General features: G+C 40.1%; 3 protein-coding genes, 1 long non-coding RNA gene and 2 pseudogenes across 4 annotated transcripts; 3 read left to right on the plus strand and 3 right to left on the minus strand.

The window, feature by feature from the left end:
• LOC120474894 (uncharacterized) overlaps nucleotides 1-16,972 on the plus strand; it is a 328,303-nt pseudogene extending 311,331 nt beyond the window's left edge.
• Nucleotides 9,903-12,014, minus strand: LOC120464212 (uncharacterized). The gene is made up of 7 exons (XM_089132876.1): nucleotides 11,796-12,014; nucleotides 11,601-11,708; nucleotides 11,392-11,519; nucleotides 11,110-11,283; nucleotides 10,859-10,995; nucleotides 10,536-10,803; nucleotides 9,903-10,378 (listed from the first exon to the last, which is right to left on the minus strand). The coding sequence occupies exons 1-7, from the start codon at nucleotides 12,012-12,014 to the stop codon at nucleotides 9,964-9,966; spliced, it is 1,449 nt and encodes a 482-aa protein (XP_088989002.1). The 3' UTR covers nucleotides 9,903-9,963.
• Nucleotides 16,973-37,698: 20,726 nt separating the features above from the next.
• Nucleotides 37,699-39,255, plus strand: LOC120483209 (uncharacterized). Its single transcript, XM_089122213.1, has one exon. The coding sequence runs from the start codon at nucleotides 37,849-37,851 to the stop codon at nucleotides 38,989-38,991; it is 1,143 nt and encodes a 380-aa protein (XP_088978339.1). The 5' UTR covers nucleotides 37,699-37,848; the 3' UTR covers nucleotides 38,992-39,255.
• A 25-nt stretch (nucleotides 39,256-39,280) lies between these two features.
• On the plus strand, nucleotides 39,281-42,825 carry LOC148997228 (uncharacterized). The gene is made up of 2 exons (XM_089122210.1): nucleotides 39,281-39,389; nucleotides 40,559-42,825. Exons 1-2 carry the CDS (start codon nucleotides 39,362-39,364, stop codon nucleotides 42,532-42,534), a joined length of 2,004 nt encoding a protein of 667 aa, XP_088978336.1. The 5' UTR covers nucleotides 39,281-39,361; the 3' UTR covers nucleotides 42,535-42,825.
• Nucleotides 42,826-53,937: 11,112 nt separating this feature from the next.
• LOC148997229 (uncharacterized) lies at nucleotides 53,938-55,395 on the minus strand (annotated as a pseudogene).
• Nucleotides 55,396-67,407: 12,012 nt separating this feature from the next.
• On the minus strand, nucleotides 67,408-69,459 carry LOC120461095 (uncharacterized). The gene is made up of 6 exons (XR_016147104.1): nucleotides 69,329-69,459; nucleotides 68,360-68,607; nucleotides 68,126-68,187; nucleotides 67,922-68,013; nucleotides 67,718-67,836; nucleotides 67,408-67,619 (listed from the first exon to the last, which is right to left on the minus strand). It is a non-coding gene; the product is annotated as an uncharacterized LOC120461095 (long non-coding RNA).
• Between the last annotated feature and the right edge of the window lie 2,630 nt (nucleotides 69,460-72,089).

A 72,089-nucleotide genomic window follows, 5' to 3' on the forward strand; every position in this document is an offset into this window, starting at 1 on the left:
CTTTAGGCCAATCCTGGTGATTTTCAAGAGCACGGATTTTACGAGAGAGCTCCTCGATACGTGATTCATAGTGTTCCTCGAGGATGTTCTGTGTGTTGCAGGCCCAACTCCTAGCAAACAAGGGGTATGTTTCTGAGGGACAATGTGGGACACTGCTTGGCGCGGTGGTGCCCCCACCCCACGGGCAGACTCTGATAGTGGTTTACCCATATCTAGAATTGTTACTATTGCCTTACTGTTTGTACATGAAAAATTGTTCAAAAAAAAAAAAAAGCACATACCTTAGCACATACATTAATAATGCACTATTCCCTAAACATGTGTAATTGCTGATATATACTCATGAATAGGCCAACCAATGTGTATTTTTTTCGGTAACACTTCATTAGTTAACATTAGTTAACCACATTAGTTAACATGAACTAAGAATGAACAATACTTCTTCAGCATTTATTAATCTTAGTTAATATTAATTCCAACATTTACTAATACATTATTAAAATCAAAGGTTGTATTAGTTAACATTAGTAAATGCACTGTGAACTAACATAAATGCACAATGAACAGCTGTATTTGTATTAAAGAGCACCTATTATGCCCCTTTTTACAAGATGTAATATTGGTCTCTGGTGTCCCTAGAATGTATTTGTGAAGTTTCAGCTCAAAATACCCCACAGTTAATTTATTATAACCATTTGAAAATGTCATTTTGGGGCCTGCTTAAAAATGACCTGTTTCGGAGGTATACGGCTTTAAATGCAAATGAGCTGCATATCCCCGCCCTGCCTTTGGATGAGGGCGTAACTTGATGCCTATGGCAGTCGGTAAGCAGAAGGGCTAACGCCCGTTTCACACATACTCCGTTTGCAGTGCGTATGCGGTGAGTGTTGCGGTGCGTATCCGGTACAGGAGCCGCACGCGCTAAAGTGCTTTCACATATGCTGCGTTTGCAGTGCGTGAGCTGTACCACAAACACTCGCTATTTTTATTTCAAAATCAGTTGTTATGCGGCAATAGCGTGACCAGTGACCAACAGTCCTGTTATCCCATTCCTGTTTTCACGTCCTGTCCTGGCCCGTTTTTTATAAAGTGATGTCCTGGTTTTCAAAAAAAAAAAATAAATAAAAAACCGCTGGAAAAGATCAGCTTTACAGCATAGGAGATGAGCAAACAAGGAGGATGAGGAAGAAAAACAGGATAAAGAGGAAGAAAACTAGTTCGTTTTTGCACGTTTGTCAGAGGCATTTTTGTTCAATTTGAAGGTATTTCTTTTAGTTAATTAATATTTATATATTTATTTTTCTAATACAGAAGAGACATTATTTTTAAATCATTATTTCATTCATTATTTTTTAAACCAACCTGTCATAATAAAACATGTTGAGTATCCTCTGAGAAGCCTAGAATTTGTGTCTTAATACAACAATTTTCTATCCACAGAGGGGGCATAGCCTATTTTAATTGTATTGAAATTAGTAAGGCATCTTTGAGTAAACTTCAAGTATCATTTGTTTTCTGGGCCATGTGTCCTGGTTTTTGGTAATTAAAATATGTTCTCCATATGCAGCAACTTTTATTAAAATAAAAGTTTTGCCATGGCTTTGCGATTCTCTTTTACAAACTTGAATGGACGCATATCGTTTAAACACGATTTAAACAACGAATGCATACAATTCCATGCATTACTTATATATTAAGATGTCTTAAAGTAAAAATATGAAACAATTAAATACCTTTATGGAGAGATTACTACATTTTATTGAATTAAATGCATTTATAGTAAAACTACTACATTTCGAGGTCAATCTGAGTTCATTTTGACCACGAACCGTGCGCTGTCACTTTATTTCTGCGTTTGCAGCACAGCAGAAATAGACTCGGTACGGAAACGATCTCTGCACTGCTGTATACGCACCGCAACTGGAACGGATCGACGGACTGCATCCGCGTGCAGTGTGAAAGCTCTAACCTGTTAACATGGGTACGGAAAAAAATACGGACCGCATACGCACTGCAAACGGAGTATGTGTGAAACGGGCGTAAGAGAGTGAGAGACGCGCTGTTTTGAATGTCATTCAGCCGTACGTTTGAATCGGAATATATAATAAATATAGCATGAACACTGACTGAGATGCATTCATTTTAATAAAGTAATCAAAGTTGAAAACTGGTAAACTGCTCCCAGATTTTCACCACTGCAAAATTGTAGGTCAGCTAACCTGATGAGGTCTCATTCACTCTATGAACATGATAAAGCCAGATAAGTGTTGGATTATGAAAGGACACATACTCGGCTTTATTTTGAAGTAAAATACATGTCAACATCTCGTGAATTGGCTGAATATAAGACATTTTGGTGTGAGAAACCTGAAATTACCGGCAGAGAATAACATGCACTACACCGTTTGAGGTCGTCTCTTGCCCTCTCTGACCAAAAAACAGCATAATTCACGAGTTCACACTTACATATAATTTTGAGTGAGTAAGATTCAATGCGTATTTGGCGTGCTGTCCGGAGGGAGGGCTCCGTGCTCGGAATTCTGCCCGAACCCAGAGTACTCCCCCCGTATGTAAGTGATTTTTTAGAAAGAGGAGTGTGCAGGACTAGGAGTGTGGAGAAGGGGTGGAGGAGGGATGCTGCAAACTGCCAATGGATCGAGGTAAGACTGCTGAGTCTATATATACCCTCTTATCATTGGTTGCTGATTGCCGTCCACTCGTGTTAATTATCTGAACGTGCTCCTCCCGAACTTAGTTATTAACAAAACTTCATTTCACGAGTTCACACTTACATATAATTTTGAGTGAGTAAGATTCAATGCGTATTTGGCGTGCTGTCCGGAGGGAGGGCTCCGTGCTCGGAATTCTGCCCGAACCCAGAGTACTCCCCCCAAAAGGCTAAAGAGCAGAGGACAGCCGCCGGACTAAAGACCCCCCAAAGAGTGCCAAGAAATGGCGGGCTGGCATCTCGAGAAGGGGCCTGGATGCTTGGTTAGGGAGGCCCGTGATGTTGGCTCACTGCCTGGACTGATGGCCCTTGTTGACTGCGAACAAGGTGTGGTTGTTGTATACTTGTCCAGGAGGTTTTCACGCTGCATCCACTGTAAGACCAAATATTCGCTGAAATGAAAGAGAAAACATGAGTGCTCTACCTGGAATTTTCTCGCTCCGTCCGATGTGAGACCAATGCTCGCTGGACGGAAAGAGGAAACCTGAAAAGAGGAAAATGAGTGCTTATCCAGGAGATTTTCTCGTACTCTCGTCCACGGTGAGACCGAATGCTCACCGGATGAAAGAGAGAAAATTTAAGTGCTCTACTGGGAAAGCTCTCGCTCCGTCCGCTGTGAGACCAATGCTCGCTGGACGGAAAGAGGAAACCTGACAAGAGGGGAAAATGAGTGTTTGCCCAGGAGATTTCTCGTATTCCATCCGCTGTGAGACCAGCTGCTCGCTGGATGAAAGAGAAAATTTTAAGTGCTCTACTGGGAAAGCTCTCACTCCGTCCGCTGTGAGACTAATGCTCGCTGGACGGAAAGAGGAAACCTGACAAGAGGGGAAAATGAGTGTTTGCCCAGGAAATTTTCTCATGTCCGTCCGCTGTGAGACCAACTGCTCGCTGGATGAAAGAGAAAATTTTAAGTGCTCTACTGGGAAAGCTCTCACTCCATCCGCTGTGAGACCGATGCTCGCTGGATGGAAGAAGGAAAACTGAAAAGTGGAAAAATTGAGTGCTTGCCCAGGAGATTTTTTCTCACACTGCATCCGCTGTGAGACCAACTGCTCGCTGGATGAAGGAGAAAAATGTAAGGGCTCCTCTGGGAAAGCACTCACTCTGCTCATAAAGTGATGGCGGTTTTTTGAGTGTCTAAGAAAAACGAAAAAGGGTAATTTAAACGTGGCATTGAGTGTGTGAGTGGAACTGAAGGGCTGGTAGCTTATGCGGAAAGCCGAATACATTTAATGAGAATTTCCAGTGTTATGGGGTGTCCGGAGTCGGGGGCGGGTGGGCTGGGATCTTTGGATCCCTTTAATCAGGGTTTGTGAATTGTTTAACTCCACAGAAGTAGTGCCGTACGACAGTTTATGGGAAAAACTGGATTGCCGCTCAAATAACCTTTAATAGGAGATAAAAGATTTGATTGGAAAGAGAAAAATCGGGGGAAGGCAAGTTATAAGAGACGTTATATTTATCGTTTCCTTTCTTTATGTTACCTCCAAGCGGTAATATAGGATTGAAGGGTCCTGGGAGATACCGCTTGGAGGATAAATTTTGATGCGTGCGACGTTAGCTTGGAGACCAAGCTTGCTGGACAGAGGAAATAATCAATTAAGGGTTTTAGCAGGAATAATAATTCTAAATGGTGATGTACTGGAGAGAAAACATCATTGTTATAGCAGTGTAGAAAATAAGCCAGAGGAACAGAGCTCCTGCGGGAGCAGAGAAGAGGTCACTGCTTGAGCAGTGTAGAAAATTATCCAGAGAAACAGAGCATCTGTGGGAGCAGAGGAGACGTCACTGCTGTGGCGGTGTAGTAAATTAGCCAGAGAAACGGAGCTCCTGTGGGAGCAGAGTAGACATCATTGCTGTGACGGTGAAGAAAATTAGCCAGAGAAAAGAGTTTCAGATGGAGCAGAGGAGACGACACTGCTGTGGCAGTGTAGAAAGTTAGCCAGAGAAACAGGGCTCCAGTGGGAGCAGAGGGGACGTCACTGTTATAGCAGTGTAGAAAATAAGCCAGAGTAAGAGAGCTCCAGTGGGAGCAGAGTAGACATCACTGCTGGGGCCGAGTGAAAATTAGTCAGAGAAAGAGAGCTCCAGTGGGAGCAGAGTAGACATCACTGCTGTGTCAGTGTAGAAAAAATAGCCAGAGAAACAGAGCTCATATGAGAATTATTCAGAGAAACAGAGCTCCTGTAGGAGCAGATGAGACATCACTGCTGGGGCCGAGTAGAAAAATTAGCCAGAGAAACAGAGCTCCTGTGGGAGCAGATGAGACATCACTGCTGGGGCAGAGTAGAAAAATTAGCCAGAGAAACAGAGCTTCAGTGGGAGCAGATGAGACGTCACTGCTGGGGTAGAGTAGAAAAATTAGCCGAAAGAAACACGGCTCCTGTGGGAGCAGAGTAGACATCACTGCTGGGGCAGAGTAGAAAAGATTAGCCAGAGAAACAGAGCTCCTGTGGGAGCAGATGAGACATCACTGCTGGGGCAGAGTAGAAAATTAGCCGGAAAAAAAACGCGGCTCTTGTGGGAGCAGATGAGACATCACTGCTGGGGCAGAGTATAAAAGATTGGCCAGAGAAACGGAGCTCCTGTGGGAGCAGAGTAGACATCACTGCTGGGGCAGAGTAGAAAAGATTAGCCAGAGAAACAGAGCTCCTGTGGGAGCAGATGAGACATCACTGCTGGGGCAGAGTAGAAAATTAGCCGAAAGAAACACGGCTCTTGTGGGAGCAGATGAGACATCACTGCTGGGGCAGAGTATAAAAGATTGGCCAGAGAAACAGAGCTCCTGTGGGGGCAGAGGAGACATCACTGCTGGGGCGGTGGAGAAAATTAGCCAGAGAAACAGAGCTCCAGTGGGAGCAGAGGAGACGTCACTGCTGGGGCAGTATAGAAAATTAGCCGGAGAAACAGAGCTTCAGTGGGAGCAGATGAGACATCACTGCTGGGGCAGAGTAGAAAAATTAGCCGAAAGAAACACGGCTCCTGTGGGAGCAGAGTAGACATCACTGCTGGGGCAGAGTAGAAAAGATTAGCCAGAGAAACGGAGCTCCTGTGGGAGCAGAGTAGACATCACTGCTGGGGCAGAGTAGAAAAATTAGTCAGAGAAACAGAGCTCCTGTGGGAGCAGATGAGAAATCACTGTTGGGGCAAAGTAGAAAAATTAGTCAGAGAAACAGAGCTTCTGTGGGAGCAGATGAGACATCACTGTTGGGGCAAAGTAGAAAAATTAGTCAGAGAAACAGAGCTCCTGTGGGAGCAGATGAGACACCACTGCTGGGGCAGAGTAGAAAAATTAGTCAGAGAAACGGAGCTCCTTTGGGAGCAGAGGAGACGTCACTGCTGGGGCGGTGGAAAAAATTAGCCAGAGAAACAGAGCTCCAGTGGGAGCAGAGGAGACGTCACTGCTGGGGCAGTATAGAAAATTAGCCGGAGAAACAGAGCTTCAGTGGGAGCAGAGTAGACGTCACTGCTGGGCAGTGGAGAAACGTACCTGTGCAAATGAGCTGTGGTGTGAAGCCGAGCAAGAGCGGGAAGTAGATTGGGGCCTGGCTGGCCGATTATCATCTTCTTGAGCGCAAACAAAGATGCGAAAAAGAGGGGCGATTTAATCTTTGCAGGATTATGCACATCTTTATTAACGTTTCAAAATGGCTTAGGGAACTTTCACCCTGGCAGTTAAGTCCGTAACGGGGAAAGGTTCGCATGAAAAATCGCTAATGTGAACGCCATTATGGGAACCGGGTGCGCACTGGGGTACCGGACCCGAGACTACCTGGAGGAGGTGGTGGTAGTACTGACTACCCAGCACGGACTCGGGTGCGCCCTTGTTCAGGAAATAAGGTATCCTGTGCATGCGTTTTAGCTTATTGTGATGTATTCAGTTAAATGAGTAAGGGATGATAGTGTTGAGGAATTACCCTGGATACGAGCGAGAGTGAGCCTGCAGTGTATTCGAGCATTGTACGTGGAATCAGAGCAACATATTTGTAAATCCACTGTATTCTTACGGGTCCGTTTGCAAGCAGCAGAAAACCACCTTATGCGACACACGTACAATAAACCTGTATTGTTCACTTAACTGCGCATAGTAGAAGCAATTTTACTAAAAATAAATAAGTAAATACACAATATTTACCCACGTTCTGCTTTCCATCGAGCGCCGTGCACGTTTGCAATGACATAAGATGCACGCGAACGCACCAAGGTTCGATAGAATTAAATTGGGTGTGGAACCGGACCCACGCTGCGGGGGGCGTCGGGGACAAATGCGCTCGGACCGCTGCAAACACAGGATACAAACCATATATGGCATTTCACCGTAACAAGCCTAGTGTAAAAGCTCCGTTGTTTCTCATTTATTTATTTGTCATTTCTAAGGGTGGTTCCCTGCCGATTTGTTCGTTCTGGATTAGTAAACCAAATGGTGAAGCTGCGGGTTAGAATTGGTCTGAACTTCTGAAATCTTAAAAGAGGAGTCGATTCCTGTTAATGGAATCGATTCCTAGCTTTGGAATCGACTCTATATTCCTAACGCCTCGGATCGAGGAATCGATTCTTTTTGGGATCGAGGAATCAATTCTTTAGAATCGATTCCCAGCCCTACTGTTTACGTGTGAGTTTTACGCCATAAAGAAGCATCGCGTTTAAGGAACGCAAATCATTGTACAGAAACTATTTATATCGATCACAATTAGTATCCGGATAGCGTAAATGCTCGACATTCAACGATTGAAGCGATGCGAAGTTCAATCAGGGACGCGAAAGTTTTCAGCTAAGCACTCACAGAGTTGACCCGGCAGATGTTTGAGAGTGTGGATCAGCCGGGACTGGATCTGCAGCGTGGCTTACTTACTGCCTGTTGCGACGGCCGACGCTGGAGGAATGTCCATTCCTTTGCGTTAAGATGGCAGCATTGCCTTGTCCATATCTCTATGGCAGGAATTATTGAATGGTCCGGTTTAAAGATACCGCGGAAGTAGATTGCGGATGTTTCGCCCGGGGTGGCGATGACCCGTTTGTTTGGCCTGACGCCCATGGGATGATACCGGGTTGCGGAAAAGATTCCTAATTCTGGACGAAAGATTCTCTATCGAAAACAGGAAGAGCTAGATTCGGACATGGCCAAATGCTGCAAACTGCCAATGGATCGAGGTAAGACTGCTGAGTCTATATATACCCTCTTATCATTGGTTGCTGATTGCCGTCCACTCGTGTTAATTATCTGAACGTGCTCCTCCCGAACTTAGTTATTAACAAAACTTCATTTAGTGTTAACACTAATAAGTGCAGTACTCACTGATTAATTTGATGCAAAAATCAGAAAGAAAGCTTGAGATTTGAGTTAAATAAAGACGTTTTAGCACAGCAGAGACAGTGACGACAAAGGCCTGGGATGAGTTCAACGGTCCCAACCTCAACTTTAGTCTGTATTTTTAACTCCCGGAACAAGATACAGAAAATTGAATACAAACACATTAACGTGCAGGTCTCAAGCTTTCAATAGATGTGCAAAACTTGTCTGTAGCATAAACACTGACTGAGCTGCATTCATTTTAATAAAATAATCAAAGTTGAAAACTGGTAAACTGCTCCCAGATTTTCACCACGGCAAAATTGTAGGTCAGCTAACCTGATGAGGTCTCATTCACTCTATGAACATGATAAAGCCAAATAAGTGTTGGATTATGAAAGGACACATACTCAGCTTTATTTTGAAGTAAAATACATGGCACCATCTCATGAATTCGCAGAATAAAAGACATTTTGGTGTGAGAAACATGAAATTACTGGCAGAAAATAACATACACTGCACAGTTTGAGGTGGTCTCCTCACTTCTCTGACCAATTAAAGCTTAATGATTATCAGCACTGAGAAGTACAGAACTCACTGTTTAATTTGATGCAAAGAAAGAAAGAAAAAAAAAGCTTGAGAAAGAAAGAAAGCTTGAGATTTGAGTTAAATACAGACATTTTAGCACAGCAGACACAGTGAGGACACACTGCATGTTGTTTGCACACTTTATTAACTTGAAACTGTTTTCACAAGAAAAACACACTCATCACATGGTCAAACACACGTCACACAGTATTAACAATATAAAAGAATTTATATACACTGCATGTTGTTTGCATATTTTATTAACAAATATCCCCGACTAAGCAAGCCAAAAGGCGACAGTGGCAAGGAACCAAAACTCCATCAGATTGGATGGAGAATAAAAACTTGAGTGAACCCAGGCTCAGTCGGGCTTACATACATATTGTTTCAATAGAAGCTTTACAGTAAGTGTATATCAGGAAAGTTAAAAGGGAAAAAAATACATTTAGTTAATCATGTAATAGTAAGGGCATAACATATCGCCAGCATTGAGTCGTCTCTTCACAGGCGTTGGTCTTCTCATTACAGGCGTTGGGGCATCTGAAGTCTCCGTGAGAGGCTGGATACAAACTGGAGCTGTCGAACCCCTATTTTCTCGTGGCAAGCGTACCGAGATAACAGCAGAAAGGCAGAGGGGAAATAATTAGCATAGCTGATGTTCATAATATTAATACATTTGATCTGATTCAGCAGTAGTATAAAAGGTGAGCAATATAATCTTGAATTTTACACTCCACTGAGTTTCACGTAAGAGATAGAGCTTGGCAAACAGCAAAAATGGATTCAGCAGAAAAAATACCCCTAGAATAGTCTATTTGCCAACTTTTACTCAAAAATGCCTGAAGATTTTTTTTCAGGCACATTTTTGTGATTTCAACCTGGTCTAATATGTGAATGCTTGGTTAAAGAGATGCGTAACTTTATGGAAATGGTTGTCAGGTTCTGGCTCGTTCTCAGCATCCCTCAAGGAGCTCTGAGGAGCCGACGATGGAAGGAGACACTGTCCTGGGATGCCTGGGTAGAGTTGTCAGAGATCCAACCACTCCAGCTCCAGGACGTAGATCAAACTCAATTATTTAATTGGTCACACTGAGGCTCCATTTACATGAAACTACAATGTTTAGACTCTATTGAGACTCCATTTACATGAACATCAAGTCCATACGCAAGCTCCCAATTTTGTCCGATCATGTATAGTTCATTCGCGAGCTCACAGTTGACAAATAAAACATTGATAGTTCATACACAGTTCCCAGTGTCATAAAATGTGACACAAATGGTCTGTGAGAGTCCAGCAAAATCTAGTCCTTAAAATAGGAATCAAAAGTCCAGCCACTCCAGCCTGATGAAGGCCTTCTCAACCATCCAGCCAGTCCAGGTGTAGGCCCTCTCCACGGAAGGACTTCCTTTTGACCCCGTAGTCAAACCGTAGTTCAACGCCCACACTGATGTCCTTCAGTGCCCTGAAGAGGATGACGTCCTTGTCCTCCCCATTCACACGTAACCTGCAGTGAAAGGGCTTCAGGTTGGGTGCTTTTGTGGAGTGGTTTATCCTCCTCCCAACGGTGTCTTTGCCAGGGTGGCACTCGCACGGAAAGGTCTGGGCGTCGACGCAGAGATCTCTCTGTCCGGCTTTAAAGAAGAACATGTACCCGGCCTCGTCATGCTGGGCCTGCACCATCGCCCTCCCTTGTGCAGCTGGGATGACCTTGCCGTGGCAGTCGCAAACAATGTCGTTCTTTAAAAAAGTCTGAGTTGCCACGACTCCTAAAATAAGGAGAACATACATTTTTGAATAAATGAACAAACATTACATGTAGACACACAGTTCAGAATGTAAATGTAGTTCTTGCTGCAGTTATTGGCTGCTAAATTGTACATTTTACATTATTGTTTTTTTTTTCTGCCCTTACCAGAGAAGTGAAAGAATTTCTTACCAAAACCAAGTCTTTTATGGCCATGCCCGACCAGTTCTGCTCAGACACACAGCGAAGGATGAAATCGTCATCTTCAACTGCTGCCTTCGAAGGTGGTGTCCACAGCCGTTCGATGTCCTCCGGCTTGGGACAGTTGACCTTCCACCCCTCCTGTGTAATAAGCCGTGCCACCTTTGCGGCCGAAGGCTTGCGGACTGTGAAATGTGCTGAAAGACAGAATGAAATAACGTTACTCATGTGAGTCACTGTAAATGAATGACCTGGTTTTTGTGTTGAGTTAATGAGTGTCAATGCTCTATTGATGGATTCAGAGACTCACACAGCAGATATTGGATGGCGGCTGACCCTCCGCCGAAATAGGAAATATTGCCTCAAAACATATCGCCATATTGCTCTTCCCAGATGGTCCAGCTCCACAGCTTGTGGCCAAGGAAGTCTTGTCCGCAGAAGTGCTGTATGAGAGAGGAATACACAGTTTATAATATACCAAAAAAATGATGAATGACAACTTGCTATTTTTGTTGTGCTAATTGTTTGTGATGAGTAATGGATGAAGAGATGTATACCTGACTAATGATTCCAGCAGCAGAGCTGCGTCGACGACATCCTGCGGCCGGACCGCACCAGCGCTGATGGCCAAGTAATGGTGGAGCGCCTCCTGTTGCTGCGCCGGGAGCTTTTCTGCAGCCTCCTCAACAGCCCTCCGCACACACTGGGCAGAGAAAGGAGCCAGCTTGTACCTGCAGAAAGGAAAAGGAAATATTAATTGTTATGTGACTGTGATGAGGCAAGATACAAAGAAGAGTATCCGTTCACACACACACACAGGACCCGTGTAAGGCACTTACAATTTATGGAGCCGATTCATGTCCACACTTTGAACTTCCATGCCGGATGACGAAACAAAGAATCTATTGCAGAGTTTCTCCGGCTGAATGTTCTCAGGCCTGATTCGTCTGAAGTACAGCTCCAAGCACTACGGAAAAAAAAGACAGACGAGTTATTCCATTTAAAACAATGATGGTGAGCAATCAACAGTTTGTACAGTAAAACTTACAGCTTCCTCCTCTTGGGTCAGAGCGATCTGCATACTCGAGGTTTTCTCCCTCTGTACGCCGATCACAAATCTGTCACCCAGCTTAGTCTTGTTCACCCACTCAGCATCCTGGAAAATATTGAAAAGGCGTTATTTACAAATGCACAAGTGTGCCAATATTAAAGCACATACAGAGTGTGTACAGAGTGAACTCACCGTCAAGGCTTCCACAGCTCTGGGACGCTGCATGTGGACAAACACCAAGAGCGCCTCGCAGTAGTAGCGGTAGAGCGTCTGGTCCGTGTTGGAGAGCTCTCTGCCCGCCTGGAGGTCCCTCTGGATCCTGAGCACGTCCGGCTTCGCCACTCTCACGATCTTCTGGCAGTGTTTAATGCCAGGAGCCCTCTGAACCAACCGGCTGTTTGGATTAAACATAACAGACAAGACTATTAAAGTTATCAATAGCATAAAGTGAGAAAAGAATTTACATTTAAAGCGTTTAAGGTTTGCCCCTTACGTTTTAATCCCGTTTCCTCAGAATGGCCCATCAGCACCTGCGCAGCTGACTCTACACTGTCAACTGTTCAACTTGAAGCCCATGCAATGGGCTGTTCACACCTTGATGGGAGCTTGTGCTCTGATTGGCTGGTTTAAAACTGAGCCGGGCTTATCAGTGAACCATTTCTCAGAGGGAAGCACTTTGTGAACAGTCTCCTGGCGCAGCGAGCAGCTCAAGCTGCGGCAACAGCGTGTCCTTGGTAAGCATCGTATATACATATTTTGTAACAATAATGTGTAAGATTTGGAACAATTAGTGCAATATGATAGAACATGTCGCCACAATGGCTAATGCTTCTCATGATTTGTCTTAATAGAACATTTTGGTCGGCATCCGCCATCTGAGCCACAGATCATCGCATGGATGGACAAGCAGGGCTGGACTTCAAACATTCCTCAGGCCTCCCTTATACTGAAACAGTGACTCATCTGTCCTCAGATGAATTCACCCTCAGAATTTCTCCATTTGTGAAGGATTTTACTTTAATATCCCAATACTTTGAGCTTGCGAATGAAGTATTGATGCCTTATGACCCAATATTGGGAGCTTGCGTATGAAATGTCAATGTTTTATGACAGTCAGAACATTGATATTCATGTAAATGGAGCCTCAATCGTGTCATCTCATTGGGAGCTTGCGTATGAAATGTCAATGTTTTATGACAGTCAGAAAACTGATATTCATGTAAATGGAGCCTCAATCGTGTCATCTCATCGATACTTCATGTAAACGGAGCCTCAGTGTGGATATGCCATCTTGATTATTTTTAACTATATTTTTTCCATATCTCTGAAATGCACTACTGTGAAAAGCACTATTCAAATCCTTTTTTTTTCTATGCTATATATATTTCTTTACTCATGACATTGTGAATAAAAGTGATTTTAGATTTTTCTGAAATTGTTTCATTTCATTCTTTCTTTCATTAGTAGACCGCCAAACCTCCATCCTCCCCACCACCACCCAGATGGTCCCTTCCTATACCTCCCAGGGGGTCGGCTGCGCCCCTGCCTTCGTCTTCAGGAAGGAAATGCAGAGTCCGGCCCTCGGATTGCGAGCTATGGACGGGGCCTACGCCAAAGAACTTTATTGCTTGCTGGGCTATCAATAAATGTATTTATTGTTACAGTATTTATTCTCCCAAGTCTTTCTAGTAGAACTACGACATTTTCAATGTTTTCCAGGATGAAGAGTGGGTAGGACGGAGCTGGGACACAGGGTTGTGCTGGGTGTATGAGGGGATAGAGCCTCAAGTATGTGTATAGCTCTGAGCAAAGAGGAGGAAGCTGTAAGTTTTAATTTGATGCAAACAGTAGATTTCTTACCACCATTCTTTTACATTTAATAACTTGTTTGTCTTTTTTGTAGTTCTTGGAGCTTTACTTTGTAAAGATCAGGCCTGAGAAGCTGCAGCCTCAGAAAGAAGCCAACAGTTTCATTGTGAACTGCATTGCCGTCAGCGGAAACAGAGTTTCACAGGACATGAAACGCCTCCATGAATTGTAAGTACATACACAGACTCATGTGCATGTGTGTTAATGGATCCAAATTTCGTCAATCCCTTTTTCATCTTCTTTCTGCAGGTATAAGATGTGTGTGAGGAGGACTGTGGAAACAAGCTGCCAAGAACCTCTCAGCTGAACAAAAGGGAGCCCTTCTTCACTACATGGGTCTCAGCGCTGGTGTTTTCCAGTCGTGGACACAGCTCTACTGCTGGAATCATTGGCCAGGTATTTCTCTTCATCCAAACAAGACATAACTCACAGCACATATTTTTCAGAGCAGATTAGGAAGTTTTTTTCATATTTTTGGTGCATATTATAAACCTTGTATCCTCACTTACACAGCAGGTCTGCGGACGAGACATCATTGGATGCACGTGATGCAGCTGGAGGATCACGAAGAGACTTTATGGCATTCATAGAAAGATTTCCGGTCTCGAAAGAAAAGGATGGAGTCCGGTTTCCCAGAAGACCGGATCTTCTAAGACAAGTGGAGGGCCACCCAGTACGCCCAGCGCGAGGATCATCTGCTGTGTAAGTCTCTGAATACATCAATACAGCATTGACATGCACTGACAACACAAACATTTGTTTACAGTGACAAGTGAATCACATGAGTACATTTCATTCTGTATTTCAGCATACTACAAACTCCGAAAGCCATCCGCAGCAAAGGTGGCACGATTAATTGCCCAGGAGGGTTGGAAGGGGAACTGTCCGAGGCCGGAGGACATTATGCGCCTATGGACCCAAGCCCCAAATAAAGTTTTTTTTAACGATTTTGTCATTCGGTGTGTGTCCGAGCAGACCTGGACGGGGCTGGCCATACATGATTTTGGCGCACCGGAAGGCCTCGGTAAGAAAACATTTTTCATTTTTCTTGTCAGGGCCGAAAAAAAAAACATTAATTTAAAATGTACATTTCAACAGCAACGAACTGTAATTAGGGCTGCAACGATTCGTTGATGTTGTCGACAAAAATCTATAATAGAAATAGTCGACAATGAATTTCATTGTCGAATTGTCACCAGACATGTTTTTTTTTTCGACCGAGCACATGCGCATTCGCTTCTCTGCTGATCGATAACATACAGAAATGGCAGTGTCCAACGCAGCAGCTGCACATACCAAAACATCTAAAGTTTGAGAGCATTTTAGCCTGGATACGGTGAATAAAAAGATTACCTGTATCATGCAAAGCAGTCCTTGCTATCACGGCAGCACCTCGGTGATGCACGAACATTTAAAGAGAAATCACGTCGGACAGTTGAATAAAACGGAGTTTGACTCGCCTCGGTAAGATTTACCGTATTTTCCGCACTATAAGGCGAACTTAAAAGCTTTTAATCCTCTCAAAAAGCAACAGTGTGCCTTATAATCCGGATCTTCTTATATATGGACCAATTAGTTAACAACGCCCCGCGTTATTAAATTCGCCGCGAACTCGCGCTCGTGTCCATCTTATGCCTGCTTTGTCACACGGCCAGTTCAACCTCGTATAAATCAAGTTATGTGTGTCTCCCGCTCACGAGCGCTCACTCTTAACAGACACACTGTCCCGGCGCTACTCGCGCGTCACAGAATGTTCATAAAGCGCTCCCGTTCACAGTAACCGGGTCGTCTCACTCTCATTCATAACAGCCAGCTGTTGCTGACGAGCCGCCGCAATATATGAGTCAGGCTGTGAAAGTTACGTGCACGCCCCAGAGCGCTCACACTAATAAACGCCTCACCAGCTCCGGCGTCGCGCACTACATTCCCTTTAGCACATCTAGTTGATGCATAACGCAAAGTCGCAAACCCAATCAAACGTGTGACTGCAGAAAGTGCCTCATAATCCGGTGCGCCCTATATATGAAAAATGTTCTAGGTCATTCATTGAAGGTGCGCCTTAAAGGTTCTCAAAGCGATCCTGGGTGTTGACGTTCGAATATTTTCAAACAAATCGGAGCTAGACCCGCCCTCCTCCGCATCTCATCTCCTCCCCCTCCCTTTCGTGCTTCCTGAAATAATTGTGAACGTGCATTTCGCTGACTGCATACTGTGCATAGTTCTAGCTAATTATATCCTTGTGTGGGTTTGGCGAACATAAGCGTCAATTTAGAATAAAAAAAAACAATTTAACGTTACCCACCTGTCCAGCAAAAACAGAGCAACCTGAATGTCGGACTGGAAGCCCTTCTGCCGCCGGAGTTCTCGCCATCGTTCAAAAGCTTTGCTACCGATGTAAATTCGGAACTTCGCACGTTCTTTATCCGACTCCTTCTTCTTTTTAATTTGTTCTTCAGAACGACGTCTCTTTGGTCGTGTCGGCCATTTTTTCAAACTTCCCTCTGATGCTCTTCTATCTCCTTCACACACACACCCCCTTCATGTGCACGCGCACTAACCCCCCAGACCCACCCTCAAATACTTCTTGCCAGTGATTGGCTGGAACACTGTTTGTTAGGTTTCGTGGTCCGGGTGAGACATGATTGTTTTTGTTGCCGTTTTTGGAGCCTGTGGTGTCTACAGAGACCGCGTTTTTTTACAGTGTGTTTAGGGGACAGGCAGCTAGCCGATAGTGAGGAGACGTTTGATGTATGTGACAAAATGTTTTGGCCCAGCATCGCTTAGAGAACCTTTAAAGTGCGGAAAATAGGGCAAATAACATGGAAGTCAATACGTTTTATGTCAATACCCCCTTCTTTCTTGTGTTTACTATCATTTTCCACAGAATTAAAGCAATTATGCTAAATTTTAGAAAAATGTAATAATTATCTGATTAGTCGACTAACTGTTTCAATTGTCGGTGACTAGTCGACTATTAAAATAGTCGTTAGTTGCAGCCCTACATGTAATGTTTTTTCACTAACTAAAAAACGTAATGTTGTCTTTATTATAGTGGTCGTCACAACCCCAAACTTTGCAAAAGATGAAATCCTTTGTGACGACCATGGCAAGGTAGTCACAGCTGCAGAAGGAAGGGCCAATGTGGAGAGCCAGCACAATGAGCCTGGATACGTTTTCTTTTTTAAATCTGGAGGAAAAGAGCTGCATTGATGCACAGATCTCCCCTTGCTCATGCCACCCTCACAAAATAAACCTTAGGAAGACTGATCAACCATTCCCGGAGGAACCCTAACATTAAGCGTTTCCACTGTAAACTCAAGGTACATGGGCAGGACCAGGATATCATCCTGTTCAAGGCTATAAGGGACATTCGTGTGGGGACTCAAATCAAATATGATTATGGAGTCAGGAGACATTCTTTCCAAGGAGAGGGCCTGGCCTTTGTATGGCTGGACCAATAGGCCATTACAAATAGTGCTTTTTTTATTTACCATATTTGTTTTTTTTACCACACAGAGTTTTTTTATTACTTATATAATAATTTATTCTTTACTTGTTTAATTTATTCTTTTACTTGTTTTTTCATCTTTATGATGATTGTAAAATAGTTTTGTACAGTTGTATTTTGCATTTAATGAAAAAATGCTAAAAAGATTTTACGGAAGCCTTGAACCGCAGCCAAAAAAGAAAAATCTGTGAAAAAAATATATATATATATATATATATATATATATATATATATATATACATTTTGAGATTAAAGTCGAAACATTTCGAGATTAAAGTCGAAATATTTGGAGAGACGGGAATACAGTCTAACGTTGATGCTGCGCGTTTGTGCACTTGCCATTGTCTCACATTTCCACACAAACAGGCATTTATAATGGCCAATAGAGAGTTTCACACTGTGTGTGTGTGTGTGTTTTGTTTCATCAAAGGAAATTCAACAGGTGCCAATCTACCAGCATTAGGCTACCATTATAGGATGTTATAAAATATACTGTGCCGGAATAGACTTTAGCCTATAGAAAAACCAACACGGAAAACACTAATCAGACTGGATGGAGAAATCCAGCTTTATGAATGAATGAATGAATGATTTAATGAATGAATGAGGCATTTATACAGCGCTTTCATATGTCTACTAGGCCTACACTCAAAGCGCTTTACAATCATATCAGAGAATCTCTCCTCAACCATTAGTGGTTAATAAATCTTAGTAAATCACACGATCCGGCCAAATGATTGGATACAGAATGATGCACTTAAAATGTATCCAGAACGTATTTACGGTGAAGAGTTACGGTTACTGTTGTGTTCTCCACCCAGATAGTGTTGACTAGACGAGCACGAAAACACCTCAGAAACACTTGCACGTGTGTAAAATTTAGTTGAAAGCCCAGATAAAAGTAAAAAGTTATATTTTGTGTTAATCCATGGCAGTTCGACTTGACAAGTGCATTTACTTACACAAACAGATGCGCACTGTTATGAATGCACACACTTCTATGGAAGACTGTATTATCGTAATGTTTTGACTTTATTCTTGAAACGTTTCCACATTCATCTGAAAATGCTAGATTTTTTTTTTTATGTTGCGGTTCAGGGCTTCTGTAAAATTGTGAAAACTTTATTCATTTTAAAATAACTGTTTAATTTCTAAAGTTTTGCATGGACTGACTCCACCTGCACTTTCTACACAGATTAAACAACGGTCTGACAAAGGTTGTTGTACCAGAGCTTCATTCAGAGGTGATATAGAAAAACTACCTTTGGACAAACTCTTCTGTCCGTCAGAGGAGGTCATTTTTGGAAAAGCATCCCAACAAACATTAGGGAATGTCCCACTTACTGCACATTTTAAAAACACCTTAAACAGCTTCTAGAAAGTTCCCAGTTATGTCCTCATTTTGAATAATTTTAGTGAGACAATGTATCCTGCCTGAATATGTTTCTTGCTTGATATTGTATATTGTCATATTCAACTGTTGCATTATTTTATTTGTCGTTGTCTTCCTTCCTCATGTGGGGACATGGGTGATGTTCGCTCTAAGCTGCGCCCGTGCAAAAAATAATAAAATGCCACGCAGAGGACCGACACGAAACGTGTGGAAATGCATTTGATTGTAGTTTAACCCTCAGGTGCTCTTCGTTTCGGAGTCACACTTGTTATCTTCCCGGTCAAAAGTGACCGGACACCTAAAAATGAAACTTTCTCCATCCCAGTAAAACCAATGCAATTTATTTTTGTTCTATAATATTTATTCTTTTTATTTAGTATTTTGAGACAATTTAAATGAATTTATTAATATTTATGCAATATTTATGGTTTATTTTTGCCATGGAAAAATATATATATTTTTCTATATATGAAGAGTTCAGATGCAAAAGCCTCTAAGTGCCATTTGAAATTTTCTTCTAAAATTATCATTTTTATCCAGCTTGTATATTTAAGTTCAGTAATTTCACTTAAATTGCAATGAGGATTACCTATTAATTGTCATTTAAGTGAAATTACTGAACTTGAATATATAAGCTTGATAAAATGATAATTTTAGAAGAAAATTTCAAATGGCATTTAGAGGCTTTTGCATCTGAACTCTTCATATATATATATTATTTTTTTCAAAAAAATATGAACGCAGTATTTTAGTTTAATATAGAGTCTAGGCCTTCAGAAAAAAAAAAAATTTGAAGAAAATTAGCACCATCTGGTTCCAGTATAGAGAAAAAGCGTAGAATCATGTTGTAACCACTAGATGACATGTACAGCTCTCTATGGAGAGGCATGTGAATTCCCCAGATGTTTATGAACACATTTTTTGTTGTTGGTGGATTTGTATATATAGTTGAAACAATCTCAAAAACTATTTCTTATTAAAAAATTTGACAAAAAAACTAAAACTTAAACAAAAATAACTTTTTTTCTTTAGGGGGTCATTTTTGACCAAAGAGCACAAGTGTGACTATTTTTTTTAAGACCACTTAGCCTGCTCGGATCATGACCTCAATTTTTTTGTGTGTTCACATACATAATGTCATAAAAGTCACCAAGTTTCGTAACATTGCAATGAAGCTGTGATTTTTAAAAATTCAAAACATACTTTTTGTAATCAAAATTTATTGGTGTGTATGTGTATAAAAGTGTGTTTGTATGTGTGTGTGTGTGTGTGTGTGTGTGTTGGCATTTTTTTTTTTCATTTTTTACAATTTCTTTAGGGGGTCATTTTTGACCAAAGAGCAAAAGAGTGACTCATTTTTTACGACCACTTAAATTGCTCATATCATGACCTCAATTTTTTTGTGTGTTCACATACCCAATGCCATAAAAGTCGTAATTTTCTGAAGAAGCTGTGATTTTTAAATATTCAAAACAGATTTCTTTAATCACAATTTATTGGTGTTTTTGTGTATAAAAGTGTGTGTGTAACAGAGTACTTTTCTTTCTTACTATTTTCTATTATTGGAAAGAATTGAACTGTCTTTCATTTTCTTTAATTTATTTATTTTTGAGCAGGGACAATGCAAAATATACATTAACCTTAAAAAGGAGAGATGCATTTTACCAGGTTGTAGCACTTGTGCTGATTTCCACCTGTAGTCTCTGGGCAGGCTGATGTCAACAGATATACATATTAATAATCCATTTATCCCAAAAACAATATATATGGCATTCATTTACAAATACACTCACACATACACATCAATTACAATACATTTTGGGAACATGTTTGTTTTAAAAGAAGCCATTTTTTGGCCCGATGTGGAAAAGTGTTAATTTACACATGTGGTCAGTTCTGTTGGCAACTTGTTCCACTGTTTGATGGCCACACATGAGAAAGCTAAGCTGCCGAAAACTGTTTTACACCGAGAAATCGTGCACTCGCCCCGAACAGTCGACCTAGTGGCTCGAGATGTCATTTCTGAGCTCCGTGAGATCAACTTTTTTTAACAGAGGGGTTGCAGTACTATTTATGATCTTAAACAAGAGACAGATATTTGAATATATGATTGTTTTCAAACCTAATATTCTATGTTTTTTTAAGAATATGATAATAATGAAATAACCGAGATTTCTTGTCATAAACGTTAGAGAAGTTTTATACAAAGATTCCAGGGGCCTTAATGCTGTTTTACATGCTTGTGAAAAACTCGTCATGCCGTATCGAAAGTGTGGTAATATCATCACATTTAGATGTAAATTAGATGCACCTATGGTCAAAGAGTTTCTATATCTAAAATGTGCTATATGAATTTAACATGTTTGTAATCTTTTTAATATGTTTTTTTGAAATTTAGATTTGGGTCTAGAATGACTCCTAAACATTTAATTTGGTCTACCTTTTTAATTTCCTGACCCTCAACTGATTTTGTTAAATGAATTTTTTTTTTTTTTTAGCCAAATAGAAATCTTTTCCATTTCCTCAGTTAACTTTTGAGCAACATCCTTAACAGTGTTACCATGAATATACACCATTTTGTCATCAGCATGCATTATCATTTTAGCATTGATACACACACACACGGAAAATCATCAATATAAAGTGAAGACAACAAGGGCCCTAATATAGAGCCCTGCGGCACACCCATAGTGCATGCTCGTAAGAGAGATGATACATTATTTATAGATACACTCTGCTGCCTTGCACTGAGAAAAGATTTAATCCAATTATTTGTACTTATACTAATAGAGAAATGTGTTAATTTATCTATCAGTAGTTCATGGTTTACTGTGTCGAAGGCCTTACGCAAGTCAAGAAGTCTTTCGCCCCTACAACTCCTCTGCTATCCAGATTTTTTTTCCTTTTTTAAGTAGCAACATGCTGTATCCGTTGAGTATCGTTTTCTGAAACCAAACTGGAGAGGATGCAGCATTGTAATCAAGATGTTTCACAAGCTGTGCTTCAACTACTTTTTCAAAGACTTTGGAGATTGTGGGAACGATGCTTATAGGTCGATAGTTAGAGACCTGGGGCCTCATTTATAAAACTTTGTGTAGGATTTGTGTCAGAAGTGGCATACGGATGAAACATAGGGCGTGCGTAAGCACAGAAATATTCGGATTTATAAAACCGTGCGCACGCAAATCCTATGCATTTTTCCCTTAATAAATCACAATCAATTCTAAATGTAGTGCAGCTTTTGCGGCTTCATGTCACGCCCATAGTTGCCCATAAATAGTCCATGAAACGCCCACAAGTTAAATCATTCTTTGCATGATTGTGTTTATGGGGTGCAATATAACATGTATTCGTGGTTTTTCTTTTTTTAAAAGTCTTATTTTTCATAAACTTCACCTTTATTGTCAGCCGCGCGCTCCTCTGTCCCCTGAAAGAGCGGTTGACTTCCTGAGTCTATGAAACCACTCCCCCAGAAACAGGCAGTGGGCTCTGATTGGTTAGTTTGGGCCGGTGTGTTGTGATTGGCTAAACTGTCGCTCACATTGTCCGGAAGGTTAACGCCCATTACCTTTACAGGCGAAATGTGCCTGCGCTCCGGTCCAGATGCAGATGGTCCTGTAGTGGGACTGTGAGCAGAGCCGGCCCGAGGCATAAGCGAACTAAGTGGCCGCTCGGGGTTATTTTTTATTTTTATTTTTAGATTACTTAAACAAGTGACATAAATCAATGAATATGACTAAATGAATCATTCAAGACAACAAAACTCTGATTTAATGATCAATATACCTGCCTACAAGTTACAACTGCTGCTGTGTCTTGCATACACACATACAACGAGCGCCAGAACATTATTACCGGTATTATAGGAACAGACTTTGTTGGATTATGTCATGTAATATCTAACAAAGTCTCTTACGATAATAATAAAGCTTTTGAGGACAGTTACAATGTATTGAGACAGTGGAGAAATAGTAGGCCAAATATTTTTAGTTTTCAACAATAGGCTTGTTGAAGCCTTGCTCTTATGTTTCTCAGTTTTGTCATAATTTTAGCAAATAATTTATTTTATGTTTTGAGACAGTTTTTAAGACTGTTAAACTTTTTTTATTTAAGTATGCATCTATTTCTTTTTATTAAGTATTAATTTTATTGTAGCCTAATACATAACCGAAGTGTGTTCATTTATAATGTATCATTATTGCGTGACATTTGTGTCAATAATCGTCAAACACAGATGACTCCGCGTCGTGGGAGGTGCCCCCAAATCAAATTCTGCTTAGGGCCCCCAAAAGGCTCGGGCCGGCTCTGACTGTGAGAGAGCTGGGACGGACGGAGCCGAGCGGTGAATAAGTGGGTCAAGTTCAAATGACAAACACCTGTCTGTGGTTTCAGTGATTGGCGTGAGGAGAGCGCATATAAGCGGGCCGTGCGGACAACAGTTTGAGAGAGAGACTGGCCGCTCGTGCACGTATCCTATGGAGTCCTGTTACCGAACGCGGGACAATTGAAAGCTGTATTCAGCGGGAAGAGTTTTCACTGCAACTGTGTTCGGCAAAGCTGTGTTCAGTGGGAAGAGTATTATCACCTATTATTTATTTTTGCCTTTGACATTCTAAGTTAACTTTATTTGAGCGCGACCTCGCGCTGTGAAGAGTTGTGTAAATAAAAGTGCACGATTCCCAGTATTCGCCGACCCTGTGTCTCCTTACATCACCCACACATAACAAACCTGTTCTTACATCACAAAGTGATGATTAAGTATATATACATGATAAATACATTTATAAAATGAGTACATATACAAATTCAGGTCCAAAATGTTTGTACGCGTTTGTCCTAGATGCAAAATAGCATAACTAAGTGGATATAAAGCCAGCGGTGGCATTTGACAAAACTAAAACATCACATCTGGAATTATACATGCAAATACATTTAAAATGATGAAGTCTTAGCATACTTACAGGTTGTGGCCCAACAACTGCTGCCTCTGGTTTTAAAGTTGAAACTGCTTCATGTTTTAGTAACAGTTTCTTGTTGAATCCGGTGTTGAACTCGTGGAGATTCTGGAAGCTGTCTTCCGTAAATGAGCAGCACAGAGAGCTAGATTACCATCGTCATTTTCAGGAACATAATCAAACATAAATTGTATCCATTGTTGAAGTACAGCGTCCGTGGGAAGCCGAAACACAGAAGACGTGACAGCTGCGTGAACAACACACTCGACGAGCTGGAGCTGCTGAAATATGGCCATGCCCTTTTCTGCTTATTCCGGAGGGAGGGTTGATGCAAATGTGTGGGTTAGTGACGTACCATAACCCAGCTGTAGTCCCATTAGTTTTTGTAGGCGTTTATACTTCCTGATTTTTAAAGGACGATATCTCTGCTTACACTGAACTTTCAGCGCTGCAACTTTGCAGATACTGTTCATGCACCAACAGCAACATTACACACTATTTAACATGAAAAAAGTGAAATCGCAGTCAACCCCCCCTTTAATATTCATCAATTGCGAAATCATGTTAAACACAGAGAGGAAATAATAAAAACGTGACTTCACTCAATGTGAAGTAGAAGTTATCGTTGGCGAGGTAGAAAAGAGGAGAGAAATGTTGTTTGGAGGGCACAGTGTGGACATCCAATATGTCCGTCTAACGGAGCAGATATAGCAATTAGATCGTCAGTCAGATAGATAGATAATTAGAGATATATATAGCCTAGATAGATCGATAAATAGGTGTATTATTTGTCCACTGGGGAAAGTTGTTTTCATCGTAAAAATATCTTCATCAGCTCCGGAATCATGGTATTCATGCATATGTCTTTAGTTTGTTTTATTTTTGATAAAATAACGTATTCGTGTCTCAACCATTCAGAAAGCTGCAAGAAATTACATTTGCGCTGAACTATTTCCCATTTAGATTATAAGCGACATCCGTAGCTTGTCAGATGCAGAATGAAATGTAAGTAAAATGCCCCATCACAATGCGTATAATGACGCACAATGGCTGATCTTGAGCTCTTAGGAGATGTGGCGATTAAATGGAAGGATTCGAAGCATCATCTTCACAACAAAAGGTGTGGAAAAAATATATTATTTATTGAAGAATTCCCTCATTGTGCAGTTTATTTCAGTTTGGACAGTCTTGATTTCGCCCAACTCCTTGGCCCTTTCTAATTGAATTAATGACTAGACGCTTTTTTGCCTCGACTTTGAAATCCGACCATTTCTTTTTTATTTCGGCCACAGTCCGAGGTTGTGAGGACACAGCATTTACGGCGTCTGCAACCTTTTGCCACTCAAGTGCCTTTTTGGCATTAGTAATGGCGAGAATATCAGTTTTGTACATTATTTCGTTCTGTTTACCATCTTATTTATGAGAATGAATTGTATAAGCCAATATTATTGAAGAACATATTTCTTTCTTTTTTGGAAATATGTGTTAATTTTCATTTCTGTTGCAGATCGATCAAACGGGTGTTCGTGTAGGCTGTTAATTGTAAGACTTGCTTTGTGAAATCTTTGTGTTATTTATGCAATTTATTTTACACAACCGTCTACAGTTTCACACACTTTCACGTGTTTTTCCACCTGCCGACGGTGTCGCCATTTCTCATTTCACCCGTTTTTGTGCGTACGCCTGGGTCAGAGCTGGCGTGAAGGACCGCACATTTTACCGTCAAGTTTGCTTTTTATAAACACCAACTATTGCGTAGAGAGCGGCGTACGCCTTCTTTTGTGCGTACGCAACGTTTATAAATGAGGCCCCTGGAGCTTATCTCCTGACTTGTGTATAGGCTTTACTATGGCTGTTTTCAAAGCTGTAGGGAAAGTACTTTCATTTATAGACTGATTTATAACTTTAGTGTGCATAAATTCATGTACAATACAAAGTATTTACAATACACTTACAATAAGTACTTTACTCTACTTACAATACAGTCTGTCTGGGTTGTCAGTTCACAACGAGGCTCCATTTAAATTTGTCACACATGGTCTGTGAGAGGCAAGGAGACGTCTGGCAAAATCACAGTCTGAAAAAATAGAGTCTGTCCGGGTTGTCAGAGATCCAACCACTCCAGCTCCAGGACGTAGATCAAGGTCAATTATTTCATTGGTCACACTGAGGCTCCTTTTACATGAAACTACAATGTTTAGACGCTACTGAGGCTCCTTTTACATGAACATCAAGTCCATACGCAAGCTCCCAATTTTGTCCAAACATCTATAGTTTATTCGCAAGCTCACAGTTGACAAACAAAACATTGATAGTTCATAGTCTTGTGTCATAAAATGTGACACAAATTGTAAAGAATCAAATGTTCAGTCACTCCAGCTCCTCTATCTCCCCACGAAAAGTCCTCTTCTTGATGCCGTGGTCGAAGCAGATCTTATCATCTTTCTTAATGTCCGTGGTGGCCTGAAAGAGCAGGACGTGCCTGTCTCCCCCCTGAAGCTTCACTATGCAGTGGCATGGCTGCACGTTGTGCTTCTTCTTTGAATGTGTAATCCATCTCCCGATGGTTTCCAGAGACGGGTGGCACTCACAGGGGAAAGTCTCCGCATCGATGCAGATTTCGTCAGGGCCATGTTTGAAGAAAAACAGGTTTCCCAGCTGGTCCTGCGTCTCTGCCATCTCCCTGCCCTCAGCACCTGTGATCACCTTTCCGTGGAAATCACACAGGATGGAGCCCTTCCCGAAGGCCTTGGTTGCAACAACGCCTGTGGTCAAAAAGAGGGAGTCATTAATGTGCAGTTAATGATGTTATTATATTCATTTTATTTATGGATTTTACTGTGCTCATAAGACAGTTGTACATACCTTTCTGCTCCCCAAAGGCCTTCACAGCCAGACCCGACCATTTCTGCCTGGTCACCCCCTTGATGATGCCTGGGTCACTCTCCGCCTGTGCTCTGCTGAGCGGCCTCCACTTCGCCATGATGTCCTCTGGACGAGGATGATTGGCCGTCCAGCCCTCTGCATCTATGACTTTGGCCACCATCGCTGCAGTTGGGGTACGTCTTGAGAATTTTGCTGTCAAAGAGAGCACATTTGAATTAAAATTCAGGTTCACATACTAGTTCAAAATGTTTCTGTTGGAGCAAATCTAATCATTGGATCATAAGGAAGTATATACATCTACACAAAAGATGTTGCTCCCGAAGGCTGTACTGCAGAGCCCTCCACTTGTCATAAAAGACTCTGTCGCCGGGGAACCCAGCTTTTTCTCTCTGGGTCTTGTTGGGTGGTTGGCCAGTGATTCCCACAGGGAAGGCCTGCAGGAAAGCATTAAAGTCCGGGGCTGGGCTGCCAACCTCTTCTTCCACCCGCCTTCTCTTCACTGCCTGGGTGCCCTCGTTGCCAGAGTCGTCAGAAGAGGAGCTGCAATATTGAAAAGGTTTGGAGGTTACACACTAACGAACTGATGGATGAGCGTTGAGAGACATTATAATTATAACAGATTTATAACATAATTATATTACAGATAATTACATACCGTGTCAGGGAGCTGAGCAGATTTGAAGTGGCCACAATAGCATCTAGGGTCTTCATCCTATAGTGCTGGTTTGCCACTGCATTGGAATGGGCCATGTAGTGGGCCACAGATGCCTTCTGCTGCTCTGTAAAGTTGGCAGCCACATCTGTCTCCACGGTTCGACGTATCTGCTGGCTCGTGATGTTGGGCAGTTTGTAGCTGCAATGGGGCAGAAATATCAGATGAAACTCCCAAACTTGAACTATATAATTTTCTAGAGGCTGATCTGTTTAATAAATGCTACTTTATGGTCTTTTGGACTGCTGTCAATACTTACTGAATGTGCAGACGAGAGAGGTCGTTGGTCGCACTCTTAATTTTCGTGCCTGGCGAAGAAACAAACAACCTGTCTGCACTGTCTACATCCGGCCGGATGAAGTCAGGGCGGATCCATGTATATACGCACTAAAAAACCCTGGGTTAGGTTTAGGGGGGAGGGGGGTGGGGAGTTCGTGTGTATTATACGCAAAAAAGTGCGTATAATATGTACGCGAAAATCGCGTGCCAAATACACGCAAAAACTGCTTTTGGCGTATAAATGCCACGAGAAATGACATTCGTGCCATAGATACGAACTTTCATGAGATCGGGTTCGTATAGAGATAATGGGTACACAGGGGGTAATCAGAGTGGTAAATTTTTATAATCCATGTTCAGAATTAACAATGGATATCCTGAAAATGATCATGGGAGAAAAGGCGAACAAAATTATTATATGTGGTGATTTTAATGCTCACAATTGTATTTGGGGTAGCAGGAGTACAGATAAAAATGGAGAAATAATAGAAGAGTTCATGGAAGATAACTCCTTAGTACACAGCAAAAACTCCAGTGTTAAATTAACTCTCCTGGGAGTTTATTTGACTCCAGACTCAAGAGTGTTAAAGTGTTAAAATATGAGTGTTAAATTAATACTCAAGAGTGTTAAAGTTAATGAGCTAATTAAGTGATTAATTTAGTGATAATTGACCATCATTGAAGACACCTGATGATCACAGGCACACAGCAAAAACTCCAGTGTTAAATTAACTCTCCTGGGAGTTTATATGACTCCACACTCAAGAGTGTTAAATTAACTCTGAAGCAGTGTTAAAGTTAATGAGATAATTAAGTGATTAATTGAGCAATGATTGACCAACATTGAAGACACCTGATGTTAACGAGTAGAATCACTGAAAGTGAAAAATCAAAATTATAAGTCACCATTATGGAGATCAGTGTTTGCTTCAGTGGGGCAGTCTGTCAACCCTTACATTTTATACTTTAGATATTGTTTTTGTCACAAAAGTCTGATGGGGTTGATCCACTGAGGGGCTGGAATGAAATTTTCATGACATCCTTTTGTGATGTGTTCTGCTCGTCCGATATAGACATTAATGGATCCTTCGTACAAGATTAAAAACAAGTTCAACATGTTTTCAACATAACTCATGGTCTTATTTAGACAATTTAAACTGTTTCTGGACCGAAGAAACACTCTCAGGATGCATTAAATTTACAATTTGAAATAAATTAGTTTATTTACATTGTTTAGATGTGGTTTAGATGGTGATATTTGTTTCATTTTAAGTCACCATTGTGGTGATGAGTGTTTGCTTTAGTTGGGCTCTTGGTCCCAATTCTTCTTACTTTAGCTTTTCTTTGACTGTTGTAACTGTTTGCATAACACCATTGATTGTGCAGAGAAAGCCAAGAAAATTAAAAATTAGATGTCTTAAGATGCTTGCTGATGACAAAATCATCTAAACTTATGTTTTTATATCTGAAATTTATAATTATTCGTCTCGTAGAACTGCATTATTTGGACCAGTAACTTTATAATGACCACTGCATACAATATGTTTTAAGAAAGTGAAACACATAGTCACACACAGATATCAAGATTTTGCATATGATTCTCAACGACGGTGACAACCAAAACAAAAAAGCCTGGGAATCGAGGATGTTTTGTACTATGAAAGCTACCCATCATGCATTGCGGCATGAAGCATTTTTTTATTTATTGTCACCATTTTTGTGAATCATATGCAAAATCTTGATGTCTGTGTGTGACTATATGCTACATTTTCTCAAAACATTGTGTAAATTTGCTTTTTGTCCAACTACTAGCCCAACTAATGCAGTTCCACAAGATTGGTGGTTATAAACTCCAGATACAAACACAAAAGTCTAAACACAACATTAAATGCCCACTTTATATTGATTTCATCATCATCATCAACAACCGACAAGGAGCTGATGAGAGCCAATTTTCATGGCTTTCTCTGTCACAACAATGGTATTATTCAAACACACAGTTACAACAGCCAAAGAAAAGCTAGAGTACAAATTATTGGGACCAAGAGCCCAACTAAAGCAAACACTGATCACCACAATGGTGACTCAAAATGAAATAAATATCACCATCTAAACAATGTAAGGAAAAAAAATAAACATAAGTTTTAATTTAATGCATCCTGAGAGTGTTTATTTGGTCCAGAAACAGCATAAACCAGTATAGACCATAAATAATGTTGAGAATGGCCACATTTGAACTAGTTTTTAACCTTGCACGAAGGATCCATTAACGTCTTTTTCAGATGTCCAGAACATGTCAAAAAAGACGTCATAAAAACTTTCATTCTGGCCCCTTAGTGGAAGTCTTTTCAAACTCTGCCTTTTGTGACAAAGACATTGAAAAACATCTTTTGGACATCATTTTGCTTAGTGAGTTATGTCAAACCATAATCAGCAGCACCTGATCACCTTTTCTCTAAGCAAATAATGATCACCATTATGGTGACTTCGAAAATGAGATTTTTCTTCTTCAGCGATTCTGCACAGCAAAAACTCCAGTGTTAAATTAACTCTCCTGGGAGTTTATATGACTCCACACTCAAGAGTGTTAAATTAACTCTGAAGCAGTGTTAAAGTTAATGAGATAATTAAGTGATTAATTGAGCAATGATTGACCAACATTGAAGACACCTGATGTTAACAAGTAGAATCACTGAAAGTGAAAAATCAAAATTAAAAGTCACCATTATGGAGATCAGTGTTTGCTTCAGTGGGGCAGTCTGTCAACCCTTACGTTTTATACTTTAGATATTGTTTTAGTCACAAAAGTCTGATGGGGCTGATCTACTGAGGGGCTGGAATGAAAGTTTCCATGACATGTTTTTGTGATGTGTTCTGCACGTCCGATATAGACATTAATGGATCCTTCGTACAAGGTTAAAAACAAGTTCAACATGTTTTCAACATAACTCATGGTCTTATTTAGACAATTTAAACTGTTTCTGGACTGAAGAAACACTCTCAGGATGCATTAAATTTACAATTTGAAATAAATTAGTTTATTTACATTGTTTAGATGTGGTTCAGATGGTGATATTTGTTTCATTTTAAGTCACCATTGTGGTGATGAGTGTTTGCTTTAGTTGGGCTCTTGGTCCCAATTCTTCTTACTTTAGCTTTTCTTTGGCTGTTGTATCTGTTTGCATAACACCATTGATTGTGCAGAGAAAGCCAAGAAAATTAAAAATTAGATGTCTTCAGATGCTTGCTTCATCTAAACTTATGTTTTTATATCTGAAATTTATAATTATTCATCTCGTAGAACTGCATTATTTGGACCAGTAACTTTATAATGACCACTGCGTACAATATGTTTTAAGAAAGTGAAACACATAGTCACACACAGATATCAAGATTTTGCATATGATTCTCAACGACGGTGACAACCAAAACAAAAAAGCCTGGGAATCGAGGATGTTTTGTACTATGAAAGCTACCCATTATGCATTGCGGCATGAAGCATTTTTTTTATTTATTGTCACCATTTTTGTGAATCATATGCAAAATCTTGATGTCTGTGTGTGACTAGATGGAACATTTTCTCAAAACATTGTGTAAATTTGCTTTTTGTCCAACTACTAGGCCAAATAATGCAGTTCCACAAGATTGGTGGTTATAAACTCCAGATACAAACACAAAAGTCTAAACACAACGTTAAATGCCCACTTTATATTGATTTCATCATCATCATCAACAACCGACAAGGAGCTGATGAGAGCCAATTTTCTTGGCTTTCTCTGTCACAACAATGGTGTTATTCAAACACACACAGTTACAACAGCCAAAGAAAAGCTAGAATACTAATTATTGGGACCAAGAGCCCAACTAAAGCAAACACTGATCACCACAATGGTGACTCAAAATGAAATAAATATCACCATCTAAACAATGTAAGGAAAAAAATAAACATAAGTTTTAATTTAATGCATCCTAAGAGATTTTATTTGGTCCAGAAACAGTATAAACCAGTATAGACCATAAATAATGTTGAGAATGGCCACATTTGAACTAGTTTTTAACCTTGCACGAAGGATCCATTAACGTCTTTTTCAGATGTCCAGAACATGTCAAAAAAGACGTCATAAAAACTTTCATTCTGGCCCCTTAGTGGAAGTCTTTTCAAACTCTGCCTTTTGTGACAAAGACATTGAAAAACATCTTTTGGACATCATTTTGCTTAGTGAGTTATGTCAAACCATAATCAGCAGCACCTGATCACCTTTTCTCTAAGCAAATAATGATCACCATTATGGTGACTTCGAAAATGAGATTTTTCTTCTTCAGCGATTCTGCCTGTGATCATCAGGTGTCTTCAATGATGGTCAATTATCACTAAATTAATCACTTAATTAGCTCATTAACTTTAACACTCTTGAGTGTTAATTTAACACTCATATTTTAACACTTTAACACTCTTGAGTCTGGAGTCAAATAAACTCCCAGGAGAGTTAATTTAACACTGGAGTTTTTGCTGTGTACCATATACACGAAAAAAACACTTTTGGCGTATAAATGCCACGAGAAATGACACTCGTGGTATAGATACGCATCTTCATGAGACTGTGTTGCTCTATACATATACACTCCGCATTTCCCTCATTACTTCTTTGTCTATATATTACATTTTCTTTTATGAATGTTGCACACCCCCCACCCATTAATCCTGTCCTTCCTTATTACCTCATAGCCATTCATCCTAAAGTCCAATGATTTACATAACCATGTTTATTGTATACAAATGATATCAGGAGATTTATTCATATCTGCAATATATTTTTTAAACTCCTGACCATTAGCGATTAGGCTTCTGGCATTCCAATGAAGCAACAGGAAAGACATGATAATGTTATATATCATTACATTGAGATGCTTCATAATTTGTTGTTATCCCACCTTCTGTTCTCCCTTCTTTAGACTGTAGAATCTTGTGAACTTGTTCTGCTGATATACCGATGCAGTTCAAAAACTTGTTTGCAGTCTACCACAATTTTTATTGGTAACACTTTAAAATAATGGTCCGTAGTTAACAAGTAGCTATGCAGGAAGTAATAGGTAGTACTGCATTAACACCGAACTTAATACTATTAACTAATATGGAAGCAATATTAACTAAGCAGTAAGTAATAGGTAATTTAGTACAAAGGTAGTTCCTTGGTAGGTATTTGATTGTTACTAAAGAAATATATCCTCATTGAGAACTACTTGTGAACTAAGAAATAATAACCAATTAATTACTAATCACAAAAGTAACATGTCTAAAAAGTGAACAATTGTGGGGGTTTTATCCTCTTAACATGATCATAACATTTCAGAAGCATGTGTCTCAAATGGGTTCTTTGTGGAAACCAGTTTATGAAGTTTATACATCCCCCCAAATAGATTAGCTAGGTTGAGATTGTGACCACTACTCTTGCCAGGATGGACGCATGTTCTCTGTTTATTTAAAACCTAAACATAAAATAATCCTAATAAAGACAGTTTTTAAAAATAAATCTTAAATAATTAGGAAGTGATGCTGACACTCTCATGATTGGATTAGTTCACTATTACACTCTAAAAAATGCTGGGTTGTTTTAACCCAACTTTGGGTCAAATATGGACTAACCCAGCCGTTGGGTTAAATTTTTACATTACATTTTTAACCCAGCATTTTGGGTTTGTCCATATTTGACCCAAAATTGGGTTAAAACAACCCAGCATTTTTTAGAGTGTATGAGCTCTATTGAATGTCTTCATGAGACACATGCTTCTGAAATGTTATGATCATGTTAAGGATAAAACCCCCACAATTGTTCACTTTTTAGACATGTTACTTTTGTGATTAGTAATTAATTGGTTATTATTTCTTAGTTCACAAGTAGTTCTCAATGAGGATATATTTCTTTAGTACACAGTAAATTCCCTGGTGTTAAATTAACACCGCTCAGTGTTTATATGGGAACCACCAGCAGGGTGTTAAAAGTAACACTGAGGCAGTGTTAGAGTTAATGAGATAATTAAGTGATTAATTGAGTGATGATTGAGCATTATTGAAGACACCTAAAGCAGAATTACAAGGAGAAAACCTAACTTTCAGGTCACCATTATGGAGGTGAGTGTTTGTTTTAGTTGGGCTCTTGACCCTTTTATTATTAACTTTACATTTTAATTGGTTGTTGCATCTGAGTTATACCTGCCAGATGAACAAAGAGACAATTTATATGATGGTGTTGGTCATATTATGAAATTCATTTGAAATATATGTTCGTGGTTAATTTTGTAGGTCACAACATAACTGAGATTCTACATAAATATCCAGAATGTCAGATATAATATAATGGATTTCTACAAGTTGTTAAAAAAAAAAACTTCTTATAGGCACACATAAACCTCAAAATTCAGTCAATGCTTCTCAACAATGGTGACGAGCAGAATATTAAATTAGGAAAAGTAAATTACATAGACAATTCAGATCATAATTTATTCATACCGCAATGCATGATGGGAGCCATTAATGAGTTGTGATTGGTGGAAACAAGGATTATTAATGTCACCATGGTTGAGATACACAGGCTGATTATTGATGTCTGTGTTTCTAAATAAAGTTGAAAGTGATTTGATCAGAATAGTTGTTATTAAATATTTTCGGTTAAAAGAAAAATACGGATATGCTGCACAATCACTAAACTGTTACTAACAAGTTAAGGCAATTCATCTGAAAAGTTAGATTTTTCAGATCACAGCATGATTATGTCAAAACATAACCAACAATGTCAGATCACTGTTTTCTTTGTTCATTTGACTGTTATAAATTAATAAAAGCAGACAAACAAATTTAAAGTGAAACTATAAGTGTCAAGAGCCCAACTAAAGCAAACACTGATCTCCATAACGGTGGCTTACAATTTGTGATTTTCTCCTTCAGTGATTCTGCTTGTGATCATCAGGTGTCTTCAATAATGCTCAATCATCACTCAATTATTCACTTAATTATCTCATTAACTTTAACACTGTATCAGTGTTACTTTTAACACCCTGCTGGTGGTTCCCATATAAACACCGAGCGGTGTTAAATTTAACACCGGGGAATTTACTGTGTAACAATCAAATACCTACCAAGGAACTACCTTTGTACTAAATTACCTATTACTTACTGCTTAGTTCATATTGCTTCCATATTAGTTAATAGTATTAAGTTCGGTGTTAATGCAGTACTACCTATTACTTCCTGCATAGCTACTTGTTAACTACGGACCATTGTTTTAAAGTGTTACCTTTTTATTTTATCAGATCTTCTTCCTACCTGCCCAGTTCCATTCACCACTGCACAGATGAAAGCTACAAAATCAGTTTTGTTCATGCTAATGTTATCATTTGAGTCATTCTTTATCGAGTTCAACCGATCCATTGACTTATCAATCTGAGAGGTTTGTTCCAGTCCAGCATGTACTCTTGTATCGCTTAGATGTTTCACACTACGAGCTGCTTCTGCATATGTTACATTCTGGGTGGATTTTACCTTTTGGATTACACGAGCCTGTTGTTGTACTGGACATCCTGCATATGCAGCGCTGTGTTCTCCACCACAGTTGCAACACTTGATCTCGGCTCCTTCCTGACTCTTCCCATACTCATGCTCCCCTCCACATTTCGCACAACGCATTTTCCCTTTGCAAACAGCAGCAGTATGACCTATGCGCTGACATTTATAACAACGCAAAGGAGGGGGTACATACTCCCGTACCACATAACTGATGAAACCTAGCTTTACCTTGACTGGTAAAATGCTGTCTTCAAAGAGTAACAGCACAGAAAGACTATCACACTTTACATTATCTTTCCATGTCGTCAATCTTCTTGCTAAAGCAACTTTGCCTCCAATCAGGTTTTCTTTTACTTCTTCCATAGTTACATTTAAAGAAACTACTGAAATAACACCACGTTTCTTAATATCTATTCCAGCACAGGTTATTTTACCACCAGCTAGTGTTTTCAGTTTTAGAATCTTTGCTTTCTGATTTTCATCCTTACACTTAATCAAGACTCTTCCATTACTCATACACGTTGCCCCTTTCACTGATCCCACTTCTTTTTCTATCGCTTTTGATAGTTTAACAGGATGCATGTACTGCTCTGCTTGTTTGACAAATGTGATCATAACTTTTATTTCCTTTTCCGTTTCTCAACAACCTTTGCCCTGAATCCCTGATTTTACTTGTGAATTCAAACTCATCACCCATGTTACTTCCTTTTTTCCTTTTATTATATCGTACTTCTTGGAAGTCCATATCTTGATTGTCATCATCGGATGAATCCAACTACCAGATCTGGGCGGAGAGTGCGATTTAAAGGGGCCATGCATTAAAGTGAATATAGAAAGTGGAAACACATATTTGACTCGTTACACGGGCATCAACGAGCCTCTATCAATCTGCGGGAGACACCCGGAACTTCTGGGAGACTTGGGATGTCTGATATTTACACAACGCACACATACCCTGCATATCAAATCTGCCGCCTTTTCAAACAGTAACGTATTTAAATGTTTCCCAGCTTGACCGTTAAAAGCAGATGATTGGTTGTCCAGCGGGAGGGGCGGGGCATTTGCATACAACCGCCATCTTTGGTGTTACGGGTTTTCCCTATACATTTGTATTGAGGATTGATGAAGTGGCATGTCTCTATATAAATAGTCTCTGGTGGTACTAAAGCAAGTTTACAGTATATTTGCCATGTAGCCGGTTGTATATGTAAACAAATGTACATGTGCAATATGGGCAGAGTCCACCACTCTTCCCGCATTTCTGTTTTTAGGACCCTTTAGGACCACTTTTTTGGCCGCTACTTTCTTTTTTTGGGAGATGGCTGCGAAACAAGAGCTGCAGGTTTTGCGGCTCACCTGTGTTAGTAAAAGTATACCAGACTGAGACATCAGATCCATAGTCACAGAGAAGAAGTACAATCAATACAGTTTGATTTGGATGTATACAGGAAAGAGAGGAACACACAAAGCACAATGCAATTCAGAATATGCATCTCTAGATTGACACAGGATTATTATTATTATTATTATTATCATACAGTGAAAGTGGCAGATGTAGGAGACACCCAGTCTAAATCAATATTGCCTATTTGGCGCAAAACAAGCAATCAAAATTGATATCAACCAGATGCCTTAAATTATCACTGTTTTGTAACACAGAACACTTATCATACAGGGTCGTTTAGTAGGAGTATACTTTAGTGTCCAATTGACCTAATAATGAGAAATGTATAACATTTAAAACCACATATTTATTGGACATATTCATAATGCTCTATTCGACTTTCCCTGAACTGGTTAGGTGGTTGGCAGGAGGGGCAAGGCCTGAACTTCTTTCGAGACATTTTGAAATCTACAACACACACACATCTGTGGACACACAGAGGTAAGACATACATTAAGCTGGTGTCTCTTCCAGTACTGTCTCTCCTGTCCACACACTGGGGGAGGGGAAAACAGAAAGAGAGAGAGACAATAGAAAAGGTGAAAATAAGAGAAAAAACAAAACCATTGGTCAAAAGGTTACTGTCCTGCATCATGTGCTTAGGTGATATCTTTTGATTCGCTGATTGGACTGGTGCCAAGTTCAAGACCACTGTCCTCCTCCCTACTTGACCATTCTTCAACAACTAGGCCTACAAGTCAGGTGAGACCCTTTTTACTTCTTAACAGACTTTTTCCACTTGGGCTAATTCAAATTAAATTCATGGTTTTTATGTGGTTAAGGTGAAATGACAGTATAATAAAATATTTTCTGACAGGATTTTGTCTCAGAGTAGGGGTTCTGACTGAAAAATGTATTTTCTGAAGTAATTTTCCACTTATTTCAAATTAAATTCATGATTTTTATTGTTATATTCGGACAGGATTTGATTTCAGAAGAAGGGTTCCGACCCAAATAAGTGGATAAATAACTTCATAAATACATTTTTCAATTTAAATAATGTTTTTATGAGAAGGGAAGGGAGAAATCATTGTTTTATTTTTGGATGAATCATTCCTTTGAAACGTAACACATTTTCCTTCAAAATATTGCTTTGATTTCAATTTTATGAATAAAACAAAAGTAAATAATAGTTGTCAGAGTTTTTACATGTACCTTTCTCTGCCTTTTCTTATCTTCAGCATGGCAACTTCACCAAAATTTCTACGTTGCAAGTGTGTTGCAACAAGGGTAAACCAGAAAGCCCTCAGCTACACAAAAGGCAAAAAAAGTGACATAGCAAGGTTTAAAACTAAATCTCTTAGTGCAGTCAGCGATGGTTTCAAGTGTTACATTAATAAAAAGGATGGGTTTATTTGAGGAGGGGGTTAGCTACATCTTGCAGAAATACACCCTGTCCAATTGTATTCATGCCTGATAGCGCTCCGGCGCCACGCCGGATTTCCGGCGTTCAGACGTGTCTGGGGAAAAAAAAAACAGGTTCGCGCACTAAACCACATAACCTTACTTCAGCCAATCGGCAATAGGGTAGGGGCTGGTCTTGGGTTTTGGCCAATCAAATTGAATCAGTAGTCACTTCACGTGCGATCAGTTTTTTGTGCGTTTTCCACACTGGCAGCGCGAAATCTAGCCGAAGTCATGGAGCGCAACTTTATGAAGCCGGGGGAAGACACCAAACTTGTCGATAAAGGCATAAAGAATAAATGGCGCTGGTCTTGGATAGAAGAGGTGGGTAGAGACGAAAAGCCCTTTGGAAGCTGGTGTCAAAAACTCCGGCAACCAGGAGCATGTTTCTGCACTTTGTGTGCAAGGAAAATATTATATGGAACTAGCGGGAAAAAAGTGCTGCCACGGCACGAGTTAGACCCTAGTCATCAAGCAGCTGTCCGAGCGATTCAACACACCTCACGTTTGCCGGGGGCAACAGCCACAGCAGATATCCGACCCTCAATGACCGATCGTGTGGCTGATTTAAAAATTCGCTTGTGCTCCTTCATTGCCGAGTTCGATCTGTCATTTACAATCGCTCATCCACTCGTCACTCTGTGTCAGAAATTAGCGGAGGATAAACTCGCCCTAACGCATCTGTCTGTTTCGAGGCAGCATGCGGGCTATCTCATTACACACGGCATCTCGCCAGAATTTAAAAGAAATCTGTCCGACAAGCTTAAGAATAGCATGTTTTCACTTAATATTGATGAGGCCACTGACAAAAGCATGGATAGAATTCTAAATGTACTGGTCCGATTTTACGACGAGGATGCAGGCAGTGTGAAAACACAGCACCTTGCAAGCAAAAAGGTTAATGTTGCAAATGCCTCAGAACTGATGCTGCAACTAAAAGATGTCCTGCAATCATATGGGCTGGAGTGGAGACAAGTCACTAGCATTCTTCTGGACAATTGTGCTGTGATGAGGGGAAAGAAATCTGGGCTTGAAACGTTAGCAAGGAAGGAGAACCCTAATCTCCTGGATATATCAGGAGACACTGTTCACATGGTGTCCAATACTGCTAAGGCCCTTATGGGACCCTTTGGCTCAGATGTGGAAGATTTTTGCTCTGATATTTATTATGACATAGAGAAATCACATAAACAGAAGGAGATTTTTGCACAGTTTCAAAGTTTACTCCACCTCCCCCCGAAGAGCTTGATAAGGCCCATCAGTAACAGATTCATTCAAATGCTCGAGGTATGCAACAGGATGACTGAGCTCCTGGATGTGCTCGTGGTGCACTACTATCATGTGCTGGATCCGAAAGAAGAACACAAATACAGGTAATGCAAATCATTTTAACAACAACAAATTTAGTGTCTTGTTTGTTTTAGTTTTAGCCCTTGTGGGATGTAGGCCTAATTATGCACCATATTTTATTAGTTTAGAATGGTTAGTTGTTATTCAGGAAGTAGTCCATTTTAATGCAGATATTACGGTGTGTATACATTTATTTACATAGTGTGTGTGTGCGTGTGTGTGTGTGTGCTACAGAAGGCTTCTGTATCAAGTGTTTGAGAGACATGAGCTCTCAGTTGAGGAAAAGGCCAGGATACAAGTACTTCAGAAAGAGCAGGCAGTGGCATCCCGAACAGGAACACAGGTTAACCGAGATCGAAAGGCACGAATCTCTGTGCTCATTACAGAGTTTCAAAGAATGAAGGTCATGATCGACTTATTCAGAGGTATTTTATGACTAGGCAAAGTCATTGCAACATAAATGTAAGAGTAAAAGTTACATTTTAAGTTAATAAGTGGTTGCAGTCCACTGACATATCTGGCAAATGAATCAAGTCATTTATACATGATACTAAATGAAACAGGCAGGTCGTTTCTACAGCAACAATAACCAAATTAATGAGAATATCACCAACTGTGGAGTACTGTAATACTGTGAAGAACTGTGTAACAAGGTAACAATGGGCCTCATTTACCAATATGTGAATGTTCTTAACCGTGTTCTTAAGAAGGTCCTACGGAAACTCTGAGGCAGATTCAAAAAGGTATTGAACTGTAAATGAGTCGTCATATAAAGTAGCTAGCATAAAAAGTGAAAAAGTGTTATTTGTTGTGTTTATTTATTCGAAAATACATGAATGCTTTGTAATATAGTGGAATTTATTTAATGAAAAAAATAATTATAATATTTTTATAAATAAAATATCCTAAATGATAAAATATATAGTTGTAATATAAAATTATATTATATTTCACACCTGCAGATAAGATGATAATGCAATATCCATTTATTTTGCACAAACAAGTCAGTTCTCAAATGTGCGTAAGAGTGCTCTTGAGTATTCGTAGATTCTGTTCTTGCCAAATAACAAGAATACATTGGTGAATACCATAATCTTCGTAAATTCTGCATAAATGGGTTTAAAGAACGAAATTCTTCATAAGAATGGTTGGTGAATGAGACCCATTGTCCTTACTCCTGTAGATGAAAGTGATCTGCTGCCACCTAGTGGTTCATTTTGTGCGATCAGGTTAAATTTGTCAGTACATTCTCTATTACAAGCAAAGTATATTTGGACAAATTTCGCCCGCAATCATTCCCCAGCTTGCCCTGTTAAAAAAACTTAAAAGATGTCTAAAGACGTCTTTGGCAAACATATTTAGACAGCCAATGAGTTACAGGACTAGAAATTTATATAGGAATATATCAAAAATGTGACTGACTATTATTTTTAATGAAACCACCCTAATAATATTTATCTTGAGCAAAATTCAGTTGTATTATTATTTAGTTATATATTGTATTTGAAATGCATAATCATACTTGTGTTCAGATATTTCCCAACACTGGTTGTGAGTTTTAATTACCCATTTATATTGTGTTTTATATTTGCAGGGGTCCTTCCAACATTTCAGGGATTTGCCAAAAAGCTTCAACATGAAAAGCCGATGGTGCATTTGGTGCATGTGGAAATGGTGGCCCTTGTAAGAGAGCTCCTGGGCAAATTTATGAGACCAAAGGCTATCCCACTGAGTCACAAGGAGATTCTCAAGGTTGATGTACGGAGAAAGGATTTGCAACTGCCAAACAAGAGGCTCTCTGTTGGACAGTTTTGCTACATTGCAATGAACAAAGCCCGTGTGGAGGGACAGGTATGGGTTGGTCATATCTATGACTCTCTCAGAGAAGGGTATATGAGGTCAGCAGAGTTTCTGCTAAAAAACCTTCCCCTGGATAACATCATATTATCATCACTCTCTGCTCTTACTCCATCTCTAATGCAATCTGATGGAGTCATTGGAGCTTTGACAGCATTAGGAGAAGCCTTGCCAAATGTTGTCCCTCCAGAAGAGATTGGTCTGCTGGTAGAAGAATGCCGGGCCTACCAGCTGGATGAGGATATGCTTCTTCGTCTACAGAGCTACACTGAAGGCAACTGCCGAGTCGATGTAGACTGGTGGAGCCATGTTGTGTCCTTGAAAAAGGCAGAAAGGGATTTGAGGTATCCGACCCTGTGCAAGCTAGTTAAAGCTCTTCTGTCCATTTTCACAGGCCCCTTGGTGGAAGGATCATTTAATTTGATGGATGATATCCTGGAAGCTGACAGGTGCTCCATGAATGTGGAAACTTATGAGAGCCTCGCAATAATCAAGTCCACACTTAAAGCCAGGGACAGGACAGCCTCAACTATGACCATTGACCAGCCTCTGAGGCGAGCCTGCCTTTCATCATTCCAAAACTACCAATTACATTTACAGAAAAAGAAAGAGACTGAACAGGCACTGAAGCAGAAAAGGCTGAGTGAGGCAGCAAGGATGCAGTCCTCAAAGGAGGCAAACAAACTGGTTCAACAGGCCCGAAAAATTACAAGGCCACCTCAAGCCACCTCCTCTGGTCAACAGGCCCTGAAAAAGAAATGGTCACCGAAAACATCCTCTGTGCCAGTCTCTACCTCCTCTGCACAAGCCACCACCTCCTCTGTCCAACAGGCCCTGAAGAAGAAATGGCCACCCAAAACATCCTCTGTGCCAGTCTCTACCTCCTCTGCACAAGCCACCACCTCCTCTGTCCAACAGGCCCTGAAGAAGAAATGGCCACCCAAAACATCCTCTGTGCCAGTCTCTACCTCCTCTGTACAAGCCACCACCTCCTCTGATCAACAGGCCCTGAAGAAGAAATGGTCACCGAAAACATCCTCTGTGCCAGTCTCTACCTCCTCTGCACAAGCCACCACCTCCTCTGGTCAACAGGCCCTGAAAAAGAAATGGTCACCGAAAACATCCTCTGTGCCAGTCTCTACCTCCTCTGTACAAGCCACCACCTCCTCTGATCAACAGGCCCTGAAGAAGAAATGGTCACCGAAAACATCCTCTGTGCCAGTCTCTACCTCCTCTGCACAAGCCACCACCTCCTCTGATCAACAGGCCCTGAAGAAGAAATGGCCACCCAAAACATCCTCTGTGCCAGTCTCTACCTCCTCTGTACAAGCCACCACCTCCTCTGTCCAACAGGCCCTGAAGAAGAAATGGCCACCCAAAACATCCTCTGTGCCAGTCTCTACCTCCTCTGTACAAGTCACCACCTCCTCTGGTCAACAGGCCAGAACACCAGACAAACATTCATCTTCTCCAGCAACCACCTCTGGACAAGCCAGATGTCCTCCATTTGGCACAGCCTCCTCTTCACTAGACAGACATCTTTTTGCACCAGCTACAACCTCCTCTGAATCAGCCACCACATCCTCTTTACCAACACGTTTTTTCCCTCTCTTTCATGGCCAATCCAAAGCATCATCGGCACCGTCACCAAACATGTTGAAAAGAAAAGGTTCTGCTAACCCAAAAACCTGTTCAAAAAGGAAAAGAAGCTGAAAAAGTTTTCTGTAGTAAACTGTATTTGATTATTTTTATTTCTCACTGTTTTTCAGTTCTTGAAGCACTTTAAATTATTGACAATTATAATTCTCTTAAAGGGTTAGTTCACCCAAAAATGAAAATTCTGTCAGTATTTACTCACCCTCATGTTGTTCCAAACCTCTATGTGTTTATTTGTTCTGCTGAACACAAAGGAAGATATCTGGAAGAATGTTTTAATCAAACAGATCTCATTATGGTAGTCAATGGGGATTGAGATCTGTTTGATTGAAACATTCTTCCAAATATCTTCTTTTGTGTTCAGTAGAACAAATAAACACATAGAGGTTTGGAACAACATGAGGGTGAGTAAATACTGACAGAATTTTCATTTTTGGGTGAACTAACCCTTTAATAGCAAATGGTTTTAAATAAACAAATTGAGTGTTACATTACATAGGGTTTTGTTGCACTGTAACTGTTTAAAAAATATATTTAAAATAAATGGTGCATATTTTGCATTAAAATGAATATCTCCTTGTTCATGCGTCCTTATTTTCTATGGTTAGGCTACTAATGAATTCCTAGTTTACTTTGGAGAATTATAATTCCCACGCTCTGACCTTTCTTGTTATGGATGTTGTAAAGTCTTAGTACACTATACAAGCAATAAGTACGCAGGTAAATGACTAGTTAAAAGCAGGGATGGATTAATAAACAGACCCAGGGTCCCAGGAGCTCTGGTGCTCTACACAAATATGCTACTGTAATATAGGCTTTGTATTGGGTTTGTTCATTTCATGTCTGAATGATGTCCATTTATATCTACAAAAGTCACCAGAATCATTTAAGGGACTACCTGTATTCATCAAAATGTTCTCCCAGGGGAGCACACTTCTGGATCCCGCTTAACAAATGTTGATCAGGGCATATATCTCTTGGCTTAGGGGCCGCTTACCTCCCAGGGAAAAAAGTTCAGGCTCAGGATTTTTTTCTACTATCACCCCTGTGTATTGGACAGATGTATTTGTTTGTTGGCCCTGGAACCCTTAAATTCAAAACTGTCCAACAAGACATCTCAGCGGAGGCACAGATTGAGGCCAAACATGCCCTGTGTCCACCTTCTTCGGTGATGAGCGGCGAAGAAGAGGACATCTTCGCGAAGGGTGGATACCTCACCCTCCAAGGGAAGATCAAAGAAGTGAGTAAATCCATTTTATTTATTACATTTAGCCATGTTAAACTAATTATTTAAGCTTTTCACCAAATATAATTTACTAACTTGACATCATTACCTCCTCTTCATCCAATTCCAAGTTGCCTAAAATGAACAGTGATAGTGTTAATGACAGTGTTCTGCAATACCTGTGCCAAATTCAATTATATTGCTAATTTTGTATTTGTGAATAGTACATTTCGTATTTTGCTGAATAGTCTCAAAAACATACAAAATACATTACACCATTGTATTATATTTATTTTGAAATAGGTTGTGCATCTAATGGGTGATTCAAAGTTATAAGAAAATGTGAACATACAAATTGACAGGACATAACAGTTGAGTAAGACTGTTGACACCATGCCTGTTGATACCATGCCTTTTCACCCCCAGATTTACTATCTATCTATCCATGTGACTGTCTTTATCCGTCATTCACTATGGCACTGTGATTTAAAAACACTTCAGGAAACCTCAACAGTGCATACTTTGGATTTTTCCCTTATTTGGGAAACAAATCATGCAATTAACTAATTGAATAAATAAAATAAAAATTCTAAATGTGCAATGTTAAGGAACTCCAGGAACATAACTAAGAAACATGACTGCATTATACTCACCCATGAATTACATTTTTCCAGTTGTGTGGCGTGAGGATGACCTGTACGAATGTCCCCATTCTGGACATGCAGCTCTAGTGTGGAGGAAAGACACTTGATGTGTCCCTGTGGAGGCATGAGGTGCTTTCTTATAGGTATCTGGGTATCCACCTGGATAACCTTTTACGTTGGGGTGATCATGTTGATCATTTATGTTCCCGTTTACAGCAAAGGCTGTATTTTTTACGCAGACTGAGGGTGTTTGGTGTCAGTCAGAAGATTATGTTTTTATTTTATCAGGCAGTGTCATCAGGTATGGGATGACGGCATGGTTTGGCAATCTCTCCACACAGTCTAAATTAAAGTTGCAGCGCCTGGTACAGACTGCTATGAAGGTGATGGGGAGGACTGAAAAGCTCTCCCTTCAGTCCATCTATGAGCAGTCTGTACTCAGGCAGGCGCGGAGAGTTCTGTCTGACCCGTCCCACATCCTTCATGCGGAGTACGAGCTCTTGCCTTCTGGCAGAAGGTTCAGAATTCCAAAAACCAAATTGAACCGTTACAAATATTCTTTTATACCCAACTCCATCAAAATTTTAAATCAAAATTTTTAGATTGTACGAGGAGGAATGAGAAGTGTGCAATAACTTGGTGTTCTGCTTGTTGTTTTAGTATTGTATGTTATTTTATTCTCATTTATTTTTTTAGATTTTCATTAGATGTGTCATGAGTGTGTGTGTAGTCTACATGTACGTCTTTAGCTGGTATTTGTTTTACTATGTGTATTATTGCTTGTAATGGCAGCTACTACTTTGCACCACGCACTTTGAGTCCATGACAAATTTCCCCTAGGGGACAATAAAGTATACTATACTGACAGACCTCTACGTAGGGGATGAGGTGGTGCTAACCCACCTTCGGCCATGCATCCTGAATAATGGGCAAGGGAAATTCCAATCTTCCACCTACACGTCTGTGCAGGTACATAACACACAACACTACTGCTGTCATAGTTTACACTGAAACAGAGTAGAACATGCAGTTTGGAATTGTAAACTTACATTTCAATTATTAATGAGCAAAATGAACAAAAGCATAACTCTTCAGAATATCAGCACAACTGTAATCTGAAAGAGTAGCAAGTGTGTGTTTTTTAATACAACAGATCAATAAACAAGAATTATATATACAGAAAAGCAAAATTGTACAAAAAGAATTACTTACAGTGAGGTGTTTTTAATACTAATACACTGAAACTTCCCATACTGGTTTGTCTCCACAGATCCCTGAGGGGAAGATCCAGGAAGTTGAGGCAGACATTATTGGCCTGTCCGAGGTGAATGACACGTGCCACTTCCTGAGCAGCGAGTCAGTGGTTTACATAATTCCTGCCACCATCTTCTCGGGCAATCCAGATGACCTCATCGAGAAACTCCCAATGAAACTTGTGCTTAAGCATATAAACAGACGGGTCCTACAGATCAGCTCTGTTAAAGAGACGAAGACCTCATCAGATTAGCCAGCTTCTTCCTCCTTTTTTCTTAATTTATTTCACTTTTTTTGTTCCAAGACTTCTGCTTTAAATTCTTCTTGTTTTGTTTATATAGGCTAGTATTGTTCCAAAATAAAATATAATTTTACATGTTGCAAAGTGTTGTCTTCTCTATCATCCATATTTTTTGACAACAATGCATACCTTTAATTACTGGTACCAACACTGGTAATTACAGAAAAGTAATTACTTAATAATTATTTCGACAATTAAAAGTAATTACTAAAAATTACTGAAAAGTAACACTGTTTTGCTTACCTGTTGTGATGCAATGTAATGCAAGGTTCTCATATTGGATCTGAGGTCAGAAACTTGTGGACCCATTTGAATGCAACACTGTGGTAGAATAGAAACAGAAAGTTACAATCTTCAAGTTACACAAGTGTGAAATTACACAAATATAATGCAAAACACATTAATTGAGATATATAAACAAACTCTTATATTTTTCATACATTCAACTGGATTCCCTGTGTTTCCCATTTAATCATATCCTGATGGTTCAAAACTTGTTTAAAGGGTACCTATTATGGCATTTAAAATGTTTCTTATATTGTTCTGGGAGTCCCCAACAACAGTTTTACAAGCATGCAATGACAAAAAACACGTTTGTTTTCTTATAATATACATTTATTTTTACCTGATTTGCTCACCGACTCCCATATGAATCGTTTAGCGAGTCCTTTTTCGAAAACCCGCCTTTGCGTGACGCTAATCTGCGGTGATTGGTCAGATGACCTAGTCAGTTGTGATTGGTATTCTCTGTGCAGAGATTGTCGAAAACGGAACGCCTATCACCTTAAAGGCCATGGTGCAGGTTTTTTTTTTTTCTTTTTTGGCAATTTTCTAGTTGGTAATAAACATTTAAACAGTTATCCATTGTATCTGATGTTGTAGGGTACTCAAAAATTAAAATATAACACGGAAAAGTGGGTGAAATGTTAGCTTTTAGCTAAAGCTAAGCGAGGATTCTTATTTCTCCCACAATGCATTCCATGACGTCACATGAGGCACTCGCTGACTGTTGGACGACAGACAGCCCCGCGGCCCGCCTACCATTTTGAGGGAGAGTGATACGAGGAGTTTAAGTTAGCTAGCTAGTGAAGCAGTGACACTGACAGTGACAGATTTATAAGTAAATATAGATAGATAGATCTTCCGAAGCTGGGTGCAGTTTGTCAAGATTAGGCGAGCAGATTTTTCAGCTAAGTTAACGTTAGCTCTGTCGCCGCCTACTCGAGAATATGCAGCGCGCATTTCAAAGAGGAGGATAACCACTCAGGGGATGCCAAGATGGTCTTACTTCACTTGGATTAAAGAGTGAGAGGAGTGCTAAATTACTTCCAACCGCACTGCCGTCTGTGAACGCAAACCTCTCTGCTTGCCCTGTCCCGAGGTCGAGAGACACCGTCTGCCGCAAGCGAGAAATTGCCACGGTAAGCATCATGCAAACGTTAATGTTTACAAGCTGCATGTTAGCTAGCTCTGTGTGTATTTTGTATAACTACCGTGTTCCCTTTGACATAATAGCCTCCACTACAAGCACGATCACTATGACATTAGAAGAGCATTTTTCGTGATTCACGAATTTGAGCCAAAACAAAATTGCCCAGAAGTAAATGTCCATATTGTCATGAAGGCTTCGTGGCTAGTGTTTGGATCAGTGGTGATGATCATCAAGCGGCTTTCGCAATCGTGTGTTTGCGTTTTGTTATAACGTTAGACTGCTACTGTTCTCTTTTTCATTGACCGTGTCGTCAGGGCTGTAGTGGAGGCTAAATGCAGTTTACCTGCTGAAATTAGGTCAGAAACAGTTTATCCACTTTTCACTTCAGAGATTAGCTAAATTACCTCTCAGTAATTCACTACCTCACAGAGTTTATGTTACTAACTTTACCACGTGTATTACCACTAGTATTGTATAACATTTAATAGTAACATTCAAATCATCAAATATGGTCTGCATTTTTTTTTTTTTTTTTTTTTTTAAACATTTAGTAGTGCATATTAGGGTCCAATGGGTAATCTCCCTGGCAATCTCATAACATTCTGTTTACTGTTTATGTTTGCTATAATTCATATGCAGGACAATTTCATGTTTTTCCATTAGTGGCAATGATCTTTATACAGTATTATTATTATGTCTGCAGGTTATGCAACATCATTAATGAAGGCCCTTCGGGAAAGCTACACCAATTCACCTGCGGCTCTTCGAGAGGTTAGCGCCAGTTTGTCCCCATCGCCCCATCGCCACATCCTTCAAACAGGTTCCTGAGGAGGCCGTCAGCCTCTACCTAGCCCGGCAGTCAAGCTTCAAGAACCTAATTTCACATTATTTTCTTTCCACAGACAAGTCCAATGGTTTAGTTGTATTTATTTATTTTAGTTGTTAGTTATCTTCTTTCCTTCTGTCCCTGTCATCTCATTTAGTGGTGATTTCCTGCATTCTGCATGTTTTGTTTTTCTCTTTGTGTGCTGTTGCTTTGGTTTTACTTTGCACAAAATCATTACTTTTTTTTCTTAGGCTATTGATTCCTGTGATCTTGTTTATAAATTCCGATTCAGCCATTAGCCTACCTTCATGATCACGCGAAGCGGTCTGGAGAGGCGGTCTGTTCAGAATTACAACCAACATAAAATATAAGTGTGCATGTACAAATTTGCAGTAATGTTCGGTAAAAATAAACTTTATTAACATAAAATGAAACCGGAGAGATAGTTAATGATCCATAACTGTTAACGGGATTAATTTCAGCATGGCTAATCAGGGACGTGCACAGGAATTTTGACGGGCAGTTGCTCTGACCTGAAAAAAGGGCACCCCCCCCCTCCTCCCCCCGCCCCCCTCACGGGCTATATGAAGGAATATATTCAGTTGAATTTGTCCCCTTCCAAATTGCCTTATCTGGCCGTGTTTATGTCCAAACGCAATGCCTCATCTTATGGTCTTATAATTATTTATAAAGATTGCAAAATGTCAGAGATGAGACAAATGAGCAAAAGAGTTCCTCATATTGTTGTTTATTGTTTTTTAAATTATTATTTATTTATTTATTTGAAAAGAAATAATCTGGATTGAATGGAAAAAACTCGAAAAAAAAAAAAAAAAACGCTTAGATTTCAGGAAAAAATACAATTCTTTTTTTTTTTTTTTTTTGCCAATCCTGACCTCCCCCTGGGGCCCTAAGCAAAATTCTGCTAAGGGGCCCTCTACCTGATCTGTGATGCCGTGAGCCATGTAAACCATTTGCCATTGCCACTCAATACCGCCCAATACAATCCTCCCTCCTTTAAACAAAACAGTCAAAGAATAACTATAACAATATAGAACAGAATGAGGTTCAAACAAACAATATTTACTGAATAAAGCATTTTTTATAGAATGTTAAGATAACAACTGAATATTAACGTAAACATAAACAAGAAGAAAATAATAAAGTACAACCCTGAACTTTGGCTTTTGGGATTAACTTTGGTTCTCTCTACAGCCTGGGTGTTTTCGGAATCAGTAGCCTATGATTTTTATTTATTTTTTTTATTTTTTTATGCATGTTGAAGCAAATCTTGATTTATGGTTATTTACTGAGGGATTTGCATTCATATTGACCAGAATGTCCAGCTAATCATCATTTTAAATTCAATATAGCCTATAAATCAATAGTCAATCAATGTCAAATTGCCAATACATTGGTTTATATCTTGCATAATTAGTGCAGTTGTTTAGAGTTTTTAACTACACTGAGACTAGATAATCAGTGTCTTTATAATGTGTACTTTGATTGGGAGTGCCATCATTCACGTATTGTACAGTATTTCTCTGGTCTCCACATTTCTGCTTGAAAAATGCGAGTTTCATTTCGTGCACGCGCATATGAACGCAACACACGCGACGCGGTTATGTTTTCCGAGCTGCAGTAAACAAACACTGTTGTTGCCCTTTGTCGTTTATCAAAAACAAAACGTTATAAATAATGGTATTTTACTCTCACTTTTGTCAGGCAAAAAGTGATTCAAGAGATGCACTGCCTGCCCAGACAAACCATCAAACTTTGCTGACACTAGAGAGGAGAGAACACAAGTTTACCTGACTGCTGTTCCCGCAATTCACTCTCATGTTTTTCTTCTTCCTCTTTTCGTGACGAGAAGGATAGTTTCGCTTCATTTTGTCATGGACTTCGTACACATTAATTAGCGCGCGACACGAGATGGAGGCGCGGCCTGAGTAATTTGCGGTGCCTTACTATACGCACCGGTCGCGTGCAGTCTATGGTCTCGTGGAAACAGTTTGAAGTGTTTTTTTTTTTAAGTGAATGAGGCTTTGCGATTTTTATATTATTTTTTTGTCTAGGCCTACATTCATTGTACGTTTTTTTTTTTTTTTTTTTCCTCAGAAGGGCAACCTGAGTCGAGAAGGGCATATGGGCAGTTGCCCGGGCAACCTGAGCAACCCCCCTGTGCACGTCCCTGTGGCTAATGTGCCCCTTCTTCCTACCCTAATCATGGACTAAACCATATCAGAAAACACATACAAATACATGTATTTGATGTACAGTACACATGTATATTTGAATCACACATAACTAACCTTAACCCATAAACATAATATATTAATTGTGTGTGTGTATATATATATATATATATATATATACACACACACACACACACACACAATTCATTTATTTAAATGGGTTAGGGTTATGTGTGTATATATGCATAGGCCTACATACATACGTGAATATATATTATAAATAATATATACTTCAGGTTACCATAAGTTAGCTAACTTTAATGAAGAGTTGGTCATGTAAGCTATAGCTTGCTGCAATTAATGCATTATCTTCCAATAAGCATTAACTAAAACTGGCTACATAAAATGTACTGACTAGATTCACGAGAGGTCGGCTAATGTGTGTAAAAGTAAAACAATACAGTAATTTCATTAATTTACCAGCTCCACGACACGCGTTAGTTCCTCATTCCAGAGTTCCTATGGCGGTCTATGGGAGTGTCGTAACTCTCTCTCTCTATGGCCCTCTGGACTACACTATTACAGGCTAAATATTTTTTGTATAGAGTTGTTTACTTAAAACCTGTGTCTTTGTTCAGTAATCTTTGTCCTTGTTCAGAAAATGTTTAGTAACCATTACAAGCAATGCCAATAAACTGTTTTATTCTTATAAAAATTCATGTGTTCTGTGTACTTTATAACATTTTGAGGGCAATTGGGTGATGACAACAGAATAAGCAATTATATTTTTAAATTAATTTTCATCCAAACGAGGCGATTGAAAGCCCTGATAGGTCTGGTCACGACTTTGGAATTGTTGTCTGATGGTTGAAACCACACGAGAGGCTTCTTCTGCTCTTGCTTAAAACACCATAAGCCCAGCATATAGCCTGTCTGTATGCACTGTACTGGTATTGCCTAGGGATAAGTAGGAAAGATTCTTAAGTTTTAAACTCTGTAAGTAGGTTGGAAACGTCTCTGATTCATGTTTATTGTGTATGCAACACATCTCCTGTCACCTATAGCTGTTGTTCATGAACATACTCATGCGTGCTGGTTTGAAGGGGACCATTATCTTGCATGAAGTGTGAGTATGCTATGTGTAGCACAAATGGATTCAGGCATTATGCCTCATATCCAGAATGCTGGATATGTACACGTTACATCTGTATCAGTATATTTAAAGTAGCCTGCCTCCTCTGTATGGATAGAAAATTGTTATATTACAAGACACAAATTCAGATAGGCTTCTCAGAGCCTGTTTTATTACAGGTTTGAATGAATGAAATGTCTCTTCTGTATTAGAAAAATAAATATATAATTATTTTAGGTTTGAATGAATGAAATGTCTCTTCTGTATTAGAAAAATAAATATATAATTAAGAAATAACTAAAATAAATACCTCCAAATGTAACAAAAATAGCTCACAAACTTACAAAAACGAACTAACAAAATGTATCTAGTTTTCTTCCTCCTTATCCTGTTTTTCTTCCTCATGCTTGTTTGCCCATCTGATCTTTCCCAGAAGTTTTTTGAAAACCAGGACATTTTCATAATTAAAAAAATAAAATAAAAACAGCCAGGACAGGACGGGAAAACAGAAAATGTCCTGGTAAAACAGGACTGTTGGTCACCCTAACCAAGTCTAAAGTCAGTGGCGCGTTGCGTGTACTTTCAGATGCTATTTTATCCGCATGCTTGCAGATAGAGTGAACAACGCGCATACACATAGTAGATGATTCTCTCATTTACACAGATGCATTTTACTTTTTACAAATGATGCATTATTATAAGGAAAACTATTTAAACACGAGGGAAATCATTGTTGTGTTCATGATGACGATAGGAAAAATAGGCATAAAGCATACACATTTGCCCAAATTGATATGCATAACCGAAGCTAATATGGGTGGGTTTGTCCCATCCCCAATGTCACTTCTATTTCTTTTACAGCCCTGACGAGAACATCGATCTCCTCGGCTTTGAACCATCAGACTTTACTGTGAACCGATTCTGAAGCGCGCCGCTGCCTGCAGCCTGCAGCTGCGTCTGCCTTATGTGACGTCATCGCCGAGTCGCGTGAAAAATAACCGTCACTAAACAAAAACTACAAAAACGGGACTTTAACACCATTTTTGAGATATTTCTAACTTCATATACATATCTTAACTGCTTTATGTACCCATTAATCGACAGTAGTGTTTAACCTGCACCATGGCCTTTAACAATCACGAATTATGACCTAATGACCTTTTAATCAAAAACACGCCTGTCACGAACAGTTACAGTGGCGTAGATCGTAGAGTGTGTAGTTCTTGAAAGAGCAATTGATGCGCTCGGGTTCGAGCCCGGCTTTTGCCGAACATATGAGATGTAAAAAGTAGTCAGTTTGGGCTGATGATGTGGTTGTGCATTATTTGCACGAAACAATTTTCTCAGACAATCTGCTATTATCATTAGCATCCTTACGTGCGCACTTATTTACGCCAAGTTTATTTTTTATAAATCCCGATATGTGCGTGGAAAAATGCGTACGAATTCTATGCCCATTTTGTGCGTACGCAACGTTTATACATCAGCCCCCTAGTGAGTAAAGTCAGTACTATCCAATCCAATGCAATAACATTAACCAGCATTTTCGGGTAGCCTACATGAAAATCTACTTCTTTTTTTTTTTTTCAAAACCAAAATCTCTCATTTTTTCACTTAAGTTTTTTATCAGGCTACTTGTCTGGTCGGGCAATTCTCTAAGTATATTCTCTTTCACTTGCCCCTTCAAAAAATCCACTTGTCCCAGACAAGCAGACGAGTGGTAATGTCGAGCCCTGTATGTATAAAATATTTTGGGGAACTACTTACATTCCAAATAATCATCATGTTTCCTCTTCTTTACTACTCTCTTTTTATGAGGCATAGTGGTGTTGTTTTCCTAGTCAGTTTGGGCTGATGATGTGTAGTCATAAAGCTCACAGTCTTTTTCATTTTCTACAAAATCACCAAGTTAAATAAAAATGTAAAGTAACCTTTATGTAGCTAACGTAGGGAAATAATAACTACACCAGATTTAGTAGGCTATTATGTGTATTTGTACCTGATGTCATTTTTATTTTCACCAGATGGAAAGTGAGCCAGTCCTCCATGGGGTTTAACTTTTTTATGTGCTGACTGCACCTGGATCTTTGGCCATTTCACAACCTTTTCATCTTCAAGGATCCAGTTTTTTGGAATTACACCCTCAAAATGTTTGTCACCCTCGAACCAAACAGCCCTTGCAAAAACCATGTCTGAATCTACAAAAGGTAACTAAAAAAAAAAAATCCTTAATTTTTCATTCAACATTATGCAACAAAGGGAAGATGGCATATCCTCCGGAATGTGGTAGACATACAGCTTTTGTTTTCAAGTCCTGTATTTGTAGTAGCTGTGTTTTAGCTGTGCTGCAGGTACTGCCAACAAAAGCAATGTCCAGTAGTTTAGACTGGCAAGGCTTTTCAAATAGGTTGGAGGTTTGGTGTTTTGGGATGACACTGCAAACCAATTTGTTCATCTGTTTTCTTTTTTTTCAGTTACAAAAGCTACGCTGCCATCTTGGAGCAAAGAGCAGCTGTCCCTTTGCTTTCCTGACACTGGCTGCAGGCGAGTTTGCTTCTGTTTCGTATTTTTTTTTGTGCATGCTCCTTCTCTGCCATTCGCTTAGCCACTTGCACCAAAGGGTAATGGCTGGTCTTGACAAGCTTCTTGATGGTTTTCAGATGGTTCTCAAAAGGGAAAGCAGATATCTCATTTAAGGAACAATCAAAATGTGCAACATCTTCATGGAGGTGTTTTATGTGATGCACATTGTAGACAGTGAATTTATCTCCATAGACCTCAGCGCTGTTGATGACAAAATGATTAAGGAGGTCTGCTGCATATGGTAGAAAGTGGTTTCTCCGCTCGCAATCTGCAGAAAGAAGGATCGACATTCCAATTGTCAAGCAAAGGAAGTGGTGGTATAAATCCGGGTCCACAACTCCATGGAGTATCACTGGTCCAGTGTACAGCAGGAACTGTCGGAACTCAGTGGCTTTCCATCTATCCAACTCCTGAAGGGATCTGGGCTTCCTTGCCATCTCACTGGGCATTGAGTTCCTCAGTTTAATGAGCTCACTGGAGAGTTCAGCTGTCTGTCTCGGAGAGAGTTTACGAGGTAGTACAGGATGCGCCTTACAACCCCAAGGCAAACAAGGTGCATGTAATCAAGAACAAAAGAGCTGACACATGGGATGCCTGCTCTGATCAGTGGTGTCTCCCCATTCTGGTGTTTGGCTCTGTAGGCCATCTCTTTTCATCTGTCCTGCTAGGGGATGTATCCTTGCTGTTGAACACTATTTTGCCCAACCATTCACCCTCCTCTTCACACCTCTCACAGCTGTGGTATCCAGTGTGGTAGATTATATTTTTCAAGAAAGCTCTTGCTGGAGCCTCACAGATAAAGGCTTTTATGTCAACCTGTATGACATTCCCCTTGTGTTGGATTCCAATTTCCCTGAGCCTCTTGATTTCTTCTACCAGGTCTTGGACATAGTCTTCCAATGGTTCAGGTTTTGTCATTCCACTAAACAGGCAGATGATAAAAGGCTCAAATCCCTCAACTTTTGCCAGCATGGGCCAGAATTTAGCAGTACTAGATCTGAATAATGGCACACCATCCACATTAATGGTGACAGCAATGCGATCTGGTGAAGCTGGGCACTGCAGAAGTGTGCTGCGTTTACCAGTTTCCAAACCATAATAGATGTATTCGCCGTTACATCTTGCCTGGCATTCCACTACTTTTGGAGTACAAAGCAGTGTCCGTGAGTCCTTGGGCAGGTCACTGTGTCCATGATTACGTAGAGCTTGGAGCAAGTCATTGAGTGATTTGTGTGATTGATTATTGACCACTGCCCAATCTGCCAAGTCTCTACATAGGTCCAATCTGTTGTCATCTAGGTCATCAGCTACAGGCGCCTCTTCCATCACTTCGTCTTCTGTGTCTGGACCTTCAACACTGTACTTTCTCGATCCCTGCCATCATCCACAGCATCAAACTCATCATCATCCCCATAGGACATGTCATCCATTTTAACAAACCAACAGATGTCTGTAGAAAAAAATCATATAATAACAGCTATTGTTTTATAGTTTTACTATAAAATTACTATACTATTAGGTGGCCAAGGAGTTGGGCGAAATCAAGACCGTCCAAACTGAAATTGTCACGGCTGTGCACGGAGATGAACCCAAACGCAGACAGTGTACAATGAACTCAGGGTTTATTAGGACAAAACAGGAAAACAAAACCCACGAGGGGGCAAAACAGACGAAACAAGGGAAATAAGACTGACAAGACTAGAAAATGACTGAACAAGAAACCAACAACACTTTGTATAATACTAACAATGACAATGCTTTTCACAGACTACTCACAGGTAACATTTAGCAATGAACCGACACAAGACAGCAAACACAAGGGGATTATAAAGGGAACACTAATGACAAGGACAGGTGAAACTGACTAGACAATAATCACAAGACTAGGATAACAAGGGGGCGGGGTAACGTAACGAGACAACACAAGCACATGGCCCAAACTGGCCATGCGCTTGCACACAAAACATGATTCTGTCATGATCCTGCCTCACGACTAGAGAATATCAAAGACAAGAAGGCAGAATCATGACAGAACCCCCACCTTAAGGAGCGGCTTCCAGACGCTCCTCAAGGGGACATTAAACATGGGACATGACAGACTGTGACACAGACACAAACCAACAGTACATGGCAAAAACTAACAAAGGCATACAAGAATACACAACGACAGGGTTGGGGTGGAACATCAAAAACATCATACAGGGTAGAGGGGGTGGAGGAAACACAAAGTTCATGGGGGGCATGCCAGAGTTTGTGATGGGAAGTTCCGGGTGAGTCGATGGGCAAGGGATCCTGGTTGACTGGGAGGAAGACTGGGGACGAGGACTCTGGGCTGGCTTGGACGGAGACACACGAGGAGAAGACTTAGAAGTCTGGGATCTAGTGGAGACAGGAACAATCGGGGAAACAGTCCAGGGTTGAGCGCAGACAGGGCTGACCGGGGAAACACACGGGGTCTTGGGAACAGTGGAAGTCACAACAGGGATAGCAACTGGGGGTACATCGAACGAAGGAGACAAAGCAGGACTCATGACGGGGAGTGTAGTAGGAGATCGTAGAGGGGAAACTGGGACAGAGCTCATCGAAGAAGACTTGGGAGCGGTGTTCTCAGCTGCAGTCTGGGGTACGGCGCTCACTGCAGCTGTCTGGGGTACGGCACTCACTGCAGTTGTGGACTCGGGACAGGGCAAATTGACAGGACTGAGAGGGACTTCAAGGATCTTGACAAGGGTCTTTAAGTATTCTGACAAAACCTCAGCGGCATCGCGGACAGGCATGTCTTGACGAGCAGAAACAGACCGCAAAACACTTTCAGCAGCTAAATCGGCCTCGGCCCTCTCTGCAGCGCTTACAACTGTAGCTTCAGGAATAACGTTCACAGCTGCAGCGGACTCTGGGACATTCACTGCTGCAGCGGGCTCTGGGACATCCACTGCTGCAGCGGGCTCTATACCAGGCAGAGACGAAGGACAGGGCGCTCCCCTCCTCCTCTTCTTTCTCCTAGGTCGCGGTACCGAGACCGTAGTTGGACTAGTGACCAGTTGAAGGATCTCCGCGGGGACCGTAGCAGGCTCTGGGAAGACAGTCCCAGGAAGTGTAGACTCTGTCGAAGAGGACTCAGACGCCGACTCCCACGACAGCCGTCTTCCCCGCTTTCCGCGAAGAGTTGTAACAGTGGATGACGCCTCGGGAGTCGAGGTGGGAAGAGTCCGGTCCCCCACCGTAGCCACGGCGAGAACGCGACCCTCCGGGATCACGGGGAGCAAGCCAGGTGATGGCGACACGGTGGCACTCGGCGGGTCTTTCCGCGACAAACAGACCACCATATCCCGGAACGGACGACGGGCCAGCTTCTCCCGTTCAGCAAGAGGAGGAGGATCATTGAGACCCGCAATAAGGTAGCAATTTAAGAGGCGTTCAGGTAAGAGACACCTCCCCTCATCCACAACCCGGGCATACTCGTTCAAAGACAGCTCTCCCTGGGAGGGAATCGAAAGCTTGCCACTCCGTGAATCGGAGATAGTCCTGAGCCACCAATCTTCTAGAGGGTCCGACTGGCACTTGATGGGCGAGGACATACTGTCTGCTGGGTTCGGTTCTGGTCGGTTCATTCTGTCACGGCTGTGCACGGAGATGAACCCAAACGCAGACAGTGTACAATGAACTCAGGGTTTATTAGGACAAAACAGGAAAACAAAACCCACGAGGGGGCAAAACAGACGAAACAAGGGAAATAAGACTGACAAGACTAGAAAATGACTGAACAAGAAACCAACAACACTTTGTATAATACTAACAATGACAATGCTTTTCACAGACTACTCACAGGTAACATTTAGCAATGAACCGACACAAGACAGCAAACACAAGGGGATTATAAAGGGAACACTAATGACAAGGACAGGTGAAACTGACTAGACAATAATCACAAGACTAGGATAACAAGGGGGCGGGGTAACGTAACGAGACAACACAAGCACATGGCCCAAACTGGCCATGCGCTTGCACACAAAACATGATTCTGTCATGATCCTGCCTCACGACTAGAGAATATCAAAGACAAGAAGGCAGAATCATGACAGAAATAAACTGCACAATGAGGGAATTCTTGAATAAATAATATATTTTTCCACACCTTTTGTTGTGAAGATGATGCGTTCACTCCGAATCCTTCCATTTAATCGCCACATCTTCTAAGAGCTCAAGATCAGCCATTGTGCGTCATTATACGCATTGTGATGGGCCATTTTATTTACATCCATTTAATTCTGCATCTGACAAGCTACGGATGTCGGTTATAATCTACTTGGAAATGGGAAATAGTTCAGCACAAATGTAATTTCTTGCAGCTTTCTGAATGGTTGAGACACGTCATAGGCGTATGTTATTTTTTCAAAAATAAAACAAACTAAAGGCATATGCATGAATACCATGATTAAAGTAATAAAGGAATAAAGTAAAAAGACATTTTTACTATGAAAACAACTTTCCCCAGTGGACAAATAATATTTATCGATCTATCTATATATCTCCCTAATTATCTATCTGAGCGACTATCTAATTGCTATAGGCTATCTGCTCCGTTAGACGAACATATTGGCGAGAATATCAGTTTGTACATTATTTCTTTCTGTTTACCATAGTACACTAGTACACTATAATTTATTTCACAATAACTCAGTACATTTTACTTCGACAGAAGCAGTTGTTGGGGTATACATAGTATAGACAGAAGCAGTATAAATTATGTAGTACATCACACATTACAATTGCAACTACTACTTTAGTACACCATAGATCAATGTAACTTTCCCAACAACTGATCAGGAAAACAGATATATTCTAATGTGAAAATGGATCCCCAAGAAGCAATAGCTTATAAATAGGGGTCCATCCCACCACCAACACCTCCCCACCCACCTATCATTGGTAACCAGAGCGGACCGACTTAGATGCCATTAACAAATAAACTTTAAATTATGAGTATTTGGAATACAGTTACTTTCATCAGACAGAAATAGACAGACATTGTACCTTTGTACTTTAAATTGAATTTATCCTCATACCAATTGAGAGGGGTTCCCTCAATACCCTCAATTATATCTCTCCAGTAATTGTTGCTTTAAGTTCTTTTTGAATATTGCTAAAGAGGCAGATTGTTTTAAATTAGGGTCCAGCTCATTTGTGGGCCCCTGTAACCATCTTATTTATGAGAATGAATTGCATACCAATATTAGCCTATAGCAGAAAATATTTCACTTTCTTTTTGGAAATGTGTTAATTTGCATTTCTGTTACATATCGATCAAACGGGTGTTTGTGTAATTGTAAGCTGTTAAGACTTGCTTTGTGAAGTCTTCGTGTTATTTATGAGAGGCAGTATTGCAATTTATTTTACACAACCGTCTACAGTTTCACACACTTTCACGTGTTTTTTCCAACTGCCGACGTTGTCGCCATTTCTCATTTCACCCGTTTTTGTGCGTACGCCTGGGTCAGAGCTTGCGTGAAGGACCGCACATTTTGCCGTCAAGTTTGTTTTTTATAAATACCAACTATTGCGTAGAGAGCGGCGTACGCCTTCTTTTGTGCGTACGCAACGTTTATAAATGAGGCCCCTGGTCACAATTGAGAACACCGTATCCACGCCACTGATAGCAGCCAGCGGCAACCAGCTTGATTTAATTTGATTTTGGAAACTCTACTAGCCTACTACTACTACTTCTAATACTACTATTTATAATAGGCCTACTGTTCCTCTAAAGTGAAGTTAACGTGGCAAACATGACTCTCTAATCAAAAGAGCGCGCCTCTCAATCAGCTGCATAAGCGCAAATAACGTCATAGATCCAACGGTATTTAACGGCATTTAACTGCAGATTGTATAGGAAAAGACGGAAAGACGCTTGCAAGATGTGGACCTGTACATTTACTAGTAAAATACAGTCAATTCACTTTTCCAAATGTTCCTTAATATTCACTTTTATGCGAGAACTTATTTTTAGTGGTAAAAATAGCTAAGAAAATCAATCAGGCTCACATTCCCTAACAGGCCAGCCCGCAGGCTCACATATAGTCTGTAATAATATATCCTCTGTCTGGTTATATTGTTAATTGTTATATTCGTAGTGTTATATTTGATATTTTCAGTTGTAAATGTAATTTAAATCATTTGGTTACATTAACTTTAGAAATAACGTTACTCACATATATGTAGTGATCCAGAAGAGAGAGCATGCGCGATAAGGATTAGGCACTGAGACAGCGGTTTATATACCCTCGGCCAGATTCGCGGGCTTAACACGCGAGCATAAATACAAAGTTTAAATATTTTCTTAATTTTGTAAAATGTAATGTATATTCATACCTTTTGTTATATTAGTCTGACATTAAATTACATTGATTCATTAATTAATGGGGGCACTCTGGGGACGGGCCGGATTAACCACAGTCAGGAATTTCCCCGGTGGGCCGGTAGTGTTTCGAGGCCGCGAGGGCCGGTTTGATAAAATGGAGCGTATGTGTTAAGTCCCTGCCTTTTAAGAAAAAAGACGCCGGTTTCGTCACAGCTAAAGTGGCGTAGATCGTAGAGCGCGAAGCGCGTGCGTTGTTGATGCACTCGACCCGAGTTCGAATCTGCCTTTTGCCATAGTCTCTTTTCCCTTTTCCCAACACATATGAGATATAGGGGCGGTTTCCCGGACCAAGATTAAGCCTAGTCCTGGACTAAAATGGCCATTTATATCAGATTAACAGAAATGTGCTTTCTCTGTCATGGTTTTAAAAAGTCTAAGACTTAGTCTAGTCCAGAATTTCATAGGCTAATTTCCTGGAGGAAGACTAGAGCAACTTCAGGACTAAATTGAGGCTTAAATTAAACCTACCAGGAGGCAGGTTTAACTTCAGATTAATTTCATTTGGAGGATACATGGATTACTTGGAGTATGTCAATGATGATCAGCGCTTTCCACCAGCCAGGCAAGTTCTTGCAGACAGAAGTGACCCATTGCAACGTTTTGATGAAATAAGTTTTCGAGATCGTTTCCGCATGCATAGAGTATGCAGTGGAGCTAATTTCACTCTTAGAACCCAGGCTTTCATCTGTGACCCAAAGAGGACAGCCTATTCCAGTTTGTCTCCAGGTGCTCATAACTTTAAGGTTCTTAGCATGTGGCACCTTTCATCGAGAAACCGGAGATTTATGTGGTGTCAGTGAACCAACAGTATGTAAAGTCATTCACCGAGTGTGCAGGGCCATTTGTGAATTAAAACCACATTACATAAACTTCCCTGATGCTACAACCCAGGCTAACTACAAGGTACTATTCTATGAATATGGAAATTTCCCAGGAGTCATAGGTTGCATAGATGGTACCCATATTCCCATTAAGCGTCCCTCTACTCCAGATGCTGAGGAATACAGGAACCGAAAGAACTGGTTTTCCATAAATGTCCAAGGTGCATGCACTCCCCAGTTAGAGTTTTCAAACATTGTTGCACGGTGGAAAGGTGCAACTCATGATTCCCCAATTTTTCTCAACTCATCTCTGTATACTCAATTTGAAAGAGGAGATCATAATGGAATTTTGCTTGGGGACAGTGGGTATGCTCAGAAGGATTTCTTGTTTACGCCTTACTTACACCCAACAACAGCTGAACAACTGCGCTACAACCAGGCTCATATACGCACAAGGGGCTTAGTCGAGCGCATGTTTGGTGTTTGGAAGAGCCGTTTTCAGTGCCTTAGGAAAACACTCAGATTCAAACCAAGTAGATGCTGCACTGTCATCATTGCAACAGCTGTTCTTCACAACTACCTAAAAAAGCAGGGATGCCCAGATCCCCCAATAGAAGCGGATGACAATCCAGATGTGCCACCATTTACAACAAACCACAGAGAAGGACTTGCATACAGGGATGCTTTTGCATTGTGCAACTTTGAATAGATATTTTACATTAACTTTCAACCCTCTGTTCAGATCTGACATGTAATAATAAAACCAAATATTTGTTAAAAGTGTAAAACTGTTTGGTCTGGTATGTTACTGAAACCACCACAACATCCATCTTTTCTTAATAAAACAATTTTTATTTCACAGATTCATGTACTGTGACATTTGAGTCTGTTGCATCTCTCTCTCCTTCATCTTTATCTCGAGTATGTTTCTGAGGATGTTTTCATTGTTTCCACCTTTGTTTCTGAGGATGTGGAGGGTAAGCTGCTTTCCAATTCTTCAGTTCTTTTTTGACCTTCTCCTTGAAACATGAACAGTTCAAATAAATACAGATTAAATGGGAAAATGTTTCACATCATATGATAGAAGCAAATAGAAGTTTGAGAGACTACCGCATTTGTCCAGGACTACACGTAGTACGAGCAGAAACCGAGGTAAGCGGATATGACGCGATTGACTGGCGACTCCCAGCTCACCTCTGCTCATACGCCCCGTTTCCTTGGTTAAAATCTCAATTTTATCGCGATTTAAACATTGTTTGAAACATTTGGAATATTGTAAGTTATCATCTTAACTAAATATGTAACACTGGCCTTGTGATTTTGGTATATTTTAATGCAAAAATCTTAGGTATTCCACCTTTAAAACAACAAAGAAACTACAACAAGAGACCATGCAACATAATGAGGAACTCATACTATAAATGAATATAGACTAAATCAAATAAGTGTAAATGCATGAAATAAATAAAAGCCAAACAAGAAAAATAGTAAAATTACAATTAGTAAAAATACAATAAATATTTCCAATGTTATGTTTTTGTCCACCACATAAAACAAATAATTTAAAGATAACACAAATACCAGTCCTTAAAATAAAAATATTCAGGCCTACGTGTTGTAGCCATTAAATAAGTGTATTTATTTAGTTTCATATTTGTTAAAATATTATACTGTATTTTTTTTTCCACATCTGTTGATTATAAAAATTGACAGCATGAGTAAGATAGGATGTGCAATATCAGGAGACATGGTCTGACATGATTTTGGCCACTTAAGTTGTTTTGGTTGAATGTAAAAAAATTTAGGATAATTTAACTTAATTAATTTAATTTGTTTTGGACAAAATTAATACTGTTAAACTTATTCAACTAAACTACGTTGGATTACGTAATTAACTTAAGTTAATTTATTAATTTATTTTTTTTTTTTACATAAATCCAATGTAGGCTAACCTAGTTATGTGCATCCTGTTGACATAAAAAAAGTTAATTAAATGCAACTGTTAACATAAAAAAAGTTGATTAAAGCCAAAAAGTAGCATATATGTATTTTTTTTTCTTTATGGGCACGGGCGCGGTCACTTTGCACGTGAACAATACTTCACCATCTTATCAGAAACTAACCGAGACTACTCAGCGTCTGCCTCACACGAGAAATATATATAGCCTATAAATTGTAAAAAAAAAAAAAAAGAAAAAAAAGCTAAATAGAAAGGTGTATATATATATAAGCTTGAAATGTCTTTAAACAAAACAATTAAAACGAAAATAAATAGGATACTCTCTGATTATAATCCACAACAGGCCTACGTGCAATTTTCTCTAGGAGTGTTCACTACAGAAATGATGATCGTCAATTTTCATCTTTGCAGACACTGATGAGACACTTAATTTTTAATATCTTGTAAATCTATTTTAATTAGCAAATGCTTTACTTGCCATTTAAACATAAAACAGTAATGCCCGAATAATTACACAGTTGTAGGCTAACAAGTTTTATTGACCATGTTTCATTTTGTGGATGTTACTTTCCTGATGAATTGGCATGCCGCACTTATTACACGGTTAAAACCGAGAAGAAAATTGTTATATTAAGTTGCAATTAAAGAAATTCTGAAACAAATTGTGGGTAGTGGAAGGAAATCCAAGGCACTCTTCTTTAGAAATTGATAAAAAGCCTTTATCTGACTGGCTAAACTATATTGTGTTTTGTATTGAAGTATATTCAAGTCACTGACCTTTGGCTATTGAACAACCACTAGCTCTTCTCCCAGCTTTTCCATAAACTTATTACAGGCTTATGTGCCACAAACTTGCGCTCTGCAAATGAACGTCGTCTCATAGTGCATCATCTCGAGGCGTGCAGAATCTCTTGATCGGATCCAATCGGAACTTCTGCGCTGCGTTTCCCCAAAAAGCATTGTAAGTAGATCGTAAAAACGATCATATGACTGATCTTAATATATGGTCTTGTTTCCCAAAGCATCATAAGTAACGCTTGAAATTTTCCATATTACTTCTTTTTTTTAGTCTTATTTTTTTTTTATCTTTTTAACATTTCCATTCATCATCTCTTTGCTCAGTCTTTCTGGAGTAATGAAAATCATCTTAGACCAACGTGGGCGGCCGGCCAAAAGGCTCCTCTCTTCCCTGGGTCCGGAGGAAGAGGAAGGCGCCCCCGTGGAAGAGGACGTCAAGTCTTCGCCGGAGGCCACCTCCACCCCTCAGCAGCAGCAGCAGCAGCCCCGAGCCTCGTCCGAGGAGAAGACTGCGGAGGGGGGCGAAGAAGAGAAGCCTTCCACCAGCCAGCAGCCGGAGGACCCGGGCGAGGAGGAACCCCACTACCCCGACCACGTGGCCACGCTAAGTGAGTGTGACGCTTTCGCCCCGTTTCTCTTTTTAACCCGCGGTCGTGCTAACGCTTTGCTCTCTCGCCGTCGTCTCTCTCTCCTCTCTCTCTCTCTCTTTTGTTTTTTTCTTTGCAGACGAGATCGTGGAGGAGTACAGGCGCCACAGGGAAGGCTCGGACCCCGGCACCAAGCTTAAAGAGAACGTCGGCTGCCAGGTGTACCGGATCAAGAAATTTTTGGCGGCCATGGCGAGGGGAAAACAGAACTTGGCGGACTTCCGTTTCCTGGACGACACCGCCAGGATACACGGGTGAGTGACGCGTCCCCCGTCGCGGGCACGGCCTTTGAGCGAGCTCTGCCGCCTCTCTGACGGTTTTTGTCTCTGTTCGCAGCTGGGTCAGCTCCTTCCGGCGGGCGAAGATGACTGTGACCACCATACAGCACTACGTCCTGAACGTGGGATGTTTCATGCGTTTCCTGTCGGAGACCCCTCCGCAGTCCTGCCGCTTGACCAAAAAAGCCCTGGTCGGCCTCCGCAGGGAGATGGGGGCGCTCAGCAAGTCTCTGAAGAGGGGCGTGGCCGTCCACCAGACGCAGGTCAAGGAGGGCAAGGAGGTCAACATCATCCAAAAGGCCACCCTCCGCAAGTGCAGGGAACTCGCCGCCAAGGCCATCCCGGACCTTTTGAGTGAGTGGTCTTTCGTCTCCTCCCCGCGCCTCTCACCCGCCGGCCGACAGACCTTTGAACTTTGTGCTTTTCTCTCGTCTTTAGCCCTCCTGGAGAACGAGCCCACCCAAAAGACCCTGTGGAAGTTCTACGAGTACTTTGCGGCGCTGCTCGCCTCCGTGTACGGCCACAGAGGGGGAGTTCTCCAAAACATAACTATGCAGGAGGTTCTGGCACTGCATGAAAATAGGTGTATCCGGACCAGTATACTCCTGTATACACTGCTGAAATTCGGAAGAATCCAGGAGTATAGTGGCCGGATATGTCAAATTCCATGGGTTTGTATATATCCGCATACATCCGGAATGATACCAAATCGGATGTATGTTGTGGACGTATACTTCCGTGCTAGAGCCATTTGTTGCCATGGCAAGTAATCCCATTAAAGGTTTTAGCAGGAAAAAAATCACACCTTTTTGCAGGAAACATTCACACCTTTTTGCCTTCCAACCAAACTGGATTGGTTGTTCTTTTAAAGCCACTCCCAACACCCAGACCACTATTGGAGGGCAGGACACATTGAAAACCCAGTAAACGGACTTTATTGGTTACTTTTAAACATAGCCCACCCTAGGCCTTGTAGCATACTGATTTGATTGGTTATATACCAGCTATGCAGATATTGCTCAAATATATACCAAACCTCCCTCCCCCAATTTTAATATATTCATTAAAATAAATTTGATATATATATATGTATATTTATATTTAAACACACAAAGAACAATGGGAAAGTCTGAAATTTTTATTAAGGTATATAACACATTCCAAATAGCATTATAAACAAGCATTACAGAGGAATTGGGAACAAAAACTAGAAAAAAAAAGTATGAAGTAATAACATCTCAAAGGAAGAAAAAAAAAATCATGGACATTCCAAAGAAAATTATAAACATACATTAAATAAATTGTTAACTTTTTATTTTCGTTAATTTTTTTTTACCCAATCATTTTAAAGGACAGATGTAAAGGAATAAAGTACACAGTGTATATAAAAAGTTACATATATATATATATAAAATATATGAAGAGTTCCATTTGAAATTCTCCTTTAATGATGATTTTTATCAAACTTGTATATTTAAGTTCAGTAATTTCTCTTAAATGGCAATGATAATTGCCTATTAATTGTTATTTAAGTGAAATTACTAAACTTAAATATACAAGTTTGATAAAAATCATCATTAAAGGAGAAAATTTCAAATGGCATTTAGAGGCTTTTGCATCTGAACTCTTCATATATATATATATATATATATATATATAAAATATACGTAGATATTCCAAGTAAACAATATAAATAAATAGAAAATTACAGAAAGTGCATTATAAACATACATTAAAATGCAAACAAGTAAACAAAATGGAGATAAGCAACATGGACAACAAAAAAAGGAACAAATATATGAAATAATACGAGAAAAATAAATAAGAAATTAAAGTGTATATAAAATATTCAAGGTGTACACTGCCGTTTATAAGTTTGGGATCGGTAAGAAGTCTCATATGCTCGCCAAGGCTGCTTTTTTTTTATATATATAAAAAATACAAAAAAAGTAAGAGTAATATTGTTGAATATTATGACAATTTAAAATAAACGTTTCTATTGGAATACATTATTCTTGTGATCAAAGATGAATTTTTAGCATCATTACTCCAGTCTTCAGTGTCACATGATCCTTCAGAAATCATTCTAATGTGATGATTTGATGCTCAATAAATATTCATTATTATTACCAAAGTTGAAAACAGTTGTAGACTTTTTAGGATTATTTGATCAATAGAAAGTTATATTTCATTTATTTGAAATATGATGTTTTGTAACATTATAAATGTCTTTACTGTCACATTTGATTCATTTAATGCATCCTTGCTGAATAAAAGTATTGAGTTAATTTGAGCTATCCCCCCCAAACCAAAAAAAAAAAAATATCTTACCGACCCCCAAACTTTTGAACGGTTATATATATATATATATATATATATATTTTTTTTTTTATACGAGTTAACATTTTTCAAACTGCCATGATACGCTGGTGGTGTGACGCATAGTGTGGGTCAGCCTCTAGTCTGTTTTATAGTACCTAGCAGAGAGCAGATTGGTGGATACCTCACCATTCACACTGGCCTTCCATCAACAATAGCATCATCTTCATCAGACATCAGTTCTATTGTTGCGGTCTTCCAAAGTTCCTTTTCTGTGTTGGTTTGTACAACCCCGGACCTGGTCTCCAGCAACTGAAAAACATGACAGTAACTTAACCACTAAAACACAGAGAGGAGGATAGTTACATTCTGAAGAGAAAAAAAAGTGCTTAACCAGTTTCTTAACTTACCAGTCGCTTTCTTTGAAGGTTCTTTGCAATGCTCGTCATAGTTTTTCTTTTCTGGGCCTTTTCAGGCTGAGCCAAAGAATACTTCCTCCGCAAAGTCTCAAAATACATCTTCCAACCTGCTAAATATATCATAAATAAATGTAATGGCAATAAAAATAAGTAAAACAGAGGACAATAAAATGATTACAACATCTTTAAGATTACCTTTTACACATTCAGGGTCAACGTCTGTAAAAGTTGACCTTAATTCTTCGAAGAGGTAAGTGGTCACAGCCAGGTTATGTGATGAATTTATTCTGGGGGGAAAGTTGCAGGTATCATTACTGAAATTCACTTTTGGCATTCCAAATCCATAGAGTAGTAGATTAAACTAACATTTAGGCTATAGTATATAAGAAACAGTCTTACCTGGTTTGTGGAACGTATTTGTGTGGGTTGTTCTCTGAATTATGGAGGCGCCTTACAGATTCCTGTAAAGTTTGAAATTAAAAAGCAATTAAATTGATTCACAATCTTCAAGAACCAAAAAACTGAATTTTCAGTTGGAATAAGCTGACCATCACAGTAACCGCAAGAGACAAAACAATAATTGTAACCGAACTATGGCTTACAGCCACGTTATAGAACAATAATTGGACTTACCGCAATGTTCACGTCATGTGCCTTTTTTATTCTTTTCGAAGCGTTGTAAGATTCTTCATGTAACGTTAGTCTGTGCTGCTCATACTTTCGCTAAAGAGCATCAAGACGCTGGAGTCTCTCTGAGAAGATCAGGTTGTGGCCAAAGACAGATTGATCCTCCCATTGTGATTCTGCATCACAGCTGTGGGGCATGTGGATGTGATCATCCTCATAGTTATCCACTGCATTACTGACTCTCATTGATGCATCTATGGAAATATTATAACCATACACATTTTTTACATTAGTAGCTACTTAAAATAGATCATGGAGAATTCATTGATGATGGCACCCATAGTTACACAGAACAGTGTGTGAGAAAGATACATTAATTAAAAACGAAACAATACACAATCTCCTAACTCGCCATAAGTCAATATCAATATCTGAATGAGAGATGTAGCTAGCTGGCCTGCTAGCATCAACAATCTCTGTATAGACCATTTCACAAGATGTAAACACTGGTCCAGAAGCACTTCCTGTTTCAGTTTTAACACTGTATAAACGTTGGGTTAAAGTACAACCAACAGAACAACTGAATCAAAAAGTTAAACAAACATATTCAAGATATTTTCTTTACATTTGAAATTAAGAAGCCTTTTACAAACTGAAACAGGAAGTGCATCTGGACCAGTGTTGTTTACATCTCGTAATGTGCAATAGCAGTAATGTGAGCTATTGTAAGACTAATGTAAGTTACCATAATATCTTGTACTACCGTGAATATTCATTCATTCATTTATTCTTTCAGACTCTTAGGTCAATATCACAAAGTTAAATAAATAACATGTATGTGGGCAATGGTAATCATGCAAGATTCATTGTATTTTGTTTACGGCTTGTTACTGATCTTAAATGCATTCATAGAACGGACTTCACGAATCTAAAGTTAGGCAAACAAGCACATAACAGTTAGGCAAGTTAGCTTACCTGAATCTGACAATATTCATTGTTCTGCCATTTCTGGGGTGTTCCTCAATCGGATTCCCGTCCTTAGGCCCTGTTTACACGAGAACGCTCGCGGGTGAAAAAGTAAAAATATTTTATCGGATGTGCCTTTCGTTTACACGGCGATGGCGTTTTAGAGGCTCAAAAACGCAAAAAAAAAGTGAAACCACCCTCCAGAGTGGAAATCTTAAAAACGCTCCACCTCCGCGTTCCCGTGTAACGGTAAAAACGCAAAAGTTTGCTTGACGGTGAAAGTTGTACGCAGGCGCGTGGACTTGTTGTTGTAGTATTCCTAGCCGCCTGAAGTGCATACTACATTGAATTTCACAGACTTTTGCGTCTCCATTTGCACGCGGACTTCTCACACAAAACGCTCGTCTAAGCGCAGAATAAAAAAAAGATGACGCAACGCCACTTTTGCGTATTCTCATCAGAATCGTTCCGTGTTTAGCCTCAGTTGGGCACTTTCAAGCCTATGCTTCCAAATGTGTGCCTTCCGCCATTGCCTCCGGTGCTCCTCGTCTTTAGGTGGTGGGTGTAGCTAAATCGTAAAGTGCACCACAACAACAATCTGACCGCCTCACATTATGTTCGTTACACCGTTGGTTCAATTGTTCTCTCCTCTTAATCCAACTGTTATGGCAGCACCTAACTGAACATTTAATACTTGACATATTTTACCGTTCGTTTCAACTAGCGCAGAATCTCATCCCTCTCATGAGCCGGAAGTTGAAGTCTTTCTCAGACGGGAGTAAGATGACAAAACGAACGCAATGGCGTCACCCTTGTTGTCGTGCAAAATAAGGTGAATAGAAGAAAACTGTTTCCAAACCTTGAACTGTTCTCTTTGCTTCGGGAAAGAATGCTGTTATTTTAAAGTATTTTTCTCGCGCTTGAAGCAATACACTAACGTTATTGGTTGCACCTCCATTACGTCACCACATTTGTTGTGTTTATGGTTGTGAGTGGTGAATTTCAAACCTCAAAACGCCCCCTTTTCTTGCAGCTTGTTTGTTTGCGGAAGGACTTATTTACTCAAACCACAAACCTCGGTATGACGCGTTGCAAGTGAATCTATTTAATTTTGTGAACAAATATGATGCAGCTGGACCTTTCAACATGGAAGGATAACCAACTGCTGACAATAACACGGGAAAGCCCGGTGGTTTTGCGACCACTCGTTTCACATCATGCATGCCCAAAGAAGCATGGATTAACTCCAAGCCAAAACCGTGATGTCATTGTCCATCTCAGTTCAGATCTCATATAATGGTGTCAATGCAGGCAGTTCAATAACATTGTTGAATATTAAATAAAAATGTCCCCAACTAAGCAAAGCCAATGGCGACAAATGTTGTTGTCTGCAATTTGTAAAACTTCACAATAAAAATTTAGATATTCTGAAATGTTTCCCTGTATTTTTTATTTCATTAAATATTCAGATGTTTTTGTGAACGTATATTCATGGTGTTTATTTTGTCCTGTTTTTATAAAAGAATATTTGATTAGGATACTTTTTTTCATACAGTGGTTTTAAGGCCCTGACACAGGCGACATAAGCCAACCCTAGAGTTGGCTTTAGTCATTGCTAGTTCTTTGACGTCGGTTTTCTGTTTCAGGGCCTTAAGAATTTATTTATTTTTCTGTACAAAAAAACTTGTTTGCTGTAGACCAGAGATAATTTTCAATCCTGAAGTCCCCTGCCACTCCTCCCTCTGAGAACAGCCAGCACCCTTAGTGTCAGTCATTAACATATGAAAGGTCTTCTTCACACCTCTCACACCCAGCAGTGTTTCAGCTGTATATGTCCGTGAAATTTCACGGATTCCTGTATATGCCCGCGTAGGTGAGGTTTCCGGGTTTGTCTGGAAATATACTGTTCCGTGTTACTCTGATCCGCTTTTTCCCACATACATCCAGCAAACATCAAATTGCACAGGAGTTTACCATGCCCGGATATTGCCGGATTTGAGTCTTTTCATGCAGTGGCTGTAGAAAATCTAACTAAGGCTCAGAAGAAAATGAAGAGTTGGTATGATCGCCGAGCTGAGCAGAGAGTATTTAGCCCTGGGGATCAGGTTCTAGCGCTGTTGCCGATAGCCGGTTCACCCTTTCTTGCTAAATTCGCCGGTCCCTATACAGTTATTCGGCAAGTGTCGGACTTGAATTATCTAGTTTCAACTCCTGACCGAAGGCGTAATACGCAACTCTGTCACATTAATCTTTTGAAACCTTATTACAGTAGATCTCCGGTTTCTGGGGCAGCAGAGACTGGTGATCAGGTAAAGTCAGTTGCGTTGGCTGCAGTTGCTGGGATATCTAGTGTATCTCCACACATGGTGGCAGCATGTGGTGAGGAGGATGTGGTTATCCCAGATGACGGGGTGCTCCAGCCTCAGTTGAAGAATTCTGAGAAGTTGTCTAATTTGGACACACTTCTTGGCCATTTGTCTAAGGAGAGGGCATTAGCAGTTGAGTCGTTGATTTGTAACTTTCCTGCTTTGTTTTCAGACACACCGTCGTGTACACATTTGATCAAGCACGACATTGATGTGGGTGATTTCGAGCCGATAAGGCAGAGGTTTTATCGTGTATCACTTGAGAAACAGCAGCACCTAGAGGCCGAGGTGAAGTATCTCCTGGATAATGGTTTGGCAGAACCCTCTTATTCTAGTTGGGCTTCACCTTGTATTCTAGTCAGTAAACCTGATGGGACGTATAGATTTTGTACCGATTATCGGAA

Source organism: Pimephales promelas, chromosome 2 (assembly GCF_988280905.1).
Source record: "Pimephales promelas chromosome 2, fPimPro1.hap1.1, whole genome shotgun sequence".
NCBI classification, from domain to species: domain Eukaryota; kingdom Metazoa; phylum Chordata; class Actinopteri; order Cypriniformes; family Leuciscidae; genus Pimephales; species Pimephales promelas.

Coding starts and splice junctions, on each gene's coding strand:
- LOC120464212 (XM_089132876.1), bottom strand. CDS start 12,014: ATGTTTAATCCAAACAGCCGGTTGGTTCAGAGGGCTCCTGGCATTAAA. Junction 11,284..11,391: donor ATGAATCGGCTCCATAAATT/GTAAGTGCCTTA, acceptor TCCTTTCTGCAG/GTACAAGCTGGCTCCTTTCT. Junction 10,996..11,109: donor CTGCTGGAATCATTAGTCAG/GTATACATCTCT, acceptor TCTCTCATACAG/CACTTCTGCGGACAAGACTT.
- LOC120483209 (XM_089122213.1), top strand. CDS start 37,849: ATGGAGCGCAACTTTATGAAGCCGGGGGAAGACACCAAACTTGTCGAT.
- LOC148997228 (XM_089122210.1), top strand. CDS start 39,362: ATGAAGGTCATGATCGACTTATTCAGAG. Junction 39,390..40,558: donor CATGATCGACTTATTCAGAG/GTATTTTATGAC, acceptor TTATATTTGCAG/GGGTCCTTCCAACATTTCAG.